Source organism: Plasmodium malariae (genome assembly GCF_900090045.1).
Source record: "Plasmodium malariae genome assembly, chromosome: 5".
NCBI lineage: Eukaryota > Apicomplexa > Aconoidasida > Haemosporida > Plasmodiidae > Plasmodium > Plasmodium malariae.
Genome location: NC_041779.1, coordinates 285,237 through 357,325, shown reverse-complemented (window position 1 = coordinate 357,325; position 72,089 = coordinate 285,237). Strand labels below are relative to the sequence as shown.

Here is a 72,089-nt window from a genome sequence, read left to right as displayed (position 1 = left end):
AAAAAGTACAGTATTTATTAAAAAACATTGTATTTATAAAAAAATTAATTTAATTGCATAAAGTTTATTATAAATAGATTCGCAACTTAAATTTATATTTTAAACTTTACATAATACAGGAATGAAAATGTACACAACTATACAGTTTTACTTTTTTAATAAATTCAAAATTTATTCAATTTTTAAACAATTTATTAATCTTAAATAAGTTGTAATTAAGAACAGTAATGAATTAAATAACGTCAAGAAATTTTATACTTTAAACTAAAAAGCCATAGATTATATTTTATTATTTTAATTTTTTAAATAATCCTATATTCTCATTAAAAAAAAGACTTTTTTTTTTAATGTGTTATGAACAAAAAAAATTACTAATTCACATTTTTAATTAAGTTTACATATAGTATACGCATAAAGCTATTTAATAAGTAATTTGTTCTGAAATTATTTTTGGCTTTCTTTGAAAAAACAAAATAATATTAATTGAATTAAAATTTTTTTTTTTTTTTTTGTTTGCACCTTTCCATTTGTTAAATTTGCTAACTTAAAATTTTGGAATATAAATAATTGATGGAGTTTATTTTTTCATAAGTTTTGTAACAATATTGTTTATAGAAAAAAAAAACATGTAATAATAATTAAAGCTTAATTCGATTTTTTCGAAATTATTTTAAATAAAAGAAAAAAAAAATTAAGGATGAAAAAATATAACACAGAAAGAATTACTACGCATAGTGTGAATAGTTAACTTGATAATAACATAAATAACACTTCAAATGTGATGACATCATTAAAAAAAGATACCACAAAAGAAAAAAAGAAAATCTTGCTCAAGTTGAATAAAATTTTTATTTTTTGTTCATCAATATGGGTAATAGGATTTTTTAATAATGTAAGCCAACAACTGTATTTAATATTTATGTTATTTTCTATTTTCATTATTACGCATATATATATATATATATACATGTATACTCTTTTTTAATGTATTATTTCATTAAAATGAAAATATATAATTATTTTTTTAACACACATTTTTTCCTTTTATTTGTTTATTATTCTTATATATATTGCAATTATATGATAAAGAATAAAAAGGGTAACACATTTGATATAAGAAGCAACATATCACTATATGAAGATTCTCCATTTAATCCATTGGATGATGATGTTTCAAAAGATGACATAATAAAAAATGAAACAATAAAAAATAACTTAATAAATGATGATTTAACGGATGATATTTTACCAGATAGTAATTTAAAAAAAAATTTAATAGATGTAAAGGGCGTTAATGATGAACACGAGAAAATTAAATTAATTTTATATTCATATATGGATAAAATAGATGGAGCACATGAAGATAGATTACTGTACAAGCTTGTTAGGAAATGTAGAGATGAAGAAAATTACGAAAATATTGGACATTTTTAGAAATTTTTTAAAAAAATTAAATATAATTACAATATAGTAGCCTTTTCACCTGATTATTAATTACGTTTATTTTTTTTATCAGGAATTTTAGACATATACATATATATATGTGTAAAAATACATCATATTCTTAGGAATATTTTTAATTTATTAAACATAAAAAATGTATGCTTCATTGTTTATCTCATGTTGTGTAGGTTAATACACTTATAAGAATGAATGAATTGCATGAATAAACAAACCTTTGAGATTAAAATTTTATTTGTGCTAAAAAATAAAATTACATTTAGGAAATTAGAAGTAGTATTATAAAAAATGCTGCTTCTTAAAATACTACACCGATTAATGCACAAACTGAAATGAACACGTTGAATTTACTAACATATTTTTGCACCGAATATATAAAAAAGGTATTTTAAGCATTTTATGTATTTATAAATATTTCTTTCTTCAATTTTTCAATTTGAAATTTTAAGTATTGCATCAGAATTAATTTTATCGTGCTGTCATAATAAATAAAATGTTTTGATGTTCTGTTTATATTTTTTTAGTTAATATTTTTATGTTTGTCTTATGAAATGCACATAATTAAAAAAATTTTATTTTAATTTTCTATTTTTTTAAAAAATTTCATATGTGCGTAGTTAAACTAATTTACGAAAAATAAACATCCATAAATAAATTCTACAGCAAATTAATAATTTTATTTAAACTTTTTGGCTTGAAACAAATAATTGTTTCATTTTAGAATCGTTACCTAGTTGTATTTATTTCATTATTTCAGAATTTAAGGGAAATGTTATTTTGTTTTAAATATGTATTATGTGCTTTCTACAAATAAAATAAAAAAAGAGGGTATTATTTTGAATTCAATAAGATCTTTTACTTTCTCTGTATTCTCTTTCTAACATACGAAAGAACCTTATAATTTGAATAAAAGTAAAAATAAAAATTGTATATCATCTTATTTTATATTATAATTAAATATTAAATAATTCATTCGTATACAGCATATATAGAATAGTGATAACCTTACAACTATAACAACTAACATATTTTTAAATTTAGAATATACATATTGAAGTGATTATTACTTACATTATTTATCTTATCTTATATATCTATATATATATATGTATATACATATGGGTGTATATACTTTAAATTTGTGTAGATCATAATATAGTGTACCAAACCTTATGCTGTACATAGATCATCTTTGTTATATCATTATAATAAAAAATAAAAATTTAAATTAATTTAAATGATTTATGTATAATTTCCTTTTATTTAATGTTCATATATTTTCAAATTTAAATTTATGCATAGAATTTTAAAACATTAATTGTTATGTATTAATACTTTCAAACTTAATTGAATAAAATGCATAGTGGTACAATTTTACATAACATATATTTTAGCACCGTCAGTTATGCATTCTCGTTTTTGGGAGATTTTTAAGTATAATGTTTCTGTAATAATAGGAATAGATATTTAAGAAAAAAAAAAAAAGGCATGTGAATATTACTTTTTGCAAATATTTTATATATACATTATATATTTATCATTTATGTTATAATCCTCGAATGAACATACATGTTAAGTAATTTAGCATTATCATATAGTACAGAAGGATCATTATAATTTATATGAATTATCAGAATATGTTATAGATATACATATATATATAGAATAGTAATTTCTGTAGTTGCAAGAGTAAATGGTACATATTTTGTTTTATAGTTTTTTCTATATGAAATAACTAATTACAACTGCCTGTATATATTGTCTACGTTTCATACAACTTAAGAAATAATTATATTTTTGTTAAAATTTTTATGTATTAATTAATAAAATTAGTTATTATGGTTAATAAGTATACAATTTAATTGTATTAATGGAAACTAAAAAAAAAAAAACAATATACATTAGAAAATTTTAAAATGGAAAATTGACAAATATATATGACTAAACATGTACTTACTAAAACATATAATATTTTTAATATTCTTGTTAAACATATAAAATAAAAAAAAGAAACAAAAAACAAATAATGATATCAAAATTAAACACATTTTTACAATTTTCATTTTTTATTGTATTCAAGTAAAAATAAACAATATGACTTTGAATATTTTTTTTTAATTATATTTATGTAAATGATACTTAATGAACATATATAAAAACTAGCTATTATTGATTAAAACATTTATTTCTAACAAATTTTTAATTATGTTGTTACAAATGTTGTTTATTTGATAACAAATATGTTATATAATTTATGAATGTTATATTCGACGTAATATTATTATCTTATGGAAAAGATAACAATAACTTATCCTCAAGAAAAATAAAATAGGATATATATACATATATGTTTATATATAGATTTATTCATATTATGAAATTATAGCTTATTCTTTGACATTCCCAGATTCTTGAACTTTTTAGATTTACTGAATTTTTTGAACTTCAAGGTTATATAATTTATCCAGTATTTTTTCATGTCTTCTGTAAAGTTTCCCCATAATGTTATTAGTTCATTTAAAAATTCAACAAATGCTACATGAGAACTGTTTCCCATTTGAAGGAAATAGCATAATTTATTATAAGACGTTAGTTCGTTGTTCAATAATTCCTGTGTCATACTGCGATAGGATTTGCTCCACTGCTTAACTACATAATAACGTGGTATCCCATAAGTATTTGCTGCTTTTTCGCAATATTTGACAATGAGTAATTGCATATTGATATATTTTCTTTTTTCGTTATTATTCACTAGATTAAATATAACAAACATATCATTAAAGCTTATTATATCACCTAAATTATTAATCATTTCTCCTATTTGACCTTCGGTAGCATTAGTGTCATATTGTAAATCAGCAGTAATAACTGCATCTTTTTCACTAGACGGAGGAATATTTGTGTTGGAAGGTACTGTGCTATGAGTATATTTGTGATCATCGCCATCATCATTTGCATTCTCATCTCCATGCTCATTTCCATTTTCATCTCCATGCTCATTTGCATGCTCATCTCCATGCTCATTTCCATTTTCATTTTCATGCTCATTTCCATTTTCATTTTCATGCTCATTTGCATGCTCATCTCCATGCTCATTTCCATTTTCATTTCCATGCTCATTTCCATTTTCATCTCCATGCTCATTTGCATGCTCATCTCCATGCTCATTTGCATGCTCATCTCCATGCTCATTTCCATTTTCATTTCCATGCTCATTTCCATTTTCATTTCCATGCTCATTTCCATTTTCATTTCCATGCTCATTTCCATTTTCATCTCCATGCTCATTTCCATTTTCATCTCCATGATCATGTTCATGTGTATCTTTATTTTTATCTGTATTTATATCACTGTTTTGATCCATATCTTTATCGTTAGTTTGATCTAAATGTTCGTCTCCTAGTGTAACTGTATTTTCACATGTATTTATATCTTTATTGGAATCCCTATCTTTATCGGAATTCTGATCTAAATGTCCATCTCCTTGTGTAACTGTATTTTCGTTTATATCTATATTACTGTTTGAGTTCATATCTTTATCGTTAGTTTGATCTAAATGTCCATCTCCTTGTGTAACTGTATTTTCGTTTATATCTATATTACTGTTTGAGTCCATATCTTTATCGTTAGTTTGATCTAAATGTTCGTCTCCTAGTGTAACTGTATTTTCACATGTATTTATATCTTTATTGGAATCCCTATCTTTATCGGAATTCTGATCTAAATGTCCATCTCCTTGTGTAACTGTATTTTCGTTTATATCTGTATTACTGTTTGAGTCCATATCTTTATCGTTAGTTTGATCTAAATGTTCGTCTCCTAGTGTAACTGTATTTTCACATGTATTTATATCTTTATTGGAATCCCTATCTTTATCGGAATTCTGATCTAAATGTCCATCTCCTTGTGTAACTGTATTTTCGTTTATATCTGTATTACTGTTTGAGTCCATATCTTTATCGTTAGTTTGATCTAAATGTTCATCTCCTTGTGTAACTGTATTTTCACATGTATTTATATCTTTATTGGAATCCCTATCTTTATCGGAATTCTGATCTAAATGTCCATCTCCTTGTGTAACTGTATTTTCGTTTATATCTGTATTACTGTTTGAGTCCATATCTTTATCGTTAGTTTGATCTAAATGTTCATCTCCTTGTGTAACTGTATTTTCGTTTATATCTATATTACTGTTTGAGTCCATATCTTTATCGGAATTCTGATCTAAATGTTCATCTGCATGTATATCTTTATTTGTATCAGTAGTAATATCACTATTTGGGTTCATGTTTTGGTCTAAGTGTTGATCTCCATATGAATCTTTATTTATATTTGTATTTATAACATTATTTGAGTTTTTATTTTGATCGTTATTTTGATTTACATTTTGATTTATATTTTGAGGTCCTTGTTTATATGCTTGTGTAACTGTATTTATATTTGTATTTATAACATTATTTTGGTTCTTATTTTGATTGCTATTTTGACTTACATTTTGATTTATATTTTGAGGTCTATGTTTATGTGCTTGTGTATCTGTATTTATATTTGTATTTATAACATTATTTTGGTTCTTATTTTGATTGCTATTTTGATTTACATTTTGATTTATATTTTGAGGTCCTTGTTTATATGCTTGTGTAACTGTATTTATATTTGTATTTATAACATTATTTTGGTTCTTATTTTGATTGCTATTTTGATTTACATTTTGATTTATATTTTGAGGTCTATGTTTATAAGCTTGTGTAACTGTATTTATATTTGTATTTATAACATTATTTTGGTTCTTATTTTGATTGATATTTTGATTGCTATTTTGATTTACATTTTGATTTATATTTTGAGGTCCTTGTTTATATGCTTGTGTAACTGTATTTATATTTGTATTTATAACATTATTTTGGTTCTTATTTTGATTGATATTTTGATTTACATTTTGATTTATATTTTGAGGTCCTTGTTTATATGCTTGTGTAACTGTATTTATATTTGTATTTATAACATTATTTGGGTTCTTATTTTGATTGCTATTTTGATTTACATTTTGATTTATATTTGAGGTCCTTGTTTATATGCTTGTGTAACTGTATTGTATTTATTATTTGTTTATATTGCTATTTTGATTTACATTTTGATTTATATTTTGAGGTCCTTGTTTATATGCTTGTGTAACTGTATTTATATTTGTATTTATAACATTATTTGGGTTCTTATTTTGATTGCTATTTTGATTTACATTTTGATTTATATTTTGAGGTCCTTGTTTATATGCTTGTGTAACTGTATTTATATTTGTATTTATAACATTATTTGGGTTCTTATTTTGATTGCTATTTTGATTTACATTTTGATTTATATTTTGAGGTCCTTGTTTATATGCTTGTGTAACTGTATTTATATTTGTATTTATAACATTATTTTGGTTCTTATTTTGATTGCTATTTTGATTTACATTTTGATTTATATTTTGAGGTCCTTGTTTATATGATTGTGTAACTGTATTTATATTTGTATTTATAACATTATTTTGGTTCTTATTTTGATTTGATTGCTATTTTGATTTACATTTTGATTTATATTTTGAGGTCCATTTTTATATCCATGTGTAAGTGCATTTATGTTTGTATTTATAACACTAGTTGGGTTCTTATTTTGATAGTTATTTTGATGTATATTTTGATCTCTGTGTTCTTGTTCATGTGTAACTGTATTTGTATTTGTATATATAACACTACTTAGGTTCTTATTTATATCACTATTTTTGTTGCTATTTATGCTTCCATTTTTAAGAATGGCTTTTTTCTCATTTTTATCTTTAACTTGCTTTTTAATTATGTCCAAAACTTCAGAAGGTTGAAACATACCTTGGGACACATTATTGGAATGGTTCACTTTACTATTATGTGTATTATATTTTATATCATCTAAATTATCATATGTGTTTTTTTCCCGTAAATATTTATTATTTTTACCATTTTCAGAAAATGTTTTAGAAAAACCTAATTTCCTTGAGATTCTATTACTTAATTGGAATTCTGATTTTATTGTGTCTTCAAATGTGTATTCATTCTATAAAAAGTATTTAAAAAGTAAATATAGGATGTATGGGTCATGCACAGTTTAATTTTAATATAGAAAAAAAAGATAAAAATTTGAAATAAAAGGGAAATTGATATTCATGTTAAATTTGTATTTTATCTTACTTCTAATAAAAGATATAATAGATATAAAAAGAATACATTCATAAATCCAAAAGATACAACATTCTTAGTACTTTTTTTTTTATATTTTTTTTCAGCTCTACATAAATAATTTGGATAGCAATTATTATGGTTCTTATTTTTAGTAATAAAGGATTTTCTAGTTCGCGTAAAAATTCCGTTGTTAACATTCACCCTTTTTAAATCCATATTAATTCTCAAAAAAAAAAAGTTAAATTATTTCATTTGTAAGATAATTGGTAATAACCATCCTTTTCTAATATATCTAAAAGAAAAAACATTTATTCCTATTTATCAAATTAACATGTAATAAAAAAAAAAAAATTAGTACTAAAAAATTATATATACATATATACTTAGTTAAAATTTTGTTATAATCTATTACATAAGTGGTCTGTTATTAACTATATTAAGTACAATATAAATAATAATATATTAAATAGAAAAAATTAAAAAACTAATAATTATGTATGTAGAGTACAAAATTTTACTTTTGAACCGTTTTTTTCTAGCTTAATTCTAATAATACATACTGAGAAATTATAAAATATATAAAATATTTCATTATTGAAAAATTTATTTGAAAAATAAAAAAAAACACATAATAACATTTTAGATTTTTAAATAAACTCATCCTTAATATAAAAAAAAAAAAAAATGAAAAATTATATAATGGTTAAATAGTAATAATGTTTATACATATAACTTAGATTATAACTGTTCTTTTATACTTTTTTTTTTTTTTATTCGGTTTCAATATTAATTATTACAACAACTAAGTGCTTAGTATTTTTACCATACCATATTTTTTATATGGTAGCACTTTATTAATAGTAAAAATTGAAGTTATAATTTTTTATAAAATGAATATTCTAAATTGAAATTATTCCATTCTACATTTTGTTTTATATATATATTATTATAATTATTTATAGATATATTTTAAATTTAATGAATAATTAAAATTAATAGATAAAAAAAAACACTATAATAAAATTAGTAAAAGGTGGCAGCTTCAGTTATATTACTAATGTAAAATTTATTTATTAGGTAACATTAATTATTTAATAATTATAATTTAATTTTCATATAAAATAAAGCTATTTTGAGAATTTTTGTTTTAGTTTCTTATAAAATGTTCTTGAAATAACTTTTCATTTTATGCCCGTACATGTATTATTTCTGGTAGTAAAATGAAATTACAAATTTCTATTTTTTGCTAAACAGGAATAATGAAACTAAAATGTATATATATAAATATATATATATATATGATTGGTAAATATGAAACAAAATCCATATAATTAGTGATTGTAAAAGGGTAGAAATAGTTTTTCACAAGTAAAAGTGAAATAGCACAGAACAGTAAAATTGTATTTAAAACGTGTGTAAACTGATAGAGCAATAAAAAAAAAAAAATTAAAACACAACTTGAGAAATTTACATTAAAATAATAAAATTTTTATAAAAAGTAAGGAATCCTTCTATCTTCATAATAAGGAATATGTAGAACGCGCTGCCAGTTTATTGATTATTTGTCGAAATAAAAGAGATATTCAATAAATATATTTTTTAGCATATATTAATAAAGGGATCTCGATAAGCATATTATGATTAGAAAAAGGCGATAATCTGGCAATATACATATAAATATATATATAACTAAAGGAAAAAAATATATTCATATAACCTTGGTTTTATGATATTTTTATGGTAACTAATACAAACTATTCATATAAAATCAAAATTAATAAAATAAAATTCATTTTATATATATATATTAATTATGCTATAATTAAAATTATAAAAGGATGATTATAAAATTTAAAACGTATGAAGTTTTGATATTTTCGGTTTTTATCTCATAAAAATTTTATTTGAATAACTATTTAATAGAAGAGATATAAAGTTAACTGGAAATTTTTTTACTATTATAGAGCTTATTATGGATGCTTAATATAACATTTATAAATTACGCACGTATATATAATTATATACCCATATAGAATGTATGATATATATGTATAGCATCCATTAACTAAAAAAACATAGACATGGATACAAATTGTTTATAATTGTGTACAAACAAATGAAAATTATTTAAAAACACAAAGAAATCAAAAGCATTAAAAAATACATAAAAAGAATTGTGTGTAAATAAAACTTACATGTATATATATAATATTAATACAAAATACTTTAATTTTTTTATGAAATATGGATCATCATTTGTTGTATTTATTTAAATTTTCTTTTGTTTTTTTTATTGTTTCTATAATTTAATTTAAATGATTTTTTTTTTTTTTCTTTTTAATATATATCCATGATATATATGTTAGATGTGATATTTTTAAATAATTTTATAAAAAGAAATGAATTTACCTTTTTCTATGATTGATACATTTTCTTTTAACATGCTTATTTGTTCATTTCTTGATCTTCCTCATTCCCTAGTGAACTCATCTATGAAAATTTTAATAAAGAAGGAAATAATAAAAAAGTATTCACTTCATTTTAGCAATTATTTTTTTCGAAGATATTGGTTGTTTGATTTATATATTTCTCTCTTTTATCTATGTTTTCCACTGCTTGTGACTTATCAAATTGTTAACAAAAGTTTCCATCCATTTAATAAATAGAATGCGTTTATCCTTTTTTCATTTTAACCATTTACTCCAAGCACTGTTTAGATATAAACTTTCTTTTGAATGGACACATTTATTCCATTCTTCCCTTTCTCCATTGATTCTTACCTTCCATTTGTTCCATTTTTTTGTTTTTTTTATCTATATAATATTTTTGAAGATGTTTTATGTTTATAATTTGACTAAGTTTCATCATCTTGGCATCTCCAATCAATCATTAACCGCTCAGTGCTTTTAGAGTTTTTCCACTGTATCCATTCCTCCATAATACAGTCATTTAAATTGGATTCATTTTCATTAATGCATATTTTCCAATCTCTTTCCATAATTTTTTTACCTTGTTTTTTGATTTATTTTTCCCATTCATTGTCATCCCATTCGAATAATATCGTAAACACATTAGCTCTATAATTATTGTCCGTTTCTTTGTTATAGTTCATCCATTTATTTTACATAAATTCTATCCATACATTCCATTCCTTTTCTCTTTCCACAAGCCACTTTACTTTCCATTTTTCTATAGATGCATTAAAAATTTTACAGTCTTCTTTAATTTTTTTTTTCCATTTATTGCACTCGTTATTTTTATATTCTTCATATTTTTCTTCTTGATAATCTTCTCCTAATGAATCATTATCACGGTAGTCTATAGCATTTAATGACGCCGATTTCTTCATAAATTTCTTTATTCCTTTTTTTTTTTTTTTTTTTCTTGTGTCACATTTTGCTTATACATTTCATCGTTTTTCGTTATATTCCTTGTTGATGCTTGACGTACATCCTTTTCATAATTATTTATTTTATGTGCATCTTTTTTTGCTGATTCTACATTTTTTGTTGTATATTTTGTACTACTATTATCTGGGCTTTTTTCATGTTGTACATCTTCTTTTATATCATTAAATAATTTTTTTGTCACTTTCGTTATCATCTTTATTTATGTCATTTTTTGATGCCACGTGAGCATTCTTTTCATCTACTTTTGTCTTATCGCTATGTATCCCTTCTTTTACAGCACCTTCTTTCGTATTTTTGTTTTTTTCAGCATTAGTTTACCCCTTTTCAGGAAAATGCATATTCTCATTTACCTAACTGGCTTTTCCACTTTTTTCTTCATTATATGTCCTCCTTTCCCTGCCATTTTTTAATAAATATCCTATTCCATTATTATCATCTTTATCCTTTTTAAATTATGATGCATTTGTTAGATCATTTTTTAATTTATTCTTCGCATTACGTATATACTAAATAAAATTTGAACACTAGATAAAATTTTAATTTTATAAGTGAAATATAATTAAAATTTATAAATAGCTAAAAAAGAGATTTATGTATATTTGTACATTATTTTTCTGTTAATAAATAAAAATAATATAGGACATATAAAAATGACAAAATAAAAAGGAAAAAACATATGCATTGTACATAGAGTGATTCATAAATATTCTTCATTAATAAATTTTTATCATTTAATCTTATTGAAGGAAATGAAAATTTTTCTGGGAAAAATTGCTTATCTTTTAAAAATTTTGGAGTATATTCCTTAATACTAGAATTTTCCACGTTTTTATATATGTTATGGATGAAATAAAAAAGTTCTTTATTATTATTAGAATGCTTTACAAAAAAATTCAGTCGTATTTATAGACTTAATTTGCATAATGGGACATGTTTAGTAATTCCATATATCTACCTTTCCATTAGAAAAATTATAGTGTTTTACAGAAAAATATGAGTAAATAATGCATAAGAAAAAGTAAAAAAATACAACAAAAAAAATAATTACATTAGATTCTTTTATGTTTAAAAGAAGAATTGATGTACTTTTTATAAAATTAAACATTAAGAAAAAATAAACAAACTATTTATCCAACATTATTTAACTACGAAGAAAATCTTATTTTGGAATATTTTTATTAGGGAATAATTAAATTCTATAATAATTTAATTTATATATAATATGAATTATTTATTTTCTCGAGTACTTAATAAAATTTGTGAAACTATAATTGTGTCTTTTTTTTTTTTGTTCATTATGCTCTATAATTAAAAAAAATAAGGGACGAAAATAAAATCCTTAATATGTATAAACACATTATACATATAATATATATATATATATATATATATATATATATATAAAATATATGTATATTAAAATTTATTATTTCTTTCGACTGTTATTTTAAAAATTTTATTCGTTTTTTAATTTTAATTAATTCAAAAAACGATATATGGAACGAAAAAAGTAACACTTCTATAGACATTAATATAGAAAAAGCATTTTTTTATAAACAAATATTTATTTTTATTTTGGGAGAATTTATGTGACATAATTGAATTTTCTCTTATTCTTCTAAATAATGAAATGGGATAAATTAGAAAATTGAATTAAAAAAGAATGAAATATATTATATATTGAACATGTGTGTAAATATGTGTTATAATATTTGCCAGAAAAAATTATATGAGAAGATGATTTAAAGATGTTATAAAATTAAAGAAATTTTTTTTATGTTTTAATGAAAATTTTTTATTAATTTTTGTACAGCATTAACTATTAATAATTGAGGTGATGCGATAAAAATTCGTATTATATATCCTATAGTAATGTATCTATATTTTTTTTTATATATAAATTTAATATCCTTTCATTGATAATTATTGTTTTTATTTAATTTTTTTTTTATTTTTATTATTTATTATTTATTAATTTCTAGTTTTTTCATAATAATGAGAATATTATTCTGTTATTTTAAAGAACAGAAACAAAATAAAGATATAGAAAAAGAATAATATCCGTATTTTGTTGTATATATGAATAATATATTCATCTTTGTGTATTAATATTTTTAGAATTCAATTCTTATTTGTTGTTACATTGTTATATTTAATTTATTTCAGCATAGTAATTTAATGTTAATATTTTAAAAAGCGAAAATAATTTTTATTATATATCTTTTTTATGAATTTAATATTAAGGAAATTTTTATATTATCTATTTTGAAAATATATAAATTATTAGTTTGTTGTGAAAATGTATTTTTAAGATAAATGTAAAATTGTGTGTTTAATGAATAGATATTAAACTATACAACATAATATATATGTATTAATAGTACTTTTATAACAAGAAAATATTAAAAAATAATTTATGAGGGAGAAAAAATTGACTTACATTGTGAAAAAGATTTTTTTAAAGTATATAAAAATCTTAAATTTTTATAATATATATTTTCCAATAATAATAAACTCATGAAATAGTACTATTATTTTATTTAGTTAAAATGAAAGGAGAATAAAGGTTTAGCTTTTTCATTACTTGTAACTGTTAATATAACACGAATTTATAATATAATTTTTCAAGGTTTAATGTTTGAATATATTATCTAAAAAATTAATGTTATAAAATATCTTATTACTTCATTAAATGCAAAAAAAAAAAAAAAATTATATTTATAATAATGTATTAATTTAATACATTAAAAAAAAAATATTGTTCATTATAAATATGATTCTCCTTTTACGTGTTATTAATTGTAGTAAAATAATAAATGTGGATATGTGCAATTTAAATTTTGCTTATTATTACATAAATTAATAAATATATATATATATATATATATATAATTATGTGTATATATAAATGAATACATATATTTTTTATCATAATGTTACAACCATGGTATTTTTTGGCTTTTAATTAACAAAAATGATAAATGGGGCATAATCCATAGCATTAATTCAAGTCTAAAAGGAAAAAGAAAAAAAACTATTATAAATCAGTTGTCTATGTAGTAGGATAATCTCTCTCTCTCTCTCTATATATATATATATACTATAATATAATATATTAGATAAAAAGGTCTCTAACGAAGGAATTTAGTATAAATTATGACTTTATTATAAATTTATTATATATATGATCAAATAAAAAATACTATAAGAATTATATTAAAAAAAATACTACTTAAATATTAAAGAAATGTCAAATTAAAAAATGCTACAACTGCAAAGAACAAACTAAACATGAATACAAATACCCGTGAGATATGAATAACATTAAAAGTAATTGTTCCTTTTTTATGAAGAGATGATCGTGTTGTCTCCTATTTATATAGAATTATTTTGTTAATCCAATTGTGAATTTGTACGTTAGCTTTTAAAATTATCCAACGTGAATAATTTTGGCTGTATTATGAATAACTGTATTTTTTTATTTTAAAGAAATATACAATCAAATATTGCGTATACTTTTTATATATAATATTTACACGTATGTATGTATATATAAACTTACACATAAATTATTACAGATTTTTTATTTTATATATTTTCTTTTACATGTAACTTCGTTTAAGCATATTTTGTCTTTCTTCCTCTACTGAATGAAAAAAGTCAATAGTAATTAAGTAAAGGAAAAAGTTATTATATATTATTATTTAAATTATTACATCACTTAATTCATATTGTAATTTTTTCTTCGTTTTGTGAGGTATTATTCTTACAGTCCTTTAGCCATGTCTTCCATTGTTTTTTCATTGTCCATTTATAAATTTGATTAGATGCCCATTTATTGAAAAGTATTTTTTTATAATTTTTCCATTTTGGCCATTTGTTCCACTCTTCAGATATATATACACTTTCCTTCATTTGTACCCAATTCATCCATTGTTCAGCTTCCCTGCTGATCCTTTCTTTCCATTTAAGCCAGAGTTTTCGCTCAGCAAAATGTAACCATTTTGCTGTTGTTGAATATTCCCAATTTGCCCAATAATAATCTTCTTCGGCTTTCCATTCATTTGCTAGCCATGATTTTATTTTGTTATTTTTCCACTGAACCCATTTATTTAAGATTAGTTGATTTAGTGAGTAATCATTATCATGAACCCATTTTTCCCACTGTAATTCCATAATTTGCCTACCTTCTGTTTGCATCCATTTGATCCATTGACTTTCACTCCAGTGTTCAGATTTTTCCAAAACCTCAGTTTTGTATTCTTTGTGCATCTCTTCGTTATAATTATTCCAATTATTTTGCATATTATTTAACCAATCGTTCCAAACTTGTTCTCTTTCTTCAAGCCACTGTACTTTATCCTTTTCTAATGTTTCATTAAAATGTTTCCATTCAGATTCCAGACGCATCAACCAATTATTCCATGCCATTCTTTTGAATTCTTCTGCTTCTTCTATGTTTAATTCCCTAAGATCCGCTGTGGTAACTTGAGAAGGATTACATGGGTTTGGTTTTCCAGGTAATGCCTTATTAACATTTAAAAATAATTTTTAAATGTATTTTATTTTTTTACATTAATATATTTAGTTCAAAAAGAACTAGACGGATATATATACCCTAAGTAAATAAATATATAAATATATATATATATGAAATTTTTATCTTACTGCTGAAACATGATTCAAGAAAAAAGCACAAGAGAAAATAAATATGATAATGGATAAACGTGCACTTATGGAAGTTAATCTAATATATGACATTAAGCTCTTCCTATGTGTCTTTGTCAAAGTTGTGGATGCGTATTCTTTTTTGGAAATATCTCGAGTATTCATCTTTAATTCCATGATATTTTTTGTATTTTTTAATAAAAAAAAATTAGTTTTTTAAATAAAACAATTTTTCTCTATAAAATTTAATATAATATATAATTATCCACACATCTGTTGGTGAGAATAGCGATATTATAATTTTTTTTTTTTTTTTTTTTTACTAAAGAACAAGTAAAAAAGTAGTTAGTATATACGTTTTATTAAATGACATGTATCAATAAAAAATTATATAAGGCAATTAAGAAAAAGAATAACATATATAAATAATGGAAGTTCGTTGGTTAACTTCGTTAAAACCACGTAAAAAATATTAAAAAATAAGGATGGTAAAAAAAATTGAATATGTAGTTTATGTATGAGAAATATTATAAATTTCTTTTCTATATAAAGTCACTCTACGGGACACATAAATTATTTATCATTTTACAGATTCTACATTTCGTTACATGAACTTTATTTTCTTACTTTATCTTTAATAATTTCTCACTATAAATACATATATAAATTTTAATACATTCTAACTTTTTTTTAAATCTTATTATAACTAAATATTAAAAAAAAAAATAAATAAAACCTTTGTAGAATTTTTAGAAACAAAAAAAATAATATAAATATAATTCATTTAGAAAAATTCTATTATAATATATATGGCATTCAACTTTTTATATAGTTACCTGAATTTAAATTATATGATAATTAAAAAACACACATATTAAAAAAAAGGTGTTTATATAGCTATAAATTTTTTTTTTTTTTTATTTGATTATTTTTAGGTACAATTTTAATTATTATTAAAACCCTATTATTTTAACTTTAGTTATTATATAATAATACATTCTTTCTAAGGAAAAAAAGAAATATTAAATAAAAATTACATAAATTTTTGTTAAATGTATAAATGAAAAAAAAAAAATAAAAGTAAACTTTAACAACCGTAATTAAATATCATGAAACAAAATAAGCTATTATAATTTGAAGTAGATAATATATATTTTATTTTTATTAATTTTCTTGAATTACTTAGCTTTTATCATTACTGTTGTTTTTATTACTTCGTTTTGTTTTGTTTTTATTTTTTTTTTTTACATTTTGTTTTTATAATTTTGTTTTTCTTATTTTGTTTTTATATATTGTTTTTATTATTTTATTTTTATTAATGTTTATACTTTAATTTTTAATTATATATATACTGCTTTATTCTTGGGTAATTTTTTACTAGGAATGCTAAAATAATCCTTAATATTTTTTTTTAATATATAGTAAAAGAAATGTTTAAAGGTTTATTTATTCTATGAACACTGGAAATACCTTTATTATTCTCATATGTTATGAAATTTTAGTTATATATAAGCGAACATTTAGGGGAATATGAGATTATAAGGAATGATTGAAGTGCAAAAAAGAATTATGAATGATACTTTCATCTTTCTTTTTAATGTATTTTATAATTAATATAGTAGTAACAGTAAATAAAAAAGGTCATGTGTTTAAAACAGGCTAAAGCAATAATTTAATTATTAAAATATCCTAAGAATTATTATTAAAAAATTTTAATTATTATGTAAAGCAGTAAATTATTTTTTGTAAATGCATTATGTATATTTTTTTATATATATTTTTAAAAGTGGTAAAACTCATAAAATAAATAAATAAATGCATTATTGTGTTAAATTTAATTCTGATTTAATTTAGTATTAAATTAAATAAGAATTACGCAAAAAAGAATTTTTTTGAACAGCACAACAAAGTAAATATTTAATATAATGAAATATTAAAATGGTAATAAAAAATATATGAAATAGAACAATTATTCCATTTAATTAGGATAATGTGAAGAGTAATGCTTAAATTTCACGAAGTTTGGAATATTTAAATGGTAATTAGTTTGTAGAATGTTTTATTTTAACGCTTGACAAATTAGCAATAATGAGAATGTTCGGTTTTAGAAACTATATATGCAAAAAGGTGGTATTTTTAATAGTTATAATTAAATTTTTATTCTTACAGAATTGTTTTTTTTTTTTATATCTTAATATAAGAATGAGCAGTAGTGGAAACTCTGAAAAATACGTGTTTTAGACTGAACAGTATTTTTTATATAAGGGGTAAAAGAAATATAAAATATGTATTTATTTATATAAAGTGTGCATGAATAATAATATTCTTTTATCACAAATAGTTAAATGAGAAAAAAAAAAAGAGAATTTTCTTTTATTTTTTTAATACACTTTGACGTTAGCGGATTGATTTAATCAATGAAATAAATATATATATAACTCAAAGGAGAGTAAGGTACAACTTTTTTATTAAAAAATAGTGAAACGGAAAATTACTTTATGAAATAATTTGGTGGATTATGTGTATCTGTTAAGGAAAAAAAAAAAAAAAAAAATATATATATATATATATTTTTACAATGTTAGTGTTAATAATATATTTAATTTTCTTTTTAAGGGTGTAAAACAGTAAATATGCATATAAATCGTAATTGGTTCGTTGTTATAGGAATTTTTTGGTATAATTTATAATTTTGATTTGTTCACTGTTAACTTTTTGTGTTAAAGTAAGATTTATATTATTTTATTAATAAAAACTTAAGTAGCTTAATCAGTTATATATGCATTGAATAGTTCCTTGATATGGTTGAGTACATAAGTAAATTATGTCTTTTGATGCAATTGCATCATCATTTCAGTGAACAATGTCAAAATAAATTGTACAATTATTTCTTAATTATACCTTAATTATGAATGTTTACAAATAACTCCACTTTTATTCATTATTATTAAATAAAGATTATAACGGTAACACACAAGAACTGAGATAAACATGAAGTAAAATATGAAAATAAGGAATATAAAAATGAAGTATCATTATAATTTAAATATGAACATATTTTTGAAGTGTTGTAATAATTCGAACAATGTAATATGAATAAATATCGTCTCATCTTGAAGAAGTAACAGAATGCATATAAATTCGGTGCATTAAGAAATTTATAAGTAAAAGTTAAAATGTTAATTTGAGGTATGATTTATTATATATATATATGGAAGGATCATTTTATAGTTATACTTAAGTTTTCCAACGTAAAATTAATATGTTATGAAATAGTTACCATCACTCCATGTTTAGATTAATATTTAAATTGAAATAAAATAATAATAATAAATAGTGTAATAAAGAACAAAAAAAATGCCAGTAATACTAAAAACTATTAGGAAAAATCCAATACATGTATATTTAAATACAAAGTTAAGAGACATGTAAAAATAGACAACCTTAAATAATCACTTAATAATAAGCGCAAAAGTAAGAAGAAAAATAAAATTCATTTATTGAGGTAAAATCAAAATTTATACATACTAATTAAGGATTTTGTTTAATGAAGAATTTAAAAACTTATTTGAACAGTAATATTAAACAGATATGCAAAAATTGTATAAATAATTTGAGTTATTCAATAAAATATTAAATTGAAGGATATGATAACATAAATTGTTTTCAAATAGTAATAAAAACAGTTAACGCAAGTATAAACTGATGAGAGTTAAGAGTTTCCCTAAAGGGAAGAACACCTTTAAAATGAAATTTATTAATTTAGTTAAATATTTATAAGAATCACTGTTATGTTAAATTGAAACATGTTTTCACATTTCACTTAGAAGAAAACAACAACTGATTATAATGTTGCAAGTTATTATGGTAAACAAATATTCTTTTATAATTCCTTTTTTAAAATATAGAATAAGGAAAGAAAATAATGAAATATTCTATAAAAATCGTAACAGAGTAATGGAAAAGTAAAAATACTTTTTTATAAGATAAAAAAAAAAAAATGTAATAAATTAAAATATATTTTTTTGTTATTTTATTTTATATTCAATTGTCTTGTTTTAAAACTTAAAAGTCGCTCTCAGAAGCCATTTATAAAAGTAAAATTGAAATGAGATATTTTTATTATAGTTCTGTGTTCTTGAAATTGGATTATATTTTATTTTTTTTAATATATATTAATGATGTGTATGTCTTTACAGAGCAATATAACAAATATATTAGTTACATATTTATGGAGCAAACCAAGGTATAATTGGTAGATAATGCCACCTTGACCAAATAAGTTCAATCAAACTAGGTAATTAGAACTTGTAAAAAAATATATATCCACATATTCTCTTTTCCAGATATTAAGCATAATAATAACAGTATGTATGTAAATTTTTAATATTATTTTGCATTTACAGTAATATGGCATCTGTGTTCATTACAGCGATGCATATTCAAAGTTATTTTGTTATGTAAAAATATTTTCTGTGAAAAATAACAGTATAACATAATCAATGAATATCATGTTAGGAGGCGGCATTATGTAGATGAATGGTTTATTATTACAGGAAGTTTTGGAACTTAAAATAAATGGCATAAGAGGGAAAAAGTTAATAATTTCTTTTTTTTTATTAAAATAATTTGTTTAACTTTTTATTATGAACATGGAAATATTCTATTATTGTGAGAAAATAACTGCATATATGACTTTTTTATATATTTTTCTTATTATGTAATTTATTAACGATAAAGATGAAAATTTATTGATATAGAAATAAATATAATTTTTTTAAATAACGAATGTTTATTTTAATTTAAATAGAATTCTTCCATTGGAAAATAAATGAACAACAAAATCAATGTATGTAGTGCACTAATATTGAGATTCGATAAAATACAGAACGAAGTAGAATGAACACATTAAGTATATTATAAGCGTTTAGAAAAAGGTGTATTATCTTTATATGTATATTATGAAGGATATATTGAAGAACTTCATAACTTAAATACAAAACTAACTGAATACATAAAGGCTTACATATATGGTATTGTGATTTCTTGTTATGAACGTTTTAAGATCACTCTATATGGATAAGAATATTGTTAGAACATAGTTTTAAAAATCATCTGAAAGTAAAATAGAGTAGATCAATGCTCGAATATTTAAAAAATGTAAAATCCTTTTATGGAATATCTAGAATGTACGTATAACAATTTATAAAATTTCTAAAGAAAAATTATAAGCCTATTTAATTATAATTAAATTATGCATTGATATATGAAAGTAAACGTAAGCATTTTACACATAAAAAAACATAATGAGGAAATTGAAAGAATTTTTGCTTATAAGTTGATATTTTTCTCATCTTATTTTATATGATATAAATTTGTTCTTATTTGTAATAACAAAAGTTTCGGGTTATTGTTTATCTTTTGGAATAATATCATATACAGTGACATTTTATATTATGTTCAATCTTATGTGAGTCGGTAAATTTAGTATATCATATGGAAATTTTAATATATCATAAAATTATTTGATCTTAGTAATAACATTCAAAAATATATCACATTCTTAAAAATTATTTCTTAAAATCCTTTAATTTAATTGGAGGAGTGGCAACATAATTATTATATATATTTATGTGAAAAGACATATATATATATATTCCAAATATATATATGATTAATACGTATAATATATATGGTATAACACGTAATAATTTATAATTAAAAATTAATTTATTACAATTTTGTATGGAGCCCTTTTATGAAAGCAGTGTTTGTATTCTATATTTTTTAAGTTGCATTTGCTTAATATTTATTAAAAGTATATATATATATATATATATTTAATTATTTTTATTGTCCTTTTTTTTTTTTGTTGAATTTTTTGTTGTGATATATGTTTTTGAGTGATATAATTTGTAGAAGTTGATGGATTAATGCTTACCAAGGTATTGTATTTTGTTAACGTTTAATTTTACTGCAATATATAGTAACATAGGTATTTATTTTCATTTAAAATAATAATTTGTTGAAATATGAAAGATGAAGTATATGCTTCTTTTATGTTTCTTTATGTTATCAAATATTTAGAAAGATATATATATTATATATGAATAGAATGTGAACAAATGTTTGAAATAATATTTCTACTATGTTTTTATAATTAGATTCGTTGATATTTACATGTTATATAATGTTTTGTTACATGTTTGTTACACGTTATATTTATCTTTCAGAGTTATATGCATATTAAGTACATTATTAACAGACTTAATATATTATATAATAAATGTATGTGTAAAATTTTATGAACATTCATATGAAGAATTAAAAATGTATAAAAAAAAAAAAAAAAATATATCATGTGTATGAAGAATAATGATATAATATGTTTTAATAAAAATGCCATACTGATACATAACTTTAATTCGTAGTAAACATTAAAAAATGTACAATACATTTGAATAATTTATTATATAATGAAAAAATGTCATTAAATTATTTAAAATTACGGATAAAAATCGTATTTTCTAATACTCATTTGGTACATTTATGAGTATCCATGATAAAATTCCAAATATAAAGTTTACAAATAAGTATTATACAAATATATTAATTTTCTAATATTTGAATATTTATTTTTGCTTTGAAATAGCAACTTTTTTTAGTTTAATGCAATATCATAATCATTGAACTGTTAACAAGTATACACCTAATTTTTGCAATAAATTATTCCATTTTATATGTATATTTAATTAAAAAAGAGGATTTTATTTTTTTTTATTATCTACCATGGTGGTTTATCCAGAGAAACCAAGGGTTAGAAAAAATCTAAAAATGTTAAGGTATTATTTCAAGTTGAACATTCGTAAGTTTTAACTATCAGAAAAAATAGAAATTATTGAAAACAATTATTATTAAAGGGATGCAATTTAAAAAAGTAATAAATTGGTAATAGTGTACCAACAGTGACTAATATTAGACATTAATAATTATGTTATTATTCGGATGTACGAATTATTCTAGTTGTCTCATTACTAAAACTTATATAATAAAAAAACATAAAATGATTCGAATGAATTTTTAATAAAAGAAAAAATATTTTATTAATACTTTTAGTGATGTATTATAACACAACATTTTGCAATTGTACTAAGATTCTCCAATAAAAATAAGAAGTTGACACAAAAATGAGAATAGCATATGGACATTACTTGGGTAATATACACACCTTTAAATATAAATTTTTTTTAAATACTTACAAAATTATTATTTTTAATATAATTATATAATGCTTTCTCTTTTTAATCTATATTATAAGATTATACATATTTTAAATATATTTACTCAATAAATAAAAAAAGAAAAATAAATAAACGAATTTTGTTAACATGTGTTCATAAATGAAAATTATAAATATATATTTTCTCAATAAAAATGTATATAAGTAAGTGTATTTATATTATATTATATTACAGAAACTATGAAAAAAAAAACTATGTAAAGGTAAAAATTAAAAATTTAAAATATAATTCTTTTTTTAAATAGTTAAAGGTCTATTTTATGTTACCATATTTTTCTATATAACATTTAGGATACAGAAAATTTTTTTCATGTAGCTGTATATATGATGTAATTCCAATAGTGAACACTGATTAAGTATTAAGGTTAAAATAATTATTTATTAGGTACAATACATTAGGCTATAACGATATTACTATACATGTTAATAGTATAAATATAACAAAAAGTAAGTAATACTGTATAAGGGAAGGTAATTAAAATGAGAAAACATTTATTTAAATATTATTACAACTCATGAACATTGAAAAAAAAGTTGATTGTAAATCGAAGTATAAATCGTTTACTCTAATCTGATTGTAAAAGAAATGAATAGAAATATGGTGGTCTATACAATACAGCACAACGTAAATATTTCAGAATTTGATAATTTTATTATAATTTTGTATAATTTAAAAATATTGCAGTCAATTTCAATTTTTTTTGTTTTTTAAAATATATTTTCACTTTGATTATGCGGTAGCATGTTCATATGAATGAGAGAAAATAGATATATTATTGTTTTATACGAATTATGGAATTTATAAATATACATTCAACAACAGTACATAAAATAAAGGAATATTCTGGTTCAGAGTTATGTGCTAATAGAAATGCTATTGTTGAATCAACAAACATTATTATAAATGATATAATAAATTTTACATAGTAAATTTGGAGAATTATCAAATTTCAAATTATATATGTAATCATATGAACCATTTAAAATACAATAGTAATTTTGTAGAAAATGAAAAAAGATAAAAAGAACATATATTCACTAAATTCAATGAAATGTTTAAAGAGATATACAAATTACATTTATTAACGAAGCGTTAATATAGATTTCATTTTGAATGAGAAATAAAATGTTAAGAATATTGTACTCAGAAAATAATTAAAACTTCGAATTTGAAGTTTCTACTACACGGATAAGTTATTTAATATACCCATCTTTGATGCATTTATTGATGAAAAACTTCATAACTTTTTTGTAATAGTGCTTTTAGCATCTATTATACCGATAAATAGAAAAATATGTGAGTGCTTTACTTAATTTATACTTGATACGTTTTTGCAAACAAAAAAGTTAATGGAATGGAAGTCAAAAATTTTGTATTTATTTAAAAATGTGAAGAAATAGTATAACTACGAATTATATTAAGGAAATATAATTATAAATAAATTGTCTTTAACGAATTTATAATATGAAATTATTCAAGATATATAATATGATAATATAATTTGAAAATATTGTAATCCAAGGATAAATATATAAGAAATGAAAATCAATAAAATTAACAAGTTCGTTATACAATAAAAACAAAATCTTAATATAAAAAGTAGTAAAAAAAAATGAAAGATACAATATTTCTTGGTATAAATAAACCTAGTTAATGAATAATTATGCTTTATTTAGTTATTTAATACTAATTATCAGCCGAAGCATTTTCTTAAATATTAAAAGGAAAAGGTACTACGTATATTTGCAAAGAAATATACATGATTTCATATATTTTAATTAATTATACTTAGTAATATTTGTGTGATTTGCAAAATTTTATTTTTTTTTAAACTTATATACTAAAAAAAAAAATATTTTTACGTAAAAATTTCTTTTTCTATAAACTATGAAAATTATATAATTTAAATTGATTAAAATGTAAATGATTTACACATACTAAGGGATGAATTGAATTACAGTAACACAATTTTTTCAAATGAAATATAAAAAAATAAATAATTCCAATATTATATAAGCGTATTGGGGTCATATATTTTTTTATAATTAAATATATAAAATTTTATAGTCCTTCTAATTACTGTAAGTACATTAAAAATTTGTAAGATTAATTTTTTAATGTGAATATCTTTTTCTAATTTATTATTATCTTTAGATTTAATTAAGTAATTTTATATGTGTATATTTAAAGTAGGTGTATTATTAAAATTTACAATTGTTTACATGAGGTTAAAAGAAAATCAGAATTACTATTATAACAAATCCATAAAATAACAGATATAAATAAAACAAGAGCCATAACTATTTTCTGCAAAGCCAAAATTGCAAAAAATACATAAAATATGTTAAATTTATTTGTTAAATGGAAAGAACTTTTAAATATATCTTAACATTTAAAAGAATAATATTTAGTAATTGACCTTTTTTTAAATTATACTTATTTAAACTCTTTGACAATATTTTTTAAAAGTTTGGATGAATTCTTCTGGTTTTCAAAATAATCGTATTGTTTTATGGAGGGCACATGATTTTTAAAATTGTGCACAAAAGCGTATTCACTATGTTGTTTTTGAAATTTCTTGAATTCTCTCAAATCATTAAGTGCATGTTAAGAAATGCCACCTTTTAATTTATTAAATCGTTTTTGAAAATTCTCATCATTCTGTAGTGCTCGTACTCTTTCTCCAAACGTATAATCGTTTTCGTCTAATAAATCGCTTATTCTGTTTTTTAACATTTTATATTTTTGTTCTTGAGTTACTTTTACAGCACTATTTAATATTCTATCAAATATTGCATTAAACGTGTTATTTCTGTTGCATACCTAATGACATGATTTAACGTTGAAGGGTAACTAAAAATAAATGTACGCATTCAGCATTTAGAAATAATGTATTTATATAATATATTAACAAAATTTTATTCTCCATATAAATTCATAAAATAACAAAGGGTAAAAAAAATATTTGTGTTATAATTATATTTTACATCAATGGAATATTTCCATGTCTATATTAAAATGGAAAAAATAAAAGTTTTGGTAAAAAAAAAGACGAGAATTTTTGTATTTTTTTTTATAATGAATTTCTTTAGAGTTGTTAAAACATTTGCAATAATTCAGGTGGTAGGTACATCACATATTTTGGATAATAATAAACATATGTCTAATTTATAATGTGATTTAATTATTTACTAATATGTCCATATAAAAAACCTTTATATATATATTTTTAAGTAAATATAACTGTAACTCATTTTGAAGTACAACAAAAAACATAATTAAGAAAGAAATATTTTAAGAAGCGTTTTATTCAAAAATATGATTAACTCATATTATTCTAATAAAACAAATAAAACATGATTTAATAAATATTAAAGGAATAAAATTGTATAAGATATTAATTTATCATGGAGTTAAATGATTAATTTCAAAAGAAAGATTTATGTAAATTATATAGAGAATACAATGGTAACATATTGCATTAATAACGATTATCGTATGGAATAAAAGTGTAGTAAAAAAATGTGCTTTAGAGTATTTATATATAAAATATTTTGAGAATAAGAATTATTTTAATATCAATTATTAGAAATTATTATAATGAATATTCAAAAAAGTAATCTACTAATTACCATACCGCGATATTTTTTTGAAGTTATTTTTGATATTTATTGAGAAAGAAGAAATATATTAACGATAAAAAAAAAAAGATAGTATACATACATCTATTTTATATATTGCGTTAGATTTATTATGGATAATTTGATAGAGTAATTAACAAAAGGTTGAGAAAATATGATTATTTAAACGTATCTACAGTTTTACATATATGTAATAAACATTATATGAAATTTTTGTTTTATATAATAATTTATCAGTATGCTTTTTATTGATTCGTTTTTGGGGTAAATATTAATATAAGATGTGAATAATTCCAGTAAAATATAGTTCTAAGGGGTATAAATTATAAAAAATATAACATTTAAAAAAATTGATACTTTGCCTTAAAGTTCCAATAATATACCTTAGAATGTGATATAATAACGAAAATAAATTAAACAGTGGGCTTTTAAAAAGTACGTTTTTGTTTTTAGCATATTCCTCATATTTGTCTATATATAATATATTTTTTTTTTTTATTAAGGTTATTTGTTTTTTGTTATAAAATTATATTTTATTTATTGATTTTTAGGCTGAATATCCTTAGAAGACCAAATTAATACATTAAAGAGAAATATTATTTAAATATGCATAAAAGAATTTTTAGTTGAACGATATTTTGTATGAGAGTGTTCTAATTAGCAAAAAAATAAAAGGAATGAAATAAATGTGTTGTTAGATTTATAAAGGTATCGTAATAATTTATTTTTTTCGTAGTACATTTTTTTTTCTTAAGCCTATAAAAAATTATATTTAAAATTTTTATTAGTTTTTTATTTTAAACATGATTTTACAAAGTTAGAGCTTAAAAAGTTTAAATGTAAAAATATATCTAAAAATTTTAGCTTATGCTATATTATTATATTTAATTTGTTGCTGAAAATATGTTAAATGAGAAAACAATTGTACATAAAAATTCAAAAATGTATTTTTTTAAAATGTAATAAACAATTTTTGAAGTCTTTTATTTTAAATACATTAATAAGAAATGATTTTTTTTATTACTGAAATTAATATATTACCAAAAATATATTATTAATACAAATTTTGAATTGATAGCTGCATTAAATAATTAATTTTTATATATTATCTTAGAAATATGTTAAATAGGTATTATATAATTAAATTCACTAGTCAATATTAATGATTATTATATTTTTCTTATTCTGTATCAAATTATGTAATAAGCTATTTGTATGAATATATATATTCACAGTTTGACAAAACCGTATGATAAACATTGAAAATATCAAGTAAAAAATGATAACAAACTAAATAGTATCTATTTATTAAGCAGAAGTATGAATCATATATTGAACACTTTCCTGCTTACTGTACTTATGATTACTATATAGAAATGGTTATGAAGAATAAAATTAAGTACCTCTTAATTATAATAATTTTTGTATTTATCCTTTTGATATGGACATATCAATGTAACAAAATATGGAATAATTAGAATATTCCATTTTTTCCGTTTTATTATTTTTTTTTTTTTTTTGTTATACGTTTTATATTTGAAAACAACATTTTATTATTATGAGATTAAATACACTCTTAAATAATAAAGAATATGTAACCCATTCTTTTGGATCCCTATTTGTAAAACTCTGGATAATGGATTAACAAAAGACATTTCATTATATTTCAAACATAGTATATTATTTGTAATTAGGGTAAAGTAAAATGATGTAAAAGATGAATTAATGAAAAAGGAATATATCAGAAAAGAATAAGTATGAAATATTAGATGAATCAAAAAATTAAGAGAAGTAAAAAAAAAAAAAAAAAAAAGTTTGAAAGGATAAAATTATAACAAATGGGAATATAGAAATTTTAAGAAGTTACAAGGACTATTAAGTTAAAATATATAGAAGTAATGTTTAAATAAAAATGCAAACAATTAAAAGATGTATTAAATACTGTGAACAGGAATACATGTTTTAATGAAAAAATAAGTTTTATTTTAGAAAAATTCAAAAAAAAAAAGGAAATATATTTTGAAAAAAGTATATTGGATATAATAGACTATATAGATAAATATAGAAAAGACCGAACTTTATTAATGAATAATATGATAAGATGCAGTTGTGAAATTTACTTAGGTTACTTATTTCACCTCTTTTTACATTTTCATTTGAGTTCTTTTTTTTTAAAGTTGGAGTTTTTGGGATCGTGATATACTTTGGCACTAGATTTTTAATGTTCTCATTTCTTTTCATAAGTACTCTAAAATAACGCGTGTTAACAGAAGGGATAAATTATCTCATTATTAAGCTACATATTCTCACAGGAAAAAATAGTTATTATAAATGATACAAAAATTTGTTTTATTTTTATTTATACATCTAGTAAAAATATTATAGTGATAAGTTATTTTTATGAAGTCTCGTAGATATACTTAAACATTTTCACATGCAATAAGAAAAATAATAAGTATTATTAAAATTTATTAACATTTATATATATTTTTTTTCATTTTGTGTATTATAGCTTTTTTTTCAATGCATTTAAATATACTTATTTAATATATATATATATATATGTATTCAAAGTAATAATCATCTATGATATATAGATTTACTCAGAACAAGTTCAATGTTTCCAAAAAAAATGAAAAATATTTAAGGATTATTCTTTGTGTTGTTTAATATACATAATATATATAAATTGTCATGTATATTATTAACAAATATAACATTTTAAAAATAGTTTATCAAAAAATAGATAGTGCAAGAAATGACTAGCCAAAATAATCACATAAGAATTTAGAAAGTATTTATAAAATAGAAGCCTCTGAATTTATATAACTTTAATCATTACATACTTTGCATAAGATATAGGATTAAATGTTTTTATGAGATATTATATTTTTTTTATATAAATACATATTTTTCATATTTGACAAAGTAAGATGAATTCAATAATATAACATTATAAGGCCACCAATCTATCATTACTTCTATGTAGGTTATTAATATATACATGTGTATAAACTATATACATAACAAAGCATGGAATAAAATGATTATATTATTTTTGTGTAATATAGGGTTAGGAAAATATTAATTATATAAGCGTATTAAAAAATTTAATTATTTTTTATATTTTTTATTATTTAATTAATTATTTTTTAGAATAGTCATTTGATTAGACAAATTAGTTAGAATTTATTATTTTAGAATTAATATAATATGCAATATTTTTATAATTATTTCTATTCATTATGTTATGCGTACAGCGAGAAATAAAAGAGTTTGTATATAAATATATTTTTGTATTTATAGGCATATTCTAGAAAAAAATAATTTAATTACATTAGCTGCGTAGAAGTTATGATATAACATACAACTATGAGTGCTACTTATATATAAATCAATAACATATAAGTAAGGAGTTATTTCTATAAAATTTTTAAGAAAAAAATTAATATATTAAAGATATTCCATAGTTTCATAATATAGTATTTTAACTATTATCCTTTAAAATTTTTTAATTATTTCATTTTATCTTACATATTATTTTGTTTAAATTTACTTTTTAAATTATTATAATTACTAAAGGTGTTTTTTTTAACAAATTTACTTGTATATTTTTTTTTTTTTTAAATTAGTATATCTGCGGCACTTAAAAATTTATATTATTTAAAAAAAAAAAAAAAAAAATAAATGAAAAAAAAAGTAAATTCTTAATTTTAATTACTTTTTTCTGGTAATAATAAATTATATAAAATACTTTTAGTTATATTAATAATTATAATATGCTATTTATAGTAATGTGTTTTAAAAATATAAAACCTTTAGTTTTGATTATAATTTTTAAAGAACTGTTATTTCTTATATTAATAACATCATACCATGAAAATTTTGCATTAATTAGGCATGAATGTTTTGCATATCCTTGGCATATATAACATATTAGATTATAATTTTTACAATATAATATAATTTATTTTTTTACTATATTTTTTTGTTTTTTCTATAATATCAATGCTAGTATATAATGTATATAGGTTTAAGTTTTTCAAATTTAAAATAATATTTTAAAAGATATAACAAATTTAAATTGTTGGTACTATTAATAGGAAGATTTGTAAAAAATATTATTAACTATATTAACAATATGTGCTTAATTAGTATGCTCACCGTAACTTTTTCTGTATTCTGAATATAAAATAAAATGTTTAAGCAGCAAAGAAACTTTTTAATTTTATTTATTTTTGAAAATCCTTAATAACAGAAATTTATAATTGTTATGTTAAGCAGTTAATATATATATTTTGAGAATTTATTAATAGAGCAAGTTCTACCAAAAACTATTTTAATTAGAGTTGCTCTTTTTGTAAATAACTTTACTGGAAATAATTACAAGAATATTTTTAAAATTATCTTTTATTTTTTGTGCTTTATATTTATTTTTTATTAAGGCCATTTAATACTTTTTAAAAAATGTAATAAACTAGCAACGCAAACAACTACACCTGCATAACTATATTGTGAATATACAGTAAATTTTTTAGATACGCAGATATGTTTTAAAATTAAATAATTCCATTTTTAATGGAAAAAATATATATATCATTTTAGTTAAATTTTTATACTTATCCGCTTTATTTGAATATGTTCTTATTTTAATAATGAGGTAAAATGATAAAATAGTAGAAAATTTGCATTACATTTTTTTCTACTGCATGCTATATATATATACTAATAAGAATTTTTTAATAAGTTAATTTTTCAGGTTATGAATAATTGTAATATTTCTTTGCATTTGTAATGTGTCTTTGATAAATATTTAGATATTAAATGTAATGACGATGGCACTTTTGATGCAAAAGATTATAGATTATTATCAGAATATGTGAAGAAATTAAAAAATGTCGAATTAAAAGGTAAGCTTCCTGAAATTAAAGATTATTGTTTAGAAAATTATGTATAAAAAAACGAATACGAATATAATATAAAGATAAATCTGAAAATAAAGTAATTCAAGAGCTTCATCTAAAGAATTACTTAGGATGCTGTGATAGTTAATTTTTTTTTGAAAAATTGTTGTATGGATAGTTTAGTTTTATATATAAATATATTAATGTAACTATTTTACCAAGAAAAAAAGTTTAAAACATTTAACATGTGAGAGCACCGCTTTAACTTTTTGCTATACTAGTAATGCCTTTTGTAACAGTATTTTTATCACAGTTCTTACAAATAGATGAAGAATTTATACTGTTATATACATTATTGTTAGTTATTTTAAATATGTGCACGGTTATATATATGATAGCAAAAATTTTAAAATATATAATTGATATAGACGGTAATTTAATTAAAGCCTAAAACAAATTCATTACTATAAGAAAAAAGTTTTCTATATAGGTAATAAAGATCTACTTTATGCTTAATGAAATCATTTGCTCGAAAATATTTCTTGGTATGTACATATAAGTTTTATTATAAAAACAAGATAATATACCAACATATATTGATATGCAATAGCAAAAAAAAAAATACATAAAATATTTATAAGAGTTCTCATATTTCTATATATGTTTTGGAATAATAATATATGACTTTGATTAATTTATTTTTATGACTTAATATATATATATATATATATTTTGTTTCATAGAAATGTAATATTGATATTACAGAATGTTCACAATATAATATCGGTGTTATATTCAAATATTTTGGTTATATACGCTTTATGGAATCCTGTATTATAAAATATATGTTCTCACTTTATTTAATATAATAATTCATAATTAGAATAACTATACTCACGTAATAAAATCATTTATATTTTTAAAAGCCTTACTTCTCTTTATTTTTTTGGTTGTACGTGAATATTTTAAGAATATTTTAATAAAATTAATTATATATTAGTTTTAATATAAATAAATTTTGTAGTTCTTCATTTAATAAACCTAACAGCATATCTTTATTTTTTGTTAGTATGTTTTTTTTATTCAAATATAAACTTAATAAATAATCTTTTCAAAGAAAATTATTATGAGAAATATATACTGCATAACTTATTTTATGTAAGAATATTTTTAATGGTTTTTTATATTTTTTTGGTATTTTAAGTATGAAATTATCAATTTATATTAGTATTATTTTGCTTTTAAAAATGAATCATCAATAGAACGTTATTAACTTTAGAATTAATAATGTTTTATAATTAAATGAAAAAACTATATCCCATTTATCTTTTTATTTTTTAACTTACATTATAATTGAAGTACTATCTAATTTATAAAAAATTACTTAAATATCTATAGTAAAAAAAAAATGATAATATAATACATATTTATTTTGGACATTATTAAGAGAATATACTTTTGAACCAGTGATAATGTGGAATTAGTAACTATCATATAACAATTACACACTATGGTCTGTCCTAAAGAATACAAATCTAATATGACTAAGTAACATATTTATAACTAAATTAACTATTTAATAACATGTAAATAAAATTTAAGGGTATATACTTTTTTTCCATAACATCATTGTAAATAGATAATTATTTATTCATTTATGATATTTTGCTTTTTTCCTCTATACATGCTTTTACCTCAACAGTAGTAAGAACTTAAATATGTGAAAAAGTATAAGGATTTTACATTAATTATTAGGATTTATTTGAATATTACAACAATCTTTTTAATTATATTAATATATGTAAAAGAAAATTCATGTTATACATATTAGTTAGTTCATAAAAGTGTTATTATGCTTTATTAATTCTGTAAGCTCTAAAGAAATTTAAGTTAAATGTTAATATAGATTTATCATAAAAGGATTTATTATATAAAGATAAAGTGTATAATCTTTCGTGCGATAAAATTTACGACTTTTTTTATTATTACATTCTTATTTTCTTAAACTGCTTTTCATTGAAAATTTAAATTTAACGAAAAAATAGAGATTAATATTTGGAAATAGGCGCGTAATATAACTGACCGCCTTTATAATAACAATATTAATATTTTTTAATTTTTTTTTTTTTTTTTTAATATTAAATTCTATAACAATATATGAAATTATATTACATTTTGTAAATAATATATATATGTAAATAAAATTATTTTGGTATATGCTTCAGATTACTGGTAAGAAATGAGCATGATACATTAGTGTTATTTTAATTTTTAGTAGGTACATTTTTGTCAAATTATTAATATTTAATATTAAAATACTTATACTTTATACTAAGGGATACCTGTATTTGCTACTTTATTAGCATATTTACGTAATTGTAGATTTAATTGTATTTTATAGAAATTCCTTTGATATATATGATAAAATATATTGATAACAAAGAAGTATATTCATTTTTACTATTTTAATATATAATCAGTTAGATTATTCTATTAAGAAAATTCCGATGTTAATACATTTTATAAACGAATTACACCATACTATATGAATTTATCTATTATTTATCTTCTAAATATATAAATTTAATCATAAAAAAATATATTGATAAATTTAAAAAATTTTCATTTAGCAATAATTCTATAAATTATATTTTTCAACAGTTTTTATGTAAAATTAAAGGATCAATTTTTATCTTCCTTTAAAATATACCTTTACTCATAGATTAGATAGTATGATGTAAATTTGGTTTTAAAAATATATTATGGACCATTAATGAATTTATATTATCATGTAGCAATTAATGAAAATTCTATAAATAATGTAGAACAGAATATTGTAATAATATAGTTTTTTTCATTTATTACTACTTTCATTATATATTTAAAATAATCAATGATTTATTATTAATAACAAGATTTTCCAGAAAATATTTTATTATAAAATTAGAATTAATAGTAGGGAAATTCCATTAAATTTCCTTATTACCTTAACATATAGAAAAAAGCATTATATATATTCTCCATGTTCTATATTCTATATATTCTCAATATCACGAAATATTATAAATTAAGATATATTTTCTTTTAAATTATTTTGAAAAGAATTAATAAAAAAATTATTTTATAAATTTATATGCATTCATTAATTAATTTGTATATTTTGATTATTTATTAATGAATTCAAATTATATTATTATAATGAAAGTTAGTTTTTTATAAGTCACATTAAAATAAATAATATAAATATATTTTTAAAGTTACTTTTCTGTAATTTATTGCAAAATATGTTACAGTAGTATATATTTTTTTTTATTTTTTACCAAATAATAACAATAAAAAAAAATTAAATAAACTATAATACCATCCTTTATCATTAAAAGAATATTATATTATTGTTAATTAACTTATTACTGTATACATTACTATATCAAGAATCTATATTATGGAAAAAATAATTAGGTCACTTTTATTTTTTAAATTTACAGCTTTTATTCTTTTAAATTGGGCATATAATTTTAAAAATGATTTGGTATTATGATGTTATTTAAGCATCTTGTATTATTTATATTTTATGTGTTTTATTTTTATTAATACTATTTTTTACAATTAGATGATTTTTTATATTATTTAAAAAGTATTTATATTTATTTTTTTAGTGCAATTTTAACAAATGTTTGGATAGGAAGTACAATGGCGATAATAAATTAGATTCAAAAAATTATCGATTACTAGCAAAATATAGACCAAATAAGGATTCTAATATTGTAATATCAAATGATGAGATGCAAAATAATGGAGCATATGAAAATTTATTAATATCTAATAATGAAAGAGGAACCAAAATAAAGGGAAAACAATCAAATAGAAGTTCATTTAATAAGGCACAATACTATACAGAAGTTATAGATTACAATAATGGAATGTTTGATGGAAAGCATTTCCATTTTGCAAAAAAATGGGTAAAAAAAAAAGATTATGATGATTTTCTTGAAAAAAACGGGAGAATTGGTAACATAGCTTTAAAAAAAATAAAATTTAGAAATTACGGATTTGTAGTTGTTTTGTTTTTTCTTTTTTTCTTGTTGGGGATAGGACACCCCGTATTAGAAGGATTAGGGTACTCGAAAACTGTAGGGGAAAAAATTGCAAAATTATTATTTGCAGACAATATGGCTACAAAAGTACAACCTTATATGTGTTTAATATTATTTAGCGTACTTATTGTTATACTTTCTGTTATAATTATAATAGCGTTTTATAAGATCTTAAGGAATAATGAAAAATATAAAAGAATTAAGTTGATGACTGAGTAAAAAGAATAGTAAGGAATTTCTTTTTTTTGTAAGGAAGTTATTACTATAAAGTAATATATGTCATATCTTTAGTGATATATTCCTAATGAACCTAGCTATAATTTCTATAATTATGTTTATGCATCTGTGTATATATATTCTGTTTGATATACAACAGTAAGTACTTATGTTATTTGTTTCTTCGTGAATTTGAATGTTTTAATATTTTCTAACTTATAATTTAGAGCATTATTTATGTTTAATTATACATTATGGATTAATATATATATTTTCATATTTAAGGTGCTCCTTACGAGAAACATCTATTTTTGCTTTTAAGTGAATATATAATAGCATAATTAATATAATTTTATAAAACTGTAATAATTTATATTTGCACGAATGTGTGCTAATTTTTATTATAAATCCTTTGCTACTATAATGCAATTATTTTTTCAAGTAATATGAAAAATATAATGTTAGCTATAAATAAAAAACAAGTGTGTCTTGTTTTTTATTTAATACATCGAAGTGAGAGTGTTACGTTGTATTAATATAAATATATAATATATATATTACTTTAAATCAAACTTAAAATTTAGTCTGTAAAAAAGGTTTCATGTAAAATATGTTATAAATTATATTTATTGTAAAATCCTTTTTAAGATTAGTTTAATTATATTAGCGTTGTATAATTGTAAATATATAAAAATATAATAAAATAATACCCTTATTAAATATGGATTATTTATAATTGCCAACTAATTTTGAAATTCTAAATAATTACAGTTTAGTGAAAAGTTAAAGTCAATTATTATATTATTATTGTTCCTAATTGTAGTGTTAATTCAATTTTGTGAGAGTTAATTATATATTATACTAAAAATTTATAAATATTCGCATTATATGTTCTTATTTTTTTGGTTATCCAAAGATTAAATTAATAAATTAAATTTAATCACATATTAATATGTAATATATGCCAATTCCTTTTTACTACTTTTTTTTTGTGTTTTATATTTTATATAGTAATGTATTTGCAACAATATATTTTATATAAACTAATATTAAAAAAATTTTCTCACATATACTTTATGATCATATTTAATTTATATAAACTGCTATAATGTAAAATAGCTCATAAAATTATTATGATGAAATAATTTTATTATTATGAAAAATATCCTCAAATAGTATAGATAACTTTTCTTACGTTTGATGAATAATATGTAATAATCATATGATTTTGAGGTATCTAAAATAAAAGTAAGCTTAATAACTGGGGAAAATAAATAATAGTAATAACCTTATTAAAGAAATACATTTGAGAATATATATTCAGTATTAATACATATATGTAAATTAACAAAAGAATATTTTTCAGGAACAGAAGAACAGAATTATGGTAAAAAAAAAAAAATTCAAAAATATATTTTCGGTTATGAACAAACAATATAAGAACAAGATGTATAAGTAAAACATTATAATCGTAACATATTTTTTCTTTTAAATTACAAGAGTGTTATCAAATATATTTAATTAAGATTTGTCAATTACTACCTTTGCTAAATATAGAAAAATTATCTCCACGTTATATTATATAATATTGAAAGTAGAAGATTTTATAATTTTATTTGTAAAAATGTATTAAAATTAAATTATAAGAACATTTCCTTTTCATTTCATATATTTTCGAAATAAAGTGTTATTATAAACTACAAACTGTGTGCATTTAAAAGAGTATTAATTGAAATTTTAAAGAATTTACTTAAATTGAATATTATGGAAATGGTAATATTACGTTTCATATTTATTTTAGTTAATTATAGATATGTAAATGTTATCACAATTACTTTTTCAACAATTTATAATACATTAAGTATATCATATTATAATTATTATTAAAAAATATTTTTGTATTACATTAGAATAAAAATAACCCTTTAACAAATTATTTTATTTTTAAAAATAATTAATTAGTACATTTTTTAATAAGTTTTTTTTACTAAATATAATATTATTTCCATTTTTTATGAAAACACATTTAATTATATTATTTTATGTTTTCGATATTTTATATAATAGAAATTGTATTATAGGTAAAAATAAATTTTTTATTTTCTAATAAGGGAAACGCGTGCATGTAAGAAGTTTTTAATTGTTAATATTAGATAATTTTATGAACAATAAAATATTAATAAAAAGAGCATATATCTGATAATGAAGGTTTTATATTGTTATAAATATTATTTATTTCAAAATTATTATATTTGTTAATGAAAATAATTTTCTGTGAATTTTTATAAATTTTAATTCTCAAAAGATTTTTAGTTAATATTGTTATGGCATTTATACTTTCTTAATTCCTGTACTAATGTAAATGGAACAATAATAGTTATAATGTATTAATGTTATAAATAAATATAATCCGTTATGTGGAATATTTTAAAATGTTTACATAAACAAAAAATATGTACTTGTATCATTATTATAAATACACGGAGAGGGTAACGAACTATATATATATATTTGTTTAAATATACATAACAAATTTATTATGGTATCATATTAGTTATCATAATTCATTTTATTTTACTAAATTTATAATGTTATTTTATAAGAAAAATGAATAAATCTAAAAAAGGTAAAATAATAACAACATAAATTATCTCGTATAAGAAAATATATATAGTAAATATGATGAACATTTTTATTTATTTTTATTTGCCATCTTTTTATTGTTTTGAAATAATTTATTTAGTTAGCAATTAGAAATTAGAATAATATGTAATAGAAAAATAGTTATAAAATATTTATAACATTTAAATCGTAGGAAATAAATGATTAATATTTTTTTGTTTTATTTTAATATTTTTATTAGATTTTATGCACAAATAGAGTTGTTTATGATATAACAAGTTGTATATTCTTATTATTTAGTATTACTGAATAGTATTAGTTTCCATTACATATACATAATATAGAATATCATTATTATTTTCTTTTTTATTTTTTTTTATGGTGTTTTTCAAATTTTCCACTTACTAACATTTGGGAATGATAAGATAAAGGAATATTTAGTAATTAAAATTAGTTATTACATTTATGTTTGTTATATATTGTGTTCTATATATTTATTGAATTATATATTTTATGATAGGAGTATTAATATGGTTTTACTTTTTTTCTTTTTTATTTTGTCAAACTTATATTAAATAAATGTATATAAATATATATGAATTATAATTCTGTTAAATAAGTATAGAGAATAGAGGATTAATTAAAAAAACTATATTTACGTAAAGTACTAGTGTTACATGAAAAATATGTAATTTTATATAAACATGTATATAAATCTACAAATTTTACTCGTTTTCTTGATTAATTTAAACACTTATATATATAGGCATATCTCAATGGATCTGCTAGTAGTAATAATAAAATTAAAAATATGTAATAGTTTTAAAATAAGTATTTTTAAAAAGGTGTATCTTAATGAAATAGTAGCGATATAATATCTTCACTGAAAATTTATAGTATAATACACTTTCCTTTATTTATAAACATATTATTGGAAATAAAAAAAGTCTTATACACTATAACTGTTATAAATTAAAATCATAATCAATTAAAAGGAATACAAACTATTAATAAAATAGACATATTTATAGGAAACGCGTATTATATTTTAAATTATATATACAATGATCCAAAAAATATTAAGGTGTTTATATATATATATATTATTAAACATACATATATGCAATATATATATTCACATATATATATATATATTTATTTATTTAATTACAGTATTAATCTATTATGTATATATTTACTCAGTAAAATATCGAACATTTCAAGAGGAAATGAATGTCATTTACAGTGTATTCTTTGATTTGGTTGAGTGAAAAGAATAAATCAAAATTCACATAGACATTTTTAATAATTATAATATTAAAAGAAAAATTTAGAAAAAAATAAGTACTACTAAAAATGAAAAATTTAGTTGGTTACATGAGAATTTTGAATACATTTATTGCATTTATTATAATAAGTTTACGTAATTAGAATAATTATATATTCTCTATAAGATATAGCAGTATTTATTTAGATACACTCTTGTATTTTTTTATATAATAAAAATATGTAATATTTTTTGAAGAATTTAAGTAATATAGCATATTAAGATGAGAAAAGCAGCATTCATCTGATTTTATGGTATAGTATAGTATATATATATATAGTATATAGATATGGAATTACAAAATTAAAAACGTAACTTTTTTTTTTTTTGTAAATACGTAGGTAATATGAATTATATAACATATTAAAGAATTTACTTTTTTTTTTTTTGTTTTTTCATTAAATTAATTGTTTTTTTACAGGATCAATTTTATTAAATATGTTAGTACCAATTTATTTTTTATAAAATTAAAATAATATATTTAATATATAATATTTTAGTAACTATATGAAGTTTCTATATGCGACAAGAATAAGGGGCTACTAATGTTGGAATATAAATATTTATACTTTTATAAGAATTTTTTCTTAATATATCTAATTTATATCATTTGTATAAAATTTATAACTTAATATATTATCTGGGAGAGTATTTATTTATAAATGTATAAAAAATAAATACCGTATTCTCCCCTTTAAAAAATTTTCAAGAAAAATATTAATATATAAAAGATTTTTCTATGTTTTATATAATAATAATTTATATATTTTCTTTTATTAACTATTTTATTTTGTGTTATTAATTATTTCATTTAAAATTATATTTTAATGGAAATTCTGTATAAAATCATTATAATTACTAAAAATTTTCTGTTCCTAAGCATACTTATACATTTTTATTTATTTTTTATTATTAATATTCCTAATAAACTTGTGAATTTATATTATGTATAAAATAAAAAAAAAAAATATATATAACTGAATTCTTAAAGTAAAAAAAAATTCACTTCTAGCAATAAAAAATAAAATATATTTATTTAAATGATATAACAATTGCAATGTTTTATTTATAATAATTTGATACAAAATTATTATACTGTTCAATTGGATTTTGTTTTGTAAAATATATACATCCATTGAGTGAACTGAATCCAAGAATGCTACTTCAAAAATAATAATGTATAAATCATCAGCACTTATTGGATATATTTCACATATTAGTTTATGATTTGTGGAATAAAAAAAAAAAATTATTTTATTTTTTCTTATTCGTGTTATATTCATTACAATAGTTTATGTTTTTTAATTACAAAATAAAGTTTAGAAGGTATAATAAGCACAAAAAATTATATTTATTAATATGAAGCCTAAGAAAATATAAAATGTTGTATATTCCTAATGTATGTTAATGTTCCATAAACTCATCATAATTTATTTTTGATTTTAAGCATAATATAGAAGCTTTAAGTACCAAAAAGGCACCATTTTTTTTTTTTTATATGAAATGTATTAATAACAAAAATTAAAAATTATTCTGTTAGATAACTATAATATACTTGTATTTTGAGGATTTATTTAACAATGTAACTTCTACCAAAAATTATTATTAATAAAGTTACTTTTTTTATAAATAAAACTTTATTGTATATATATACTAAAAAAAATTTTAAATTATATGTTCTTTAATGTAATTTATATATGAATATATTTATACATTATAATGCCTTTATAAAAGAAAAAGTTAATAATACAGATAAGGTTATCTTTTTATTATTATCTGTATTATATTTAATGAATTTTTTATCTACTTAAAGATATTATAAAATTAAATAATATCAGTATGTGTAGAAAAATGAAATATTTTATTTTAATTAAAACTTTTATGTTTATCCTTTTTTTTTGGGAAAGTTCTTATTTCATTAATGTGGTATAATGATAACATACTAAAAAATGTGTCTTATTCTCTTTGCTTCTTTATGTATTATATATATATATTAATAATAAAACCTGATTGATAAGTAAATAAGTGCATCACTTTGTAAATAATTAAAATATTTAATTTTACTTCATAGTCTGCTTTTGATAAACCTTTAGATAATATAAACAATGAAAACGGAACCTTAGGTTTAGGAACTGATATTTTGTTGTCAGATAGTAAGAAGGAAGTAAAAAACATAGAATTAAATTGTACGTTATTTGGGAATGGATATTATGATTTAGAAAATGATAACAACAGGGATGAATCAACATATGATGGAACATATGAATGTAAGAAAAAAAATAATCTAAAGACAGAAGCAAAAAAGTTAAACAAGAAATATATATCTGTTGTATGTCAACCATTTGTAACGATAGATAATTTATTTGAAAAAATATTATATAAGAGATTTCGTCATATATATAATTACAGAAAATGTACAGATCCTATGCAGAAAAAAAGTTTAAAACGTTCAGCTTTTACATGTTGCACTTTGTTATTTGCTTTACCGGGTATATTTACTTTTATAGGAGTTTCATTACTTTTTGTTTTACACTCTAGATTAGTATATACATTATTAATACAAATACCCGGAGATTTTTATGAGGTTCAATTTCAAACATTTTCACAATTAGTGGAAAAATATTGAGGTACAGATATAATATTATTATTAACATTATTATGTATTTCAATAGTTATTTATATACTAGTAAAATTCTTAAAATATACAATTCAAGTAGGTAGAAATAAAAATATAGCCTAGTTAAATGAATTAATTGAATTCAGAATTTTTTTTCTTATGTAACTAGTATATATGGACTTTATGCTTAATGAAATATGCTCAAAAAAATTCTTTGTTATATACATATAAATTTTATTATGATCATAGTTCATATAAAAAAATATATATAGATATACAAGTGTAGTTATATATATATTATATATGCATATCATATTTCGTTTTTCTATATTTGTTTTACTAATATAATATATTATATTGAAATAATATAGTACTTCAATTTATCACATATATATATGTTGTGCTGCATAAAAATGTGAAATTGATATTTCTTTATATTCACAATGAATATAGTTGTCTTACATACATTAAAATATGTATGTATATGTTATATGAAGATTTGTAATATAATAAATATGTCCTCATTTAATTTAATATATAAGATGAGAATTTATACTTGATCACTATGATAGAATGTTTATTTATATTTTTAATAATCATAATTTTTATTTATTTTTTTTTTTATGGTTATGCGCATTTATTTAAAGAATATTTTAAAACATTTTATTAAATATTAGTTTTAATTTTAAAAATATCATTTTTTTTTTTTATTTAATATAAATGAATTCATGTGTCTTTTTTTTTGTTCAAATGGTTTTTTATTTAAATGTATATTTAACATTTAATATATAAAAATAAATTATGTTGAGGAATATAAGTTTCAAAAAACAATCCAAATAAGAACAATTTTAATATTTTTTTAGATTTCTTGCATATATGAAATATCAAATTATGACTGTATATTATTTCTTTTTTAGTTTTAAGTATAAACTATTATTAGCATATTAACCATTTTAGAGTTCATGAACGTTTATAATTAAACGTATCATTTAAAGAATATTTATCATTTTATTTATTTTAAATAATTTTTAGATATAAATTTACTCTATAAATATTACTACGTTATATGTAATAAAAAAAAAATTTAATAAGAAGATAATATACATCTTTGTTTTGATAGTATTAAGTGAATACATTTTTGAGGAATACTTGTCTGATATCATCATGTATAAAACAACTAGTACTAATTTATTTTTGTATACGAAAATTGTTATCTTAATAACAATGAATAAAATGTTTATAATGAAATTCATTTAATCGCCAAATAAAAGGTATGCAAATTTTAAGAATGCATATATTTTTTTCCATAAGATCATTATATATAAATATTTATTTATACGTTTGTACTATTTTGTATTTTTTCCCTATACGTCAATTTATATCAGCAGTAGTACGGTCTTAAATATATAAAAACAAACTGAGAATTTATATTAATATCTATTATTCTTATTTCTAAACCTATTTTTAATAATATAAATATAATAAAAGAAAATTCATGTTATATAGCCATTATAGTTCATAAAAAATATGTGATCTTTTTAAATATATAATGCATTATGTATTCTAATTAAAATATTAAGTCATATTCTGAATAAATATATTTATTACATAAATATGAATTATATGATTTTTCATGCAATTTATTTATGAGTTTCTATCGTTATTTTACAATAATTTTTTTAAAACTGATTTACCTTAAATTCACAGTGAACGCCTAATTTAGGATTAATATTTTTTTTGTTAACCACTTAAAGTTGAAAATGTATTACTTATTCCATGGATATATTTATTTCATATTTTTGAAAAAATATAGCTGGTAATAGGTTTCTTAGGAATAATACTTAAAAAAAAATACACGAAAATATTGACTAACTTGTTAATAAGTATTTTAATGTGTTTTTTAATTTTTTCCTTTTTTTTTTAATGTTAGAAATTATAAAATTTTATGAAATTATGTTCATTATAGAAGATAATGTACATATGGGTATAAAAGGGTTTCAGTTTATACATCACATTATAGATGCAATATCATGAAGATATATTGGTATGAATTTTTATTTTTAATAAGAATGTATGTAGAAAATTATTAATATCAAAAATAAAAATAAAATCAATAAACAAAAGTATTCCTGTATTCATTATTTTATTAGAATACTTATGAAATTGTTGATTTTATTATATTTTGTAAAAATTCCTTAGATAACTATGATAAAATATTTATATAACGTAGAAATATAAGCATTTTTACTATTGATGTATTTAAGCAATTATATTATTCTACCAAGATTATAATAATGTTAATACATTTTGTACAGAAATTATTCCTTGCTTTATTCTTTTATTATGTTTCTTATAAGTATATTTAATTAAAAGAAAAAAAAAAGCTTAAGGGATTAAATGTACAAACTTTACATCTTAAAATAATGACATGAATTATATTTAATTAAAAATTATTACTTCAAAAAACGACATAAAATAATTAAAAGTTAACCATTGTTTACCTTTAAATAAATATTTTTTTTTAGATTATATAGTATACTATAAATTTAATTTCATAAATATATTATAGACTATTAAAGAATGCACTTGATTACGTAGTAACTAAAGGATGTGCCATAAATAATACAGCGAAGAAAATGACACATAATATTATTTTCTTTATTTATTATAACTATTATTGTATTGTTATAATAATTAATATTTTATTATCAATAAAATATTTTCCCAAAATATAACGTTTATAAAATTAGAATTATCGATATTAAAATATTATGAAAATTATTTATTATTATTTTAATTTAAAGTATAATATTATATCTATATTATCTATGTTATACTTTCCTTGTAAACTGAATATTTAGAAATAATAGAGAAGATATATATATTTTTTTTTATTTACTTTGAAAATAATAAATGATTTATATAGTTACTTTATTATATTAAATATTAGGTTTATATTTTTGGAATATTTATGAATAAATTCAATTATTTTAATGAAAATTTGTTTTTTAAAAAGAAAAATAGAATAAAAATTCTATAATATATATTTTAGGTTATTTTTTTTTGTTTCTGTTAAAAGGCATTATAATTATATACACTTTATTAAGTTTTTGCGAGAAAATATAATATATGAATAATAGAATTAAGTATATAATTATATTGTGCTTTATAGTTAAAAGAGCACAATGGTATTATTAGTTTTTTCCTTATTCAAAGTTTACAATATTTACGATTCATATAATGGAAAAAAGAATGAAGTTACTATTTTTTATTAAAATGTCTGCATTTATGCTTTTAATTTGGATATGTCATATTTACAATGAAGCGGTATAAAAATATTATTAAAGAAACTTTTTATTATTCGTACTTTTTCCATTTTATTTTTTTTAATGCTGTTTTTTAGCATGATATTATTTGTTCTTTTATATAATAAATATTTGCTTACTGTTCTTAGAGTATGTTTAACATATCTCAGGATGAGAACTATATCAATGATAGAAAATTATGTACAAGAACTTGTCGAGTGCTAACAAAATGTAATCAGAATAGGGATTCAAGTATTGTAGGGATAAAAGAAAATATGCCAAATATTGAACTCAGAGGAAAAAAAGATATATCTAATAATGAAAAGGGAATTTATATAAAGAACAAAAAATCAAATGGGAGTTCATTAAATACGGTTAGAGGAAATAAGCAAAATAGGAAGAATATGTCTTGTATTTTTGAAACAAAGAAATATTCTCGTGTAGAAAAGAAAATATTCAAAGAACTAGATTATATAGATTTTCTTAAAAACAACAGGATAATTAGTGATAGGATTTACCAAAAAATAATATGTAAGAAATTTGCATTACGACTTAGTGTACCTATATTATTGTTCTTGTCATTATTAACAGTATTTCTAGTAGAACTTTTTTATGGTAATGGACTTGTACATGGGTCGTTTAAGTTATTGAACTTAATAATTGGAGAAAAGTGGGGTATAATATAAGAGATGCTTTGCCTTCTAAAGGTTTGGAATGGTTGTTCAAACCTTTTATTAGCGAAATCAAGTAAATCACTATATCCTTTAAACAACATATTTGGATTTATATTATATTTCGTACCTTTCATTATATTAGGTATTACACTTATATCAAGAGTTATTTATTACCATAAAAAAGTAAAAAAATATGAAAAAATTAAGTTCAGATATAGATAATATGAATAATAATGTGCATGTTTTACTTTGTAAAGGAGTATCTAATATGATGTAATGATTGTAATTTATGTCGTTAATAAATAATTATAATCGCTTACATTTTGTAAAGAACTTTATAAAGGTAAGCGTTTTAAAAAAAAAAAATATTTTAAGTGTTTTTATGAATTTAAATGTTTGAATTTTTGTTATTATGTACTGTTTCATTTAACATTAAATTCTGGAATTATATATATATCTTCGTATCTAAGAAGCTTCTTATGAAAAATATATGTTTTCGTGTTAAAATTAATATATAATAGCACAATATATATAATTTTATTGATGTTTGATAATTTATATTTGATTTAAAAATAGTTACTCTCAGTTTTATGTTTTTTTCTAGTCTAAAATGATTCTTGTTTAAGGTTAGAAAATGTTTTATTCGTTTTATGTTAACAATGAATGTTTCTTATTTTGTACTCAATGAAAGTAAGTAAATATATTTTGTTGTATTGATACATATGTATGTACTTTTAATAAAGGAAAAAACTAACTGTATATTCTATAAAAAATTTTTTCTAAGAAATATGTTATAAAACATAATTATTGTGAAAACTTATACAGTATACTTTACCTTTTTATGCATGATATAAAATTGAAGTCATAAATATTTAATAAAATATTAACCTTGTTAATTATGGAATATTTATAAGTGTTTAGTAATTTAAGGACGCTTAATTTTTATAATTAAATAAAAAGATAAATTTATTTAGTATTATGCTTTATTGGGGTATTAATTCAGTCATAATAAATTAATTAAATATATATTTTAATGAAATATTAATAATATATATATTTTTTTCTTTTTTTTATTGGAAAAAGTAATTGTAATAAAGAACTAATATTAATATGTTGTATTAATATTTACTCCAAAAATATTCTCTTTGTTTTGTAATAGTAACAATTATCTACAAATTAATTTTATATATGTACAGGTTATATTACCAATAAGGAAAAAAGAAATAATTATATGTTTTCCATAATTCTCTAAATATACATTGATAATTATTTTTATGTTTGTGGTATTATATAGTTATATATATATTTTTTTTTAAAATAGAGATAACGGATTAATATGGATTTTTTTATATATATAAAATATATATTAGGCACTATAATTATTTTGATGCTAATGATTCTCCTTTTTTTAATATAATAAAAAGTAATAAATATTAATGGACAATAATTGTGCTTTATTCACAGATACATCACTTAGTTATTATATATTTGATGTAATATAAGAGAGATGAATAGATGTTTTGTCATATATCCACAAAATATTTAATTAAAAATGAAATAAATTAATGTTTTGCACACAATGTATATACAATTACCTTAGATTATTACATTTGTTATTAAATTTTTTTTATTGATATATTCAATAAATGACAGTTATATTTAGCATTATTTTTCGTTATATGGTTTTTATTCATTTATAAGCCTATTTCTTGGTAATTGGGTGAATGTATCTATTTTAATTATTTATGCATACGTTTATTATCTATAGGAAAGAAAATAAAAAATGGAAATTTTCGAATTGAAAAATTTATAACAATAATAATAATAAAAGTCTAAATAAAATAAGATTATTATTTTTTTATTTTATATTAGGTATTACAATGTTCTATTAAAAAGATTAATTTTTTGTATATATATATATATTATTTTTAAAAAAAATATGAATAAAAATTACTATTTGTAACGGAAGCAATTTAATTTTACGTAGAGCATTTTTAACTAGGCTTATTATAGATGTTAAAGGTTCCTATATATATTAATTTTGAAAGGGGGAATACGTACATAATAGTTGTAATTTTATATTAGCGTTTGCCTTTATTTGTGTTTTACTTTTTATTTTGTATTTATTTATATGATAAAATTCATGAAATAAAGTATGTATTTATATGAAAATATAAATTTTTTAATATCATTTAAATTGCCTATTTTAGTAAAGTGTTTGAAATATATTTTGGAAAACTTTTAATAAGTCAATGTGTAGTACATTTATCTTTGAAAAAAAGGTAGTCTTACATCCTTAATTGAATATTAAACATATTAGAAGATTATTTATGTATACATAAGAATTATTTTTTAAGGGAAATTTTAAAATCATTTAGAATTATTTTGAGCTATTATACAATAATAATTTCATCTCATTTCAGATAAAAATTATATTTGTGAAAGTCCCTACATAAAGTAATTTTTCTTTTTTTATTAAATTTATATATAAGAGATGGAATTAGGGCACAAATAATTGAGTTCATTAAAATATTTTTATGTACCTAAATAATAATATACGTAATATAATATTATTAATTTCTATAATTACTGTGCACGTATTAGTATCTTGTATCCAAGACATTAAAATACATTTTTTTTATAATATGAAGGAATCGTTGAGAATTATTAATATACCTAATACTTTTATTTTTTTTTGACCGTGGTGCATTAAAACGATTTATATAAATTATATATTAATTTAGTGCTTATTTTAATTTACAAATATATTATATTTTTTTAAAAATATAATACGCGAAGAACTAAAAAAAAAAAAAGAATCATTATTTTGTGAAATATATCAAAAATATAATAAATAATTGAAATATTGAGAAAAAAATAAATAAAATTTTTTTTTTTAAATTCCAAAAAAATATATTTTAGAAGATCAAAAAATATTTATTTTTAGTAATATAGCGTGCATATAGTACTTATATTATTATCAAAATATTACTTAAATAGTTGATTCGTAATTCATATATATTATAATACATAGGTTCTACCCTTATGTACTTTATGTTATAGGCTAATACATATATATAAAATACTAATATCCTCTTTAATATAATACGTAATTTCTAAAATGATGTTTTCTTATTTAACGAAAACTTTATCTAACATGCAATAAATAATACAAGTAATTCTTTTGTAGGAATCTTTTTAATGTTATAATTATAAGAGAGTTTTATTTTATTACATTATATTTTATTATTTGTCTTTAGTATATTAAAAATTTCCTATAATAAAACTATTCCTTTAAAATGCATAGTTTGTTATATTATGAGTTAAACCAAATTTTTAATGATTGTGGTTAAAATATTATCATTATTTTGTATATTCACGTTTTTCTAGATTATATTACTCTTTGTTTAATGGAAAACTTTTTTTTTGTTTTACGTTTAGTAAGAACTTTTGTAATATGTACATTTGCAGCATTTTTATGTAAAATTTAATGAAGATTTTGATATAAATGGTTAAATAAAATTTTACTTTGAAATGTATTTTCATATAAGAACTTTGGTGGTAATAAAATCTACATTTTTGGAAAATGTAAGATATATTTTTACATATTATATATATCTGAAAATAATAATTTATGTAGTGAAAATTATTGTACATATTACACATACTATTTTATTGATAAAATGATAATTTTATCTTTTATAACATTTCATATATTAAATAAAAATTGGTTATTTCTTATATCAATAAAAATATGATAGATAAAATGCATATTCTGTATCCAATTAATTTTATTCTACATTAATATCATATATTATGTGTAACATAAAGAAAAGGATATCGAATATAAGACTTAAGAGAATAAATAAAATAAAAGAAATTACTACAAAAATAGCACAATATTAAGGCTAAGAAGTAAATAATGATAAATGATTTTATGTGCATATGGATCCATAATAAATGAGCTCACAATAATGTTTTCGTTTATAATTTTAAGTATTTTTATGCTATATTTTAATCCAATTTAATATATATTATATAAAAATATTAAAATATATAATTGAACTATATTTTTATTCAGTAAAAATTATTACGAAATTAATTTATATATTTAATTGGAACATCTTGATGTCTAGTGTACTGTTTTTCTAAACAAAATTATCGTAAACTTCATGTAACAAACATTTTTATGTGAATTCACACAATGAATTAACTAGAGAAGACAATTAAAAAGCTTAAGAAAGTAAAATATTTAAAATTTTACTTACATATCGAAATAAAAATTAAGAAATATGTGAAAATACAATAAAAAAGCATAATAAAAGAATTATTAAAAATATAGCTTTGTAAGAACAAATAAAGCAGTCATATATGTGAGGTTTTTTTACATATATAAATAAAAAGAATAAAAAAAACAATGTAAATTTTCTTATATATGTTATGAAATATTAATTATATAAATAAACAGAATAATTATAAATTAACTGCTTATACTAAGCAATATAACAGCAATAAGTGGAATTTTTTAGAAAAAATTGAAAAGGGTTTAATTCATTTATAACATGTATAATAGGAGTTTTATTAATTCTTAAATACATAAAATTTAATGAGAATTACAATTGCTGCATTCATTTTAATGATTTTCATGAATAATTCTTCAGTGTAAATCTAAGGAGAGTTCAAAATTTTTATTATACTAATTCAACTTGTTATGCTTAATCTTATTTAACTAATCAATTTTTCTATTTACATAGTATAATGAAGGATAAAGTGTTAAAAAAAATAATGGAGGAAAAAGTAAATGTAGTAAATACACTGGTAAAGGGATAACTTCAAGCGAAATATTTATTTTTGCTAAACATTCATTAAAATCCTGAAGCTACGTTTTAATATATTGGTTAGATATACCTTCTAATTTAATATTCATTTTATGTTCAATATATTGTAGTTTTAGTACTTCTATTTCATGTTTTGCATCTATATTTTTTAAAAGATTACTTATTATTGTTGATATATTCTTTTCTGTTGATGTGTTTTGTTTGTTTTGATGTGGTTCTTCCTCTAACTTTCCATATCATTTTTCATGGTGGTCATCATCATCATGTAATGAATTATATGATTCTTCATAAATATAATTAACATTTTCTTTTAAATACGTTTGCATATGTTTGTGATTTACTTATATTTTCCCGTGTAATAATCTTCTTTCTCATATTTCTAATGTATTATTTAGGTTTATTTTCTTAATAGATGCATTACCAAAGATAATTATCTAAAAATCATTGTAAATATTTAAAAGAATATCCATTTTTCTGTGTAAATAAAGTTTTAGTTTAAAAATAAAAATGTAAAATTACAAAAATTGTATATAAATTATCGTATATAATGATTATTCAACCTCATCAGAAAATTGGTATATCCATATTAAAGGGCAAATAAAAAAAATTTAATAAATAAGAAGAAATTATTTGTTTGTACCATAACATCGAATTTATTTTGAGATAAGAAATCTTTTTTGATATTATAATATTTATTAATATAATTTTTTCAATAATATTGAACAGAAGATATGTTATAATTTTTCTTTATTATTTCCTATTATTTTTAAATTTTAGATCATAAAGCTTTTTTTAATTATCGATATTTATAACATTTATCCGAAAGTAAAAGAAGAAACAATGTATTAAATAAAAGTATTTTACTAAAATATCTATGTGCTTGTGTTATTAATTAAAATAATAAAAATATAATAGTACTTTAACAAACAGTAAAAAATATATAATTATATAATTACTGCAATTACACTTTTTAAAAAAATTAATTTCAAAAAATTTATTTATATTTATATAACTTATGCATACTGATAATCTGTTTTGTTAATTTGATTTTCAAAATGGCTCAGATGTAGTAAAATTAAAGAACAAAATATACATAAGTTCGCTTTTGGAATTATATCTATTTAAATTTATGTACTACTATTAAAATAAGGAAAAATATTTTGAAACCAGCTAGAGTATTACGTAGCAAAAAAAAAAAAAAATTTCTAAATAATTTAAAATAAGCTCAAATTGGAACACCAAAAATTATATATAATAACAATGGCTTAATAGAATTTAATTAACATGCAGTTTACACAATGTTAGCGATTTATATATTTTATGCAAAAATTCTTAATAAGCTGCTAACGATAAAATATATGCAATTTATGTGTGGTTATCTTATTGTTATATAATATGGGATACATTAAAGTTTAATTTTTTTAAAAGATATAAAACATAATTTTTTTATGCAATAGTGACATTTATAGAATTTAATATTAATTCAAAAATTTTAATGATACAGAAGTTCTAGAAAAGATAATAAAAATAAATATTTGAACAAGTACAAATTTTTTTTTATGTTTTTGCAATTAAAATAAGAAAATACAATAAAAAAGAAAAAAAAATTAATAAGAAATAATAATTCTATATATGATAAAAATGTTATATTTAATTATATGTATGCAATTAATGGACACCTTAAGTATGGTTTAATGTGCATATATTAGTAATTTAATGTTATAAGAAAATCTATATAACAAGATAGAAAAATGGTTTTACTAAGATATAATAGTTTAACGAAATATAAATTATGAACGAAAACGAATGAATTATCATTATGAATAATAAAGAAATAATTAGTTAAATTTATATAATGCATGCTATTTTTATAATAAAATATTGAAGTGCTATTATATTATTTCTTCTTATCATTCATATACACTATAATATTGCTATATAACTAAATCAATATAAATATATTTCTTCTTTATAAAATATTTCTGATATATATAAAATCATTACTGAATCGTTTAAAATTTCTTCATATATATTTTTTTATTATATAGTATGCGTATTTTACTTAGTGTATTTTATGTTATTCATTTATATATATATATATATATATATTAGTAAAAAATTTTTGCTTTATGGTAAATATATAATGAAATATGACGACGTATATCTAAGAATTTAATCGAAGTACTATTTATGAGTGAAACTAAGTAATAAATTCCTTAATGATATTTCTACTTAAAAATTTATGAATTTTTTCAAATTTCTATATAAGTGACCAGTGTATTTATATATGAATAAAGAGATTTATTTTTTAAAAACCATAAAATTGATTAATTTGAAAATTATTTCTATTGATATATCCTAACGATAATTTTGTTCATTATGTAAAATTTATTTATGGCTATGTATATTATGTATTAGTATTTTACAGAGCAATTCTCTAATATTAAATAAAAACCCCTAACATATCTCGTATTAGAGGGCTCTTAGCTTGGAACTCATTTAACATATCATCAATGTGAATAATACAAAGCTTACGTAAGTATCATTATTCGTAAATTAAAAATATAAAATAAGAATTATTATATTAAATAGCTTAAACAAAATGATTTACATTAATTAACATTTCCATTAGTTATACATTTTTAACATAATAATAAGTAAGTAATTAGTAATTGATGCATCTAAACTGAATGTGGTAATAATATATATGGAGTGATTTAATATATATATATATATATATATATAACAGAATAACATTAATGTATGTTAAATATAATTACCCATGAGTTTTTGAGATGAGTGCATAAGCAAAGATTTTATTTTAAAGAATTCCTATATAACATAATATGATATTTTAAAATTAATATTAACTTGAAATATGTAATGTCTACAGTTTGTTACTTCTTGAACTATGTCAGATAGGTACATATACATTACTTTTTTTTAAAAAATATAATTAGTATAAATTTAAAATTATATGTAGTGCTATATTTATTAGAAATATGTTATAAGCATAGTGAAATTTGGGAATGTTGTTGCTACAAGTAAATAAAAAATGATTAATTAATTAAATATATACATTAATTAAGAGAAAAAAAATTAGTTGAATAACAATAATGTACTTTAATTTTTGATTGAAATTATAATATATTGTTTTGTTTTTGAATTAGTTAATATTATATTTGAGGGAAATTACATTTATGTTTTTTAAATTTTCTACATAATAATAATATTTATTTATAAAAAGTAAATTATGCATATTTTTTCTATTTTCCCAGGAAATTATATTATAAAACACGAAGAAACAAAATTTTATAAAAAAAGAGGAAAAACCTTAATAATTAGGTTCTATAATTTTAAAAATAATTTATATGTAAATTGAAAATAAGTACTAAAATGAGAATCGATATAACTTTTATTTACTTCTTAATTTCTAAATTCTTAACTAGTTTATAACTGTATTACAGAAAAATAAAAAATAAGATATTATATATGATTAATTATTTTATATGTCTCATATTTACTTTTATGAATAAATAAAAAATTATATATATATAAATGAATTTACAAGTTTATATTTTTGCCTATTAAAGCTATTTAATTTTTTATAATTTCCTCTTATAATTAATTTAACAATAACGATAATATTTTCTAAATAATCAAAAATATTTTTTAATTTTCATTTTAGATGAAATATATAGATATAGATAACAACATATCTTATGTGTAAGACACAAAGAAAAAAGGGGCATATGTCATAACTATTTTTTTTTTTTTTTTTATAAATCTGATATATCACATATAAGGCATATAATATAATTTATAAGTTATATGTACCGTATAACTTAGTCATAAGATTATTTATAATTTTTATATTATACTCATACGTATCATTAATGAAAGAACAAATATATTTATTTGCTAAATTATGTATTCGTTCAATAACAAATTTATTAATCCTTATATTTGACTATGCACATAATAATGTACTACTCAATATAACAAATTAATTTATATCTTAATATGGAAATAAAATAATATATCAAGAATTTAATAATTTTCTATTCCATGGTGCATTAAAAATGTGCTTATTAATAATCATAGAAAAATTTAATTACACTTATGTAAAATATAATATCACTATTAAATTATAAAATTTCAATAATATATTACATAAAAGTTGCTTAAACAAATTAATTATTTAAGAAAAACAAAAAACAAATTAACGAATGATTTATTAATATATATATACGTAATTAAAGGTATTATTATTTAGGGTACTAATTTTCTCATTAGTATATTCCTATTTTTATTGAATTAAGGATTTATAAAAAATTTTTATTGATATTCTAAAAAAAAAAAAATATTTTATATATATCTGGAATATTTATTACATAAGTTTATTTCACATTTCTAGTTTAATTCTTATATTTCTCTTTTATGTTATGATTTACTTCACATTATTCTCATGTTTTATTCTTTTCCTATACCAGAATATTTATTATATATGTTTCACTATAATCACATGAAATGGCCTTTATATCGTTAGAATATATTTTGAATGTGTCCTTAATATTTATAGGATGTATTTTTGAGTTAATTAACCATATTTTTCTTCTTTATTCTCGTTAAGTATGGTATTTGCATATGCATTCTCTTCTTTTATCCATTCTTATATCTCTTGTCTAAAAGAATTTTCACCTTTATAATCTCATATTTCCTTATTTTTAGTAACTTGTAATACGGAATTGTATATATGAATTGTGTTTTCTGTAATATATGGTTTACTATATGAATTTTCTTTTTTTTTCTATTCATTTATGGAACTTTCCAAATATGATTCACTATTTTTTATATATTTCTCTTTCTTATATTCCTCTAGGATTATCATAAATTTTAGTACAGTCATTTTTGGTAGTAATTTTTTTTTATATATTTATGTAATTCTTCATAATTTTCTTCGTTCACCAATTCTTCTATATTTATTAATGAAAAGTTATTTTGATTTTCTTTATTTTCCTATGTATCTGAAATGTTTTTTAATTCATCAATCTGTCGGTTAAAACAATCCTCTTGCAGATATTGTTCTATAATCATACGCTTTTTTGATATCCACTGTCTCTATATATCTTTATATCTTTCTAAAAATGGAGTATTTAGAATTTCATTCGAAATATTATTTTTTAATTGTTCATTTTTTTTTATGAAAGCTTGTTCTTTTTTCCATTCATTTTTCATATTATTAAACCAATTTACTTATTTCCTTTTATCAAGAATATTTCTAGAACTTTCTATACATTTGTTGCATAAGAACTTTTGTTTCTGAATATCATTACTACTTTTAATATTTTCCATTATTAGTTCATCATTTTTTAAATTATTATTTATCTTATATTTTTCTTTTGTGAACTCTTCAAGACATATATATAAAAGTCCACTTTTCTTTAATTCTCATTCTTCATTTTTCAATTTTTCGCGTACTTCCATATGTACTTCTATTACAGTTTTAGGCGTATCGTTTTTATTTTTGACAACTTTACATTTTTTCTCATGTCTTTTTCAAGTATTTTTATTTTTTTTATGATTTCTGTATAATCAAATATTTGTTTTTCTAAATAATTATGTGTTAAAATTTTACTTTTTATGTAAAAATGTGAGAATATTAATATTAGAAGTAATTTCAAATGTCTTCTTTTTATCTTTTCTTATTTTTTTTTATGAGTCTTATTAAAGAGTATAAAAATATCAAAAAAAATATAATTATAATATAAAATATTGAAATGATTAAATTTTTATCAAAATTTTCATATTTATATTTCATTTTACTTTAATAAAAATGGAAAAAGCAATAACTATAGGAAATATTATTATAAATGATGATTTGAATGTGTAGTGCGTGCTTACTTATGGATTTGTAATTGTATTTTAAATATTCATATAATATATTGTTATTTAAAATATACAAATTTATGTTACATTAATATTGACTGAAACTTCAGTAGATTCAAGAGAACCAGGGAATTGATATCATTAAATGATTTTTTAGAAGATGAAGGAAAGGTTTTATTATGTGTTATTTATGGGAATTTATTATAGTCACCGGATGATGTACTATGAAATACTATACGTAGATCTACAGTTTCAGCTTTAGGAAGTTCTAATGTTTTATATTGAGTAGAATATGTACCTTTAGAGTCATTATATGAAGCTCCTGTTTTTTGATCTTGAGGTTTCGGTAGCATTTTGGATTGAAGTAATATTTCAGGTTCCGGGGGTAACTGGGGTTGTGGTTGACGTGAAGATGGAGATTGCTCTTTAACTGAAAAATCAACTTCAGATTTAGTTGGAGATTGAGCATTATTTTTCCTTGGTATTATTTATGAAAGTTTATCAATTTCTTCGAGATTAGAATCAGGAAGTACGACTTGATTTGTTCCTATACATTCAGGAGTTTTGTTGAATGTTTCAGGACTGAATACGTTGCAATTGCGTAATGTTGGAAATAATATTTTGTTTTTTTTATTTTTGTAATTTTCATTAATGAAGCTTCTAAGTTCATTAAAATTGTTTTTTCTATTGTTGAACCGCTCTTTATAAGCTCTGAATTTACTTATGCAGTAAGAATTATCTTTACATTTATATGAATTATTAACTTCGCCGTGATAGTTCTCTAGAACTTGCATAAATTGTTTTTTTCTAAACAGAAATCTTCTGTATCATGTGCTAACTTTAAATAAATTTTATTTTTCTCCACTAAAATCATTAGGTACGTGCCATGTTGAGTAAGCATGTCATAATGAAGTTCGAACCAGTTCTTTAGTAATGGTAGCCATATTTATTTGTATGTATATTGTGGATATTCGTGCTTTTTCTCAATTAGGTAATAATCCAATTTTAAACATTCTCTGCTAAAGGTGCATTTTTCTGTCTCTGTATTTAAGGAGTTAATTTTAGGCAAAATATATTCTTTAATCTTTATAAATTCTATTTTGGTCATATATTGTCCCGCATCAAATGCTAGCCCACTGTAGTTCTAGTTTGAAAAGAATTATTATAAATATTTCAGGAATTAATTTTTATTTTAATAGTATTTCACTTTTTTTACAAGAAATAAACAGTTAATGTATAAATTAAGTAATATTTAAAAACAATAAAATTTACTCCTCCTATAATGGTTCTACACTATTTCGATAGCGGTTACAATTAAACATCTGAATGAAAAATACAAATTTATAATTTCTTGTTTTTCAGTATTTTAATTTTAAATGAATATATACAAATTAATAGATATTATATAGTTATTAAGTACAAAAAACTTTATGTGTGAACTATAAAATGAGTAAATATATTACTATTTATTTTATGTATTTATTATATTTTTTTACCTTAAATAAATATATTAAAACTTGAGATATATATTAATATTTTGATAATAAACCACTGTCATGCGTATATTCATATGCTTAATTTATATTTCGTATATAATTTAAAAGTCAACTACATAACAACATGAAATTGCATATAAGTAAAACTAATAAGTAACATAAGAGTTATTGTGTAATATTATCGTTAATAAATGTAATGCCCCTTTTTTTATTTTTTACTTTTTTTATTAGTTCGGACAAATATATGCATAAAAGTTCTTATATTAATATTATTAAAACTTTTTTATCCTTTGTTTTTTGAAAATATATAATCTATATAAGAATCATTACTAGTATTTGTAGTACGTTTCTCTTTTGTTATATTTCGTTATTTATTTTTTGTATAAACAATTATAATATTATAATTATTTAGTTTTTAGTTTTTTATATTTTCTATGTTGTAGCTATATGTGAGAATTATTAATATAGAAATTATGCTAAAATATTGGTATCGTTATGGAAAGTACATAAAACTAAAATGTTCTTAAGACAATTAATATCATATATACATAAATTAAGTAAAAGTTAATTATTTGTGGTATATATTATACCATTGATTAGTTTTTAAATTGTATAATTTATTATATATTTATATGTCTATATATACCTATTATTACTTTTGGATATTAATTTTATTTTTGGAAAACTTAAACATATTTTTAGTTATAATAATGAATTCAAATAAATTTGAATACTTAATGAAAATAAGAAAAATTTTTAGGTTATACTTTTAGCAAAATTAATTAAATTATATAATTAAAAAAAAAGTAGTATAAATTGTAATTTTCAAAAAATATTAATAATATTATAATTCGTTGTTAATTGAGTAATACACTACATTAATTAATATAAAAAATATTGAAGCCATATAATAATTTCCTTGTAATTATTCATAGATATATTCTGACAAACAGTTTAAAAATATGTAATTTATTTTTTGGTTTTTCTTCGAATTTTCTAATTACATGAAATATCGGCGTTACACTGTCAATAAATATTTATTTAGCATGAAAAATAAAAACGTTCAAGTATTATTTTATAATGATTTTTAAGATATAAATTTGTAAATGAAATTACAGAAAATTTTTAAATTAATATCAGCAAAGCTTGTTCTATTAGAATATAAATATATTACATGTAATATTAATGCTTCATTTGAACCAAGTACATATGTGGTAGAAAATAGTGAGCGAGGATAAATATATGTATATATATATATTAATTGTTAATGAAAATTTGTACACATTTACTGGAAATAAATGTTTAATTTACTATATAGTTATGTTTTATTAATCTATTTTTTTAAGGAAATAATGGTTTTATTTATTATTAGTTTGTTAATTTTGTTTTACACAATTTTTTTTTTTTTAATCTCTTACGTAGTATCCCATTTTATTTTAAAATATTTTTCCCAATAACTATTTGTACTGGAATAAATATAAAAATAGTTTTTGCTGTTTTAAAATATTATAAACTAAAAAACTGTTATACTTAAATATATTATATATATAGAAAAAATAATATATTTTGATTTTTTAGTAATGGGGGAATATATCGCGATAGAAAGAGAAATATGAATTTCTGAAATATATGAAAGTATAATGAAAAAAAAGAATAAAATTATTTTTCAGATATTTATATAACAATATTTATAATTTTTTTCTTTTTTTTTTTCTATTTCGTAATTATATGATAATTTTTTTTATCTTTGATGATGTATTTTTCATTATTTTGTTTTTGAATATGATTAAAATTATTGTATTATATTGATGATAATATATTGCATTTAATTAAAAGTAATGCAGTATTTATTAAAGTTCCCATAAATTACTGAATACTTTTTTTATAGTAACATGAGTAATTCATTTATTTATTTAAAAAATAATATTTGAAATTAAAATAGTTAAGTTGCTAATATATATTTTAAATATCAAATTGAATAAGAGAATTGAAGTATACATACATAGCACAGCTTACATCACACAGTATACATAAAATTATTCTTATTTAATATTATTTAGTTACTTGAAGTAACATATTATCGTTTTTTCTTACTTGATATGACAAAATGCACAATTGAATAACTGTATTATATATGATTACAAAAATGTATATGGGCATTTTAATATATCTTTTATATCATTTCATACTAGAGTTTAGATTTTTAGATATATTGTGATATTAGTATCAGTATTAAAGAATAATATATATGAAGTATATTAGATAAAAGTTCATTTTATTATAAGTATATTTAATATTTCTTACATATTTTTAGTTATACATATAAATAAGCAGAAACATAATATTATACATGGAACATTTTTATATATATGATATCACTGTTATATTTTAATTAATATCTTTTAATAGAAATGGATAACATATTTTCGTTCAATATGTAATTTACTTAATATCAAATTCAGCAATAGAATGGACCTTTCAAAACTTGAATACTATAATTTATTACATACATAGCGATATTGTTATCCGAGTATCAAAAATATTTTCCATATAATAATCCTACATTGATGTACAGCTATTCTAACTATTACGAATATTTAGTTAATTTAAATATAAATATATATATGGATTACTACTTTTGTTAACACTACTCTTATTAAATTATTAAATTGTCTTTTTTTTTATATATACAGCTATATATATTACATGGATGGATTGTTTATTACAAATTTTATGCATGTAAATTACATCGTTGTTGTTTAGTTACATAACTATTAGTTATCCAATTAAAGTTATCACTTTTTATATTTTGTCCGTCTCAATAACTTATTTTTCATAAAATGTATATCTTTAAATTTAGTTTATATATTTTTCTATATATTGTTGAACTTGTTCATATATTGATCATTATAATTGAACTTTTTTTAGTTTTTTTAAGATCATATTCGCTTATATACTATTACATATAAAATATTATCATTAAGAAAATTTTTTACGATACCTTTTTTTTTTGGTATTTTTAAAAATACAATTTTTTAACTTATATAAAACTTTATTTAATAAGAACAAAAATATCTATTAATGAATAATTATAAATTATATTTTTGTTCAGCATGATATGATATATTTTAATTGGAGCAACTAGAATATATCTGATCACTTTCAGAAACTTTTTTGGTTTTTTTTTTTTTTGATCTACTAAATATTTCAACATACCTTTAATTTTTCTTATTAAAAAAAACAGCACTCTCATAATGGAGTAAAGTAATAATAAAAATATTACATGTATTCCTGTAGAATTGTTACACAACTGCAATTTGTTATAGTAGTATATTACGTGGGTTGTACAAGAATATTCTCTTTTTAATGTAGAATAACTTATATTATTAGAAGAGGGAAAATATATGAAAAACATTGCAATAAATCCTGATGTAATTGTTGGAAATTAACATATAAATTCGAAGAGAGTAACATAAAAAAGAGTTTTTTCTGGTGAGTATAATTATACAAATGTCGACATTGCAGGGAATGGAAATTAGTGATATTTTTTATATTCATGTACATTATTGAAGAAATTTAAGAACGATTTACTTCTGAATAATGTCACATGATTATTGAGATTAGAATAATTATTTTTACACTTTTACAATATTTACAGTATTCAGTGGAATTTTGTACAACACATTTATATATATATATGTATTATATAATCAACTATATACTTCAGAAGAGATAAGAAGACTTTTTGATTTATGTTAAATATTGGAACCTTTTAGATATAGTAAAATATATAATTCTTATGCATAATTGTAAAACAATTTTTCTTTGTAGAAGAAAAAAATATATAGGTTTCCCTAAATAAATCATAAATTTAATCAGGTGAGCAATATATTACTTTCATTAGAAATTAAATATTAAAATGAATAATTTATTTTTTGTTATATATGGTAATTTATAGATTATATAATTATGAAAATAATATTTTGAAAATTGAATTATAATATTACTTCACATTTATTTTATTTGTATTCAATAAATATTAATAATATAATATATTAAATATAAAGATGGAAAAATATGTAAATTTTGTGAACTATATTTAGATATCTATTTATAAAACAGCACAAATGTCTTGCAGTATGTATAATTAATATGAATAATATTAAATATTTTATTAGGAAATTAAACCATTTGTATATAATTTCTTAATTTAGGAAAAATATTAATTATTTAGGTAAGTAACTTTATATTTTTTGAAAAGATATCTCATAAAAATGTTTAAAAAAATGAGTGTTTCCAAAAATGGAAAGGTTTATTTATATATAAATGTTTATAAGCATTTTGTTACATTGTGAACTCATCACACATAATTTATTAAATAAATTATAAGTGGATTATTATAAATTTTTTAAATGAATTAACATATATTTTAGAAGGAAAAGATAATTGACAACGCATCAATGACTTTATTAAATTGTGCAATAACATAAAAGGAACTAAATTAAAAACTTCATAAACAATGTCACTAGAAATATATGTATATATATATTATAGCAATAGAAATGTAATAATGAACATTTTTTTATATTTATATTTTTTTGTTTTTGTAATTTAAAATTATATTTTAAACTTAACATTTTTTTTCTATTTTTTAATTTTTTAATTATTCCCTTGGAAGCATATGCTTTTAGAAACAATAATATAAAGTTATATATTTAGATTGTTACAATAATCTTTTGTTTTTATATATTATTTTTATAACTGTACCTCTTGTCTCTACATTGAATGAGAAACAGAAATGTAGGAAAATAATGTATCTTTGCTGTTAAAAATGCTTTTAATAAACTATTATTTCTATATTTTTATCGATTTATTCTCACCTGTAACACTCGTTCCTAACACTATTTATTTTTAAAAGAATAAATAATAAATAATGTTTTAGTTTTAGAATTATAAATAGAAAAATTACCAAGGTAAATGTTTAAGTATATTATATTGTTATACATTATCATTTGTTATGTACATATTATATAATCTAGATTATTTGTAAATTTATTTTATTTAACATATATTCAAATTAATTTAATTACATTCAATATTTATATTCCAATTTTTCTTTAAATCTCTCTTTTTCTTTTCTTTTTTATAAAATTATATTAATAATTCTTGTAAGTATATGTATTTCATTAAGAAAAACAAAATGTAAACTAAGTGATAACATTTTAAAAATTTCTCATTTAAAGATAGTTGTATAAATTAAATTTAATTAAAAATAGTAATTTTCAAAAATTATGTTACAAAAATAATATATTTCTTTTAATTTGCCTTTAAATATATATTTCTTCAATCTTTAGCTAGTATCTTATAAACTTGGTTTTTTAAATATACAATAGACCACATAATATACAAGTTTTAAAATTTACTATAAAACAGAATAATGTATAAAATATTTCCTTTTAAATTATATTTTATATTATTGTATTGTCATAATAATTAAAATTTTATTAGTAATAAAAGATTTTTCCTAAATATAATGTTTCTGAAATTAGAACTGTTAAATGGAAACCTTCGTCATAATTAAGAATTCTTCCCTTTCTATATAGTGCATTGAATTATCTACATTATATATATATTATATTTCAAGTATAATAAATATATTGGAGTATTATGAAAACATATATGCTTTTTTTTATTATTTTATTTTAAAAAGGATTAATAGAAATTTTGTATAATTACTGTATTTTATTAAATAATTTAATAATACATTTTTAATATTCATGAAAGTATTCAAAATATATATTCTAATTAATTTTTTTTTTTTACATATAATATTAAGTAAAATTTTAATAATATATTTTTAAAGTTATTTTTCATTTTCAATTGTGTAAAAAGTACTATACTACTATATATATTATGAAGTTTTTATGAACAATTAAAAAAATAAAAATGGTGTCCTTTATTATTAAAAGAATATTATATTGTTTTTAATTTTTTCCTAATTATATATATTATAATATAAAAAGTCTATATGATGGAACTAAAAAATAAATTGCTCTTTTTTACAAAAATTACTTTGTTTATTTTTTTATACTGGATATACCATTTTAACTATGATGTGGTATGATAATATTAAATGTACTATTATTATGATTTTTATTGTTTTATTTTTAGTAACTCTTTTTTATTATTAATATATATTATTTAAATTTTTAATACATGAATATATACCTTATTTTGTTAGTGTATGTTTAATAAATCAATAGATAGATATCACAGCCTTTGTAAAAATTTAGATAAAAGAACTTATCGATTACTAAAAAAATATAAACAGGATGAAAATTCAAATATTTTAGAAATAAAAGAAGACATACCAAATAATGGTGAGTACGATAAAAAATATACATCTTACAGTGAAAAATGTGACAAGGGGAAATAACGATTATTAAATGAAGCTTTACCTAAGAATGTTAAAGGACATAAAAATGGCATGAAAAATAAATCTTGTAAATTTGTAACAAAAAAATATTCCCATTTAGAAAAATAAATATTCAAAGAAGTTGATTATATAAATTTTATTAAAAGTAACAGGAGAATAAGTGATAGTCTTTACAAAAAAATAATATGTAAAAAATATGGTTTACAAATTGCATTACCTTTATTGATGTTCTTGTTGTTATTAACAGCACTCATAGTAGATATGTCCTTGAGTTTTTCAGGAGGTAAGGGGTTTTTGCAATTTTTAGTGTCAAATGAAGATTTAGAATCGTTGTCATCATATTTTAAGGATTATTTTGATGAATGTCGAAATCGATATTTAATATTATTCAAACTACGTTTGATTCTTCGAAGAATTCATTTGGTCATTTCTTTCATTTTATAATATATGTCTTACCTTTCTTTATGTTAGGTGTCATACTTATATTAGGAGTTGCTTACTGCCACAAAAAAGTAAAAAATTTTGAAAATATTAATTTTAGAAAAAGAAAAACTATATAATAAGGAAAGTAATTTGTTCTTTGTAGATATCTTTAATAAGTGTTATTGTATAAAAAATCTTTATTTGTATATATACTTATTATAAGCATAGCTGCTTATATTTTATAAATATATATAAGTAACACTAGTCTTCTGTAAAAGAACACTAAAAAAGATTCTTTTTTTCTGTGAATTTTAATGTTTTCATATTTCTAAATTTTTATAATAAAGTATTGTTTCTTCTTGGTTAAATATTATGTTCTCACATATGTATTTTTGTATTTAAATAGATTCTTCACGAAAAATATATATATTAAAATGAATGTATAATATTATAATTCATTTATTTTTATTGATGCGTGGTAATTATATTTTTTTATGATAATTGTTTCTTTTCATTCATTCTAGTCTAAAATTATTATTTTTTTCATGTTATTAAGATAATGTATTATTAGTTTAATTTAAGAATAAATGTATGCTGTTTTCTATTTAATGAAACAAAATGAATGTATTTTATTGCATTGATATATATATATATTTTCTTTTTTATGAACGAATAAACTTTATTTATTCTATAATATTAGCTTTATCGGAAATGTTTTTTAAAGCACAATTACTATAGAAGCATTTTTAATATAATTTTCGTTATTTTTTTTATTATATAAATATGAAGTTATTAATATGTAATAAAAAATATTCCTTTTAATCATCATTTATTTATAATTGCTTTGAATGATAGGAATTACATAACTTATAAGTAAATAATATAAATTCATTTATTATTATATTATTTTGATTGAATGTGATGTTGATTCAATTTTGATAAAACAAACTAAATGTATATTATATTAAAAATGTATAAATAATTAAACTACATATATTTTTTTTATTATTTATAATTTTTAAGTATTATTTGAATGTATAAAGTTTAATTACATATGAACACGTAATATCTACGAATCCTTTTTTTTCCTTTTGCATAATTGTAGACATCTAAAAATGTATTATATATAAGTAAAAATCGATATTATCATTATGAGTAATTAAAATAAATATATACATACTACGATACATATATGAGTATGTATTTACTTACATATTTGCGATATTTTCGATCTTTTTCTATAAGCATATTATGTAATAGTATTATGTTAATATATATAAATATAATATAGTTAATTTTGAACATTACCATTTCTTTTATTTTTATAAGGCTAATTTTTTAAAAATAATAAATATAAAAACAAATTAATAATTTGTTTATATATACTTAATAAATATAGCTTTTTATTTCAGGTAAATATCATGTAGTAAGAATTGATTACTGTAATTTTAGTTTAAGTAAAAATTGTATGTAGGATATTAATAATTTTGTGTATTCCCATATTACTGCAAGAAATAACAATATATAGTTATTTATTAATTTATTATTATACTTATATAATTGCTGATATTATTTTATTTTATCAAAATTACTTAGAAATCTAGTGTAAAATAAAATTTTAATGAAAATACAGAAATTTTTATATTTTTGACAAAATTAAACTAATATATTATTGAATTAATAATATTTTTATGTTAATATGTTATGTACAAAACTTCTTTTTTTTTAAAGATATTTCTTCAATATATATATATTTAATTAAAAAGAAGAAAAATTAAAGAAAAAAACATGAAGTCAAATTAAAATTTTCCCATAACAAATAATGTCATATATAATATTTTATTACATTTCGTCATTATTTAATATAATGATAAAGATATAAAAAATCAGCTTTTATTTATGTTTCATATATATATTTATTAATAGTTGTTTGTATATCATTGTATAAATTTTGTTTTTAAAATATATTAAAATCTATAAATGGTGAAAATACATAATTACTAAAAGAATTATGATATCTAATTAATACAGAGTTAGAGTTCTACTAATGATATCTTTATTTATTATTTCTATTTCCGCAATGTTATAATAATTAATATTTTTAACAAAAATTTTTTAGAAAAAAATAATGTTTATAGAATTATATTTTTTTCACAAATAATAATTAAATTCTGATTTTATTCCCTTAATAAAAAAAGAAATTCATTATATATATTCTATACATTCTGTATTCCTTATATATTCAATATTCAGAATTATTATGAAATTATATATATATCTTTAATTTTATTAAGATTTTAATAAAAAAAAAAATTTTAATAGCTAAACTAAAGTAAATAATTAATTTGTAGGTTTTTAATATTTATGAATTAATTCAAAGTATTTTATTTTATTATAAATTAGTTTTTTAAAAATTAAATTAAGCGAAAATTTCCATATTATAATTTTATATTTATTTTTCTTTGTTTCTATTGAATAATAGGTTATTGTTATACAAATTTTATAAAGTTTTTATGATAAAAAATAAAAAATTAAAAAATACTCATAGTATACTTTATTATTTGAAGAATATTATATTATTTTTAATTTTTGCTTTATTGAATATATTATAAATAACGATATAATGAAACAAAAAATTAATTCGCTCCTACTTATTAAAATTGTTGCGTTTATACTTTTAACATGGATATACTGTGTTAATAAGGATATGGTACAATAATGTCATTTAGAGACTTTTGAGTTATTCATACTTTTGTTATTTTATTTTTAATGGTACCATTTTTTATCATTAATTTATTTATTATTTAAATAACAAATATTTACATTTTTTTTTAGAATACGCATAACAAATCTATTAATCAATGCTACAAACTTGGTAGAAAATTAGATACAAGAAATTATCGATTACTAGCAAAATGTAAAAAAAATAAGAATTCAAATATGGTATGGTTAAAAGAAGATATTCCAAATGTTGTGGAATACGAAAAAAATGATATGTCAAATAATGAAAAATGGGCTAAAGGAAGAAACGGACAATCTGATAGAAGTATATTAAATAAGGCACAGTACTTCATAGAAGTTGTAGATTATAATAATGGAATGTTTGATGGAAAACATTTCCATTTTGAAAAAAAATGGATTAAAAAAAAAGATTTTGATAATTTTATTGAAAAGAACAAGAGAATTCGAGATATTGCATTAAAAAAAGTAAAATTTAGAAATTACGGGTATGGAGTTGTTATATTTTTTCTTTTTTTACTAGTAGGAATAGGATTACCCTTGTTACAAGGAAAAGGGTGGGTCATATATAATGGTAAAAGTGATCCTGTTAGAGGTTTCCTTTGGATTAAGAACATAGCATCTAAGCTAGGTGGAGCACAACATTATTTTTTTTTAATATCATTTAGCGTACTTATTATTATATTAGCTATCATAATTATTAGAGTTATTACTAAGATTTTAAGAAATAATGAAAAATATAAAAGAATTAAGTATATGAGTGATATGTATGAATAATAAGGAATATGCATTTTTCTGTTTTGTAATTATTAATATGAAGGAATATATATGATGTATTTAGTGATATGTTCTTAATAAACTTAACTATAATTGATACAATGTTATGAATTCACATTTGTGCATTTGGTATTTTTTATACACAAGCGTAAAAAATTACGTTCTTGGTCTTTTTTAAAATTTGAATATTTAAAAATTCACTAATTTATATTTAAAAGAATTATCCATGCTTAATTGATTATTTTTGAAATAATATATATTTTTTTATGTATTTAATTGGATTTTTATAAACTGTATATATATTTACGCTTTTAAATAAATATATAATAGCATAATTTACATTGTATAATAGAACTAAGATAACTCATATCTTTACAAAAATATTTAGCTTTCCATTTTATAGCTTTCTCTAGTCTAAAAATATATTTTGTTCAGATTATTAGGAAAATGTGTTATTATTTTTAATTTGGCACTAGAGTTGTCTTGTTTTGTAATTAATTAAAGCGTGTATTTAAAGATTTTCGCATTAATATGTATATACATATATTTTTACTAAAGAAAAATCTTAATATGTGTTCTGTAACATATGTTCTATGTAAAATATATTATAATGCATAATTATGTTAAAAAAAAATTTTAAAGTACTTTTAGTTTTGTATTCAAACCTATAAAAATGAAGTTATATATATATAATAAAAATTATCCTTTTAGATTTTAGACTATTTACTATTGCTTAATAACTCGAATATTCTAAATAATTACAAACATATGAAAAATTTAAACCAATTATTATATTATTGTTATTCATAATATTGTATTTAATTATGTTTTGAAATAAATTATTAAGTATATGTTAAAATGGACATTAATTAATAAAAATATTATATACAGTGCTTATTTTTTATGCCATTTAGAGATTATATTAATGAATTAGATGTAATAACATATTAACTGGTATTTTGTGTAAATTATTATTATCGTTTTGTAATAATAATAAAATGACATATATATAAATATGTTTATGAAAAGATAAATTATCACTGGTGTAATAAAAATAAATATAAATTTTCTACAATCATATAATAATATGTTTCTGTCTTTTTATATATATTTCACATTTATTGAGTATATAAAAATATTAAGTAAATAACTGATTTTTTTATGACAGAACTAATAATATATTGGTTATATTGTCAATTAGTAATTCTTTCGTATACTTAATACTTTATTAAATTAAATAAAATTTTAAAATAAAAATAAATTTTTTCTTATATGGAATTCATAAAATGTAACATTTTTTTAGGATTATATAATTTTTAATTAAGGATATATTAAAGATTAATTCATTTTTTTGTACATTGTATAATAAGCGTAATATATATCTTTTTGAATGCAATACGTTTGCTAAAAAATATCATTATTAAATATCATTTATTAATTTTAACTTTTTTTTAATTTAAATAAAATTTATTATATGTAATTAATATATGTTTTACATATAGCCTGTACAAATAAAAAAGTATTGTTTAATAATCAAAATATCACATGTATATATTTTTTTTTTTTTGAAAAAGTAAACATAGTACCTAAAGTATATGAAACCAGTATATATATGTAAATCTGTAAGGGGAGAGTGAAAATGGCGATTATTAGCATATTAATAAAAGAATTTTTTTATTTTCACATTGAAATAATTTTTAATTTATATTTCTTATTTTTCTGTTAACAGTGCAAAAGTATTAAAGGCTACAGTTATATATATTCTATTAAAAATAGAAAGTAAATCGTATGTATTTTATGTTAATTATGTACTATGAATAAGCTTAAAATGAATTCAATAAGTTTTTTATATGATTATAAAAAATAATCTTCTATAAGTTTATTATTTATATAAGGATAATAATTTTTAAAAGAATATTATTAATATTAAGGATATATATTGAAAATGTTCAATTTTTTGGTATTTGGAATATTTATATAATTAGATATAATGTAAGATTTAATATGGCATAAGAAATATATATTTTTTTATAATAAATTAAATAATAAATAATTAAGTATTTTGATGTGTTTATTTAATTTGTTTTAGCCGGTTTACATTTTTAGATACGCACGCATGATATACATTATTTGTTAAAATTATTACTTATGAAAATTTACAATGATTTTACACTTTTTCCAATTTTGTTACATTAATAATTGCAGCTATAAATGCTTCAGTGTGAATATATAAAAATCATATAATGTAATCATCATCTTGTTCAGAGGAATATAATTCAATAAATAAAAATGGTTCACATATTCTTTTGAAATATATAATATTAAGTTAATATATATTTATCACATAAAAAAATATATTTCTTATTTATGTCTGTAAAATGTAATATCGTATTGTTTTAAATGTAGAACAATAAAAGGAATATAAATATATTAAAAGGTTTATTTTTATGTTTCATTCAAAAGAAAAAATGAATCATTTCAATATACAAGCACATAACAGTAAAATTATATGTTAGATTATATAATTAAAACATATCTGATTATGAATAATATATATGAAAATGATAAAAATATTATAATTCACATATGTTATATACATAATAATATATATAGTTACATAGAGAATTCATTTACATTAGCGCGTATATACATGAAAAAAAAAGAGGAAAAAAAAAAACTGATCTATATCAATAATAATTTTCTTAGTATGTTATATTATTATTATATGTTAAATTAATGATATAAAAAGTATGTAAAAGGTGATACATGAAGAAATGTTAAATTATAGAATAATATATACCTTTGCACAGTTATCATTCTATCTATAAAATGAAAATTAGATTTTATAATTTTATTTTTAAAATATATATTAAATTGATTATATATATATACAATTTTTCTTTTGTTTAAAGAATGTTATTATTATGTTAAAAATAGAAAAACGTATTTATAATTTTTTTTCTTTTCTCTTGTTTATTTTTTAGTCATATACTTGTATTTATATATTTACATTTATTTTTCTAATATTAAGTTATACGTAAAAAAATGTATATA

General features: G+C 19.3%; 6 protein-coding genes and 5 pseudogenes across 6 annotated transcripts, besides 5 other annotated features; 6 read left to right on the top strand and 5 right to left on the bottom strand.

Moving 5' to 3' along the window:
• Positions 1-984: 984 nt before the first annotated feature.
• On the top strand, positions 985-1,434 carry PmUG01_05015600 (uncharacterized protein; the record flags this gene model as incomplete). The annotated part of the gene is made up of 1 exon (XM_029003350.1): positions 985-1,434. One exon carries the CDS (start codon positions 985-987, stop codon positions 1,432-1,434), a length of 450 nt encoding a protein of 149 aa, XP_028860305.1.
• Positions 1,435-3,841: 2,407 nt separating this feature from the next.
• Positions 3,842-7,874, bottom strand: PmUG01_05015500 (Plasmodium exported protein (PHIST), unknown function; the record flags this gene model as incomplete). Its single annotated transcript, XM_029003349.1, has 4 exons — positions 3,842-6,478; positions 6,593-6,960; positions 7,101-7,533; positions 7,668-7,874. The coding sequence occupies 4 exons, from the start codon at positions 7,872-7,874 to the stop codon at positions 3,842-3,844; spliced, it is 3,645 nt and encodes a 1,214-aa protein (XP_028860304.1).
• A 2,366-nt stretch (positions 7,875-10,240) lies between these two features.
• PmUG01_05015400 lies at positions 10,241-11,007 on the bottom strand (annotated as a pseudogene).
• Positions 10,241-11,007: a sequence feature (tryptophan-rich protein, pseudogene).
• A 3,787-nt stretch (positions 11,008-14,794) lies between these two features.
• On the bottom strand, positions 14,795-15,901 carry PmUG01_05015300 (tryptophan-rich antigen; the record flags this gene model as incomplete). Its single annotated transcript, XM_029003348.1, has 2 exons — positions 14,795-15,595; positions 15,737-15,901. The coding sequence occupies 2 exons, from the start codon at positions 15,899-15,901 to the stop codon at positions 14,795-14,797; spliced, it is 966 nt and encodes a 321-aa protein (XP_028860303.1).
• Positions 15,902-25,245: 9,344 nt separating this feature from the next.
• PmUG01_05015200 lies at positions 25,246-26,047 on the bottom strand (annotated as a pseudogene).
• Positions 25,246-26,047: a sequence feature (Plasmodium exported protein, unknown function, pseudogene).
• Positions 26,048-35,024: 8,977 nt separating this feature from the next.
• Positions 35,025-35,895, top strand: PmUG01_05015100 (fam-m protein; the record flags this gene model as incomplete). The annotated part of the gene is made up of 2 exons (XM_029003347.1): positions 35,025-35,111; positions 35,239-35,895. 2 exons carry the CDS (start codon positions 35,025-35,027, stop codon positions 35,893-35,895), a joined length of 744 nt encoding a protein of 247 aa, XP_028860302.1.
• Positions 35,896-41,680: 5,785 nt separating this feature from the next.
• PmUG01_05015000 (Plasmodium exported protein, unknown function) lies at positions 41,681-42,467 on the top strand (the record flags this gene model as incomplete). The annotated part of the gene is made up of 2 exons (XM_029003346.1): positions 41,681-41,767; positions 41,913-42,467. 2 exons carry the CDS (start codon positions 41,681-41,683, stop codon positions 42,465-42,467), a joined length of 642 nt encoding a protein of 213 aa, XP_028860301.1.
• Positions 42,468-45,698: 3,231 nt separating this feature from the next.
• PmUG01_05014900 lies at positions 45,699-46,659 on the top strand (annotated as a pseudogene).
• Positions 45,699-46,659: a sequence feature (fam-l protein, pseudogene).
• Positions 46,660-55,852: 9,193 nt separating this feature from the next.
• On the bottom strand, positions 55,853-58,272 carry PmUG01_05014800 (annotated as a pseudogene).
• Positions 55,853-58,272: a sequence feature (STP1 protein, pseudogene).
• A 6,416-nt stretch (positions 58,273-64,688) lies between these two features.
• On the top strand, positions 64,689-65,656 carry PmUG01_05014700 (annotated as a pseudogene).
• Positions 64,689-65,656: a sequence feature (fam-l protein, pseudogene).
• Positions 65,657-68,142: 2,486 nt separating this feature from the next.
• Positions 68,143-69,035, top strand: PmUG01_05014600 (fam-m protein; the record flags this gene model as incomplete). Its single annotated transcript, XM_029003345.1, has 2 exons — positions 68,143-68,229; positions 68,355-69,035. 2 exons carry the CDS (start codon positions 68,143-68,145, stop codon positions 69,033-69,035), a joined length of 768 nt encoding a protein of 255 aa, XP_028860300.1.
• Between the last annotated feature and the right edge of the window lie 3,054 nt (positions 69,036-72,089).